Here is a 72089-nt window from a genome sequence, read left to right as displayed (position 1 = left end):
CTACTTAGGATCCTAGTTAGACTTTTTGAAGAAATTGATTAATAAACTAAAATTTATGTATAAGTAAAGTTATATGAAAACTGGAAAAAAAGGAAAGAAATGAAAAATTCCCATACCATTTATTAAGACATATTGCAGAGCTATAATAAAAACATTGTGGGTTTGGGCACAAAATAAGATAAATGAATAATGAAACAAAGAAAATAGCTTAGAGACAGATCCATGCATATATGAAGACAATTTATCATAAATATGTCACTACAAATCAATGGGTAAAGAAAAAATTTAGTAGCACATACTGGGAAAATGAACACACTAAAGAAAAGTAAGATTAGTTCCTAATAAAATACCACATATAATGATGGAGTCCAGATGAATTAAAGAATTAAAAAAAAAGTAAAACTACAAAGTTAAAGGAGAAAATACTGGAGAATAGCATAGCAACTTAAAGAAATACTTCTTAATGAAACTTCAAAAGTAAGAGCTATAGGCAAAAAAATATTTGTATGAGTTTGATTGTATCAAAACAAAGGATTTCAGTTCAACATTGGGCACCCTAGGCAAAGTTAAGTAGATGATAGAAGAAGATATCTGCATATTGAAAACTGTCAGAAGTCCAAATCTGGTCTAAACAAGGAATTTATAAACTTAAGAAGAACAAAACCAGAAACTCAAAAAGAAAATGGTCAAAACATATGGTGAAAGTATTTTACAATCTCTATTGACTGTTTCTTACTTTATTATTTTCCATAGAAATTTAACTTACTCCAGAAAGACTCATGTTCCTACTTCTTAAAACTATTTATTTTTATGTTAATATTATGAGGGTATAAAATGCACATTAATGTTTTAAAACCTCAGGTAATAACAGTTATTGTAACTCCCCTGTAAAGTCTGGTGATTATGCAACAAACACACAGGACTCTGACTTCAGTGATGAAGTTCTCTAAAAAGACTCATTGGAGTTACAATTATCAAATCATTTTAAAGGAAAGAATAAATGCATTATATAAAGCAAATTGGCATGAGAAATAATGCAGTATCAGGTTTCATCAATGTGTATATCTCACCATTTCCCCTCCAGGTTTAAACAAATATTACATGAATGAGGACTCTTGTAAAATGTTATGTTTTGAAATAGATTTCATTAATGCTTTCTAGTGATAATTTATTTCTCCCTTTATGCACAAGTTTTTTCTTATACTAATAATGGATAGCTTATTTGCATATAAATAGATTTCAATATTTGCTGAAGCAGAAAGCAAACATGTTTCTCCCCTTTTTTTCTCTTTTTGTTTTTGTCTTCTTTACTGGACATTGTTAAACAGGAAAAAAAGAAAGAAGCAGAGGAAGAAGGAGAAGACGACAGAAGCAGGAAGAAGAGGAGAAGGAAAAAGGAAAAGGAGGAGGAGGGGGAGGGGAGAGCAGACGGGAGAGGAAGGAGAAAGGAGGAGGATACTATAAGAATTAGCAATCAGGATTTATAATAATTTTCTTTGGTGTTTTTATCAGTATACCTTATGTTAAAGGTTTTGAGGTGTATTAAAATAGTTAAAACTGCATAGTTTGCTCAGTGATGCTTTTTTTTGGGTATACCTATGATTCAAACAAAACAAAACAATAAAGCAGCTTGAACTGGTTATTGAAATGTTTGCCATTACCCTGTGGGTATATTTTCTTAATTAGTTTTTACTGTTTCTGATAAGTTAGCATGTTCTGTTTTAGGGAAGGTAAAGGTCATTTTTGTGACTATATTGCTTAATTAAATAAATCCTTTATTTTGGGGGATATAAAAAGTTGCATGCTTAGATGGGGAAAAATTTTGTTCTTTTAAGTTAAAAATACACAAGTACTATTATTTCAGTTATAATATACTTCAAAACACCAAATGTCTAAAAAAATTATTCTAGAATATATGTGTTCCCCAAATATGTCTTATATTAAAAAGGCTTTTTAGGACTACTTTCATTTACACTGACAATGGTAATTAATAAACAATTAACTCAATGTTTTTAAAAGATATTCATTTGTTATTTGCTTTTTCGACTTTTAGTATTTCAAACAGGATGTGTCCCTGTATCATTGTTCTTTAAGTGAATAAGAAGCACCATCTTATGGTGCTCAGTATTTTTCAGTAATTCCTTCAGGAAATTAAGAAAACAGCTGCCTTCTGGTAGGTATGATGTCTGTTGATAAGTGTGCCTTTCTGACCAGCAGAGGTCACTCAGTGTGAAGTAAATAATGACTTCTGCTTTCAAAAAAAAACAGCAAATAGGATTATTCTATTTGAGCAATTCTATTTTATTTGAATTCTGTTACTTGCATAAACACTTTCATCTGTGGTTACAGATGCTTGCCTGGGTGAGTTCCTCGGCATCCAAAGACCTTTCCAAACATGGAGCCAAAAATATCCTGAAAGAAGTGGCAAAAACACTGTATTTAAATCTACGTATTTTTGAAAATTATACAGATCTTTCCTACTATGTAAGAAAAAAGTGAGTGAGAAAATTGTCCCTCATAACGCATGACACATTGCATCCTACCACAGAGAGGCAGTCTTCACTAAAAGATGGGAGTCAAAGCTATTTGGTTTCCAGGAAAATAACATTTAACCCTGTATTTTAAAAATAATGTTGTTTATAACAGGTTTAGAAAACAGTAGCGTGTGGAAGTTTTGACAACTAGCAGTGTGTAAATATGAAGATTTGAAGACAACTTGAGTTTTTGGATTATGACATGTTTGTTTTCCCTAAATATTCATGTGCTAATACATTTAAAAGTAAAACCAAAATTACATTCACTTTTGGTATGCTAATGAGTTAATAATCCGTGAACAAAAGCCTCTAAATTGATCATATAAACCTCAGTTTATTCCATCTCTTAGACCTAATTGACCTGTTAGGGAAATGTCATATCCAGGTAAAAGCAAAACATTTTTACTTAATTAACATCATATTTCTTTGGCAAAGTTGATGTTTTTGGAAGGTGCTAGAGACACCTAAAGAAGATGTAAAAGGCAATGTGAAATAGTTTAAGTGACAGAGCCAGTTGCAGGTCAAGCGTTTACTCATTTTTCTATAAATTTAACCTTCATTTTTTCTTCTGTACCCTCAGGAATTAAGTAGTTGAATAATTCGGTCCTTAACTCCTGATGCGACTTTGAGGAAGTCACTTGGCCATTTTAATGCCTTTTATAAAGGAGAAAGCTCAAACTTAACAAGGTTTAGAGAATTTATGAAAGTAAGGTGGCTAGAAAGCTTAGACCTGAACTTATATTTAAGGTTTATTTTGGAAAATAATAGACTACAATGAAATAGAGATGATAATATACTTAAAAGAATTGCAGCTACCATGATCATAAAGGAAGTTTTGCTCATTCGGCTCCAAACTGGAATAGTGTGATGTGTCCATGACACTGGTCATGTGTTAAAGGATAGGCACTCAGAAGTAAGTCTCTTTTCTATCTTAACTATGCATCTCCTGCTAATCTCTTTTCTCTCCAGCTACGATTTTTCTAATCTTATTTGTAAACACTTTTGTGATATATTATATGAAAGTTATTTTCACATTGTAAATGGAAATATGAATTCAAGGTATTCATTGTTCCATAACAGTTACTGAAAAAGAAAGTATAATGAGAAGAGAATGGATAAAAAGATTAGTCACAGGAGTAGATTCTTTTTTATTTCTTGACATACAGGTTTATTTATTTAATCATTTTTTTTTTTTACTTTCACTAATGTTCTATTGTACTCCTAAAAATGACTCTTCCTTTCTTGGTTTGGTTTGGTTTAGCTCAACAGGACTGATTGAGGCTCTGCTGTAGTCAGGCACAGAGACATGAGAGATTCAGATGTATTTTCAAGGAAATGATAGTCTCATCCACTATTTAAGATGGCATATTCTCTGGACTACTACTCCTTGAGATTATTTGAGCAAGACATGATTTAATGTTAAAGTATAGTGTTTGAGAATAGCTACATACTAAATAGTTTAGAGGTGTAAAGCAATGGGTTTTGTTAAAAATTGTTTCCTTCATTTCACTTTCAGAGAATGTGATTTATTTTTCTGGTATGAATCCAAGGAACCTTCATTCTAACACTAATCTGGGTAGTTCTGATGCCTATGATCCATGAACTACACTTAGAAAAAGATAGTTAAAATACATGGTGCTAAATATTATCATTTTTGTTTTTCAGTTTTGATATTTCAAACCACAGAACAAGTTCAGCCAGAGGCCAGTGTAGAGACATATCCAAAGCCATGAAAGATCTGTGAATAGGCCTTGTGGGTCATGGGTGTTAAGCTAGATGAGGAAACCCTTCACTACTTGGAAACAAATATTATTAATATAAACAAGAAAAGATCCCAATGAATTCTCATAGTAGCCTGCTATTATTTCATGAAGGTGTGGGAACAGGGTTAGGGATATTTTATATTACATGATCACAGGAACAGAGTGTACTGAGAACATTGTCAATGAAAAAATCTTATTTTGATTGAAATCTTTGTATGTTACTGAAAATGAACAATAAGCTTTCTGAAATATTCAATGGTTAACCTAATAGTTTTTGTTTAATCTCTAATGAATGTAAATAAAACATTTGTGCATCAAAGTATGAAACCCCATTATTATTCATTTAACCTATAAAATATTTGTTTTAAGATGCAGGATTTATTCATTTAAGTCACAAATGAAAGCATTAGCCTTTGTTTAATTGAGTTATCACTATGTAAGTCATGCAGACTCTTCCTTCAGAAAACTCTAAATTCTGTGAGTCCAGCTTTATGGTAGCAAACATAGTCAAAGAAGGCTTCAAATAAAAACATTTTTAGGAGTCTAACCATTTTCAGCAAGTTGTAAAAATAGCAAGTAGTCACAATTAAAGTGGTAAAAATTAGCCATTTAAAAAAGTTTTGCTTTAAACCATAGCATTTACTATAGAGCTTTCTTAAAGAATTTAGTTAGATTGGTGGTAATAAAATGTTTTAGTTATTTTTAAAATAGAGTTGATATTTATATTGAAAGAACTCTACCTAACTTGCCCTATCACATATGTTTTACAAAGACATATAGCATTATCCTGATTTTTAGATATAATAATAGTTACAGAAATAAGTGCCAGTCTTGAGAGAATATCTTACTAATTCAGTCCTAGTTAAGTGTGAAAACAATGATGGTGGCCTAAGAAGAAGGACTTCTAATATATGTTGAAACTTAGCCTACCATTTTGCTTAGATAATTTTCTTGGTATTCTGGCTCCAAACATTTAAATATGAACAGTGGAATATAAATCCTAAAATTCAGTTGTGAAAGAAAAATTTGCTGCTAATATGTCAGGCCAATTGTAAGATATTTATTTACCTTGGAGACAATTTTGTAATTTATTGATTACCTCATAATTTTGTTCATTCATCAATAAAAATCACTCATACGTTATACACATTTATTATGTACTACCTACTGAAAGTAGTATTAGATGAAAGGTGATCATCCTTCCTCCCAGTTGTTCCTCTAATTCATACAGAAAGTATGATAGGGCTACATTTATAAGACTGGTGAAAGTCATTCAAATTTGTTCAATGTTATTCTTTTATCAGAAAGTGAATTTTTTATAGGAACAGTTCAAAGACTTTATTTGATAGGGCTTATGGATGCACATCTTGATAGCACATAATCCCAGTTACACAGGTAAAAATACATTTCTGTCTGAAGACATATTTCAGTCAAGCCAAATTCGTGGGATTTTGTATTTGTGTGTCATAACAGTGACAGCTGTATGGCTTAATCAATGCTAGGACACATGTTTTAACAGGATGATGATTCAGGTAGACTCCAGTAGATGTATTTCTCAGTCTACTTAGACTGGAGTGCTTATAATAGTCCATTGCTTGGAAACTGTGTTGGTAATAATTCCTAAATACTCTATAGTAGCTTTGATATCATCCTTAAATATTTAATACATTATTTCTTTTATTATATTAAATTCATTTTATTTTATTTTTTTATTTTAATTGTGGTTCAAGTATAGTTTTTTGGCTTTTACTCCCATCCCAGCCCCCCCCCCCCACCAGCCATCCCCACCTCCCTCCCATTTTCACCCCACCTTGTTTTTGCCCATGTGTCCTTTATACTTGTTCCTGCAAACTCTTCCCCTTCTCCCTTGAAATTATCTTCCCTCTCCTCTCTAGTCTCTGTCAGCCTGTTCTCTATTTCAGTGTCTTTGGTTATATTTTGCTTGTTTCTTTTGTAGATTAGGTTCCTGTTAAAAGTGAGATTATATGGCATTTGTCTTTTACTGCCTGGATTATTTCACTTAGCATAATGCTTTCCAGTTCCATCCATGATGTCGCAAAGGGTAGGAGCTCCTTCTTTCTTTCTGCTGGTACAACCACTATGGAAAACAGTGTGGTACTTCCTCAGAAAACTAAAAATGGATCTACCTTTTGACCCAGCAATCCCAGCACTACGATTATATCCTAAGAACCCTGAAACATCAATCCAAAAAAACCTATGCACCCCAATGTTCATAGCAGCTCAATTTATAATTACCAAGTGTTGGAAGCAACCTAGGTGCCCATCAGTAAATGAATGGAACAAAAAACTATGGTACATTTGCACAATGTAATTCTATGCAGCAGAAAGATATTATTTCTTAAGACTACCCATTTTGTTTTTGAACGGAGAAATTAACAGGATGGTAAAACATACATGGAAATTTTAGTTAAAAATTTATGCACTAGTGGGATTCTGTTTTTTTCTTATCAAATACACACAATTTAATAGCCTGTGCCATTAGTTCTCTGGTCATAATCTGAAGTGCCATTTAATCAAATCAAGTCTTAAAAGCAGGAGAAAAGTGTTAAACCTAAATATAACCTTGCCATTGATGATATTTCCTTGTGTACTAATCTTTTGTCTTTGCTAGTATATTATTTGCAGAGCTGAGGAATAAAATAAGTGTGAGAAAATGTGTTCTATAAAAATCTAAAGTCTCTAAATGTTATTTTAAAGACACAGAATTCATTTTAATGAACAATTTCATAGATCCCTTTTAATTTCTAAAGATATGCTCACATATGGGATATTTACAGTGGTTTTTCAGTTGCTTTCTGTCACCTTTGCATAAAAAAAGGACTGAGTATTCATAAGCAAAGTTGACTACATGATTTATAAATTTCAGCTCATTATGAAGACAACCATATTTTAATCTGAGATTTTGCAGCTTTATTTATAGAAAGTTATTTCCGAGTCCATTCTAATGTACTAAAATGAATTTTATTTTAAATTACTCATTGTTCCTGTTCTCTCCCATTTTTGCCCTGTAGCATTGGTTGGCATTTCATAAAGAGTGAGTTGACATAAGGCTGAAAAATATGTAATTATAAGAATTACCTGCTCTTGAATTTTCCATTATATAGTAGCCATGGTTTAAGCAGACTTTTCATAGGTGTTTGATTTGGAATGAAAAGTTTTGTTCTTCCATGACCAGTGATTAAAATATGGCATTTTGGTAAATAAAGAGAAGATAGTTTCTGCACAATCCATCAGTGAATCGGAACTGGTGGAACAATGTAAATCTCTGACCTGTATCGTATAAGCAGAAGTATATGTAATTGGAAATATATCTTAAAATAAGAGCATTAAATCTTTTTTTGAATGCCTTCTAGCTTAAATCAGGCTAAGTGTTAAAATATTGCAAGATTCATCTTTTGCTTCACTTTATGCTACTTCAGGGAATTCCAATAAAAGGGGATCCAGTACAACTACATGTGAATATTTTCTTTTTTAATGTTATAATTATAATCATGAATATAAATATTTATTAGTTGCTGTAGCATGGTGGTAAGGAAGAGAATAGAATATATTGCTTCTTAATTGAAAATGAAGCTTACCATTGCAGGATAGTAGCCCTACCTGTTGTATTAACCTTGATAAATGTGTAGGGTTAAAGTTGCAATTTTCAGTAAGTAGACTGTGGAATTATGCACCCACTTCTTGATTATAATTTGTGTTTTTCTTTGGGTACTGAAATAAAACTGGTACATTTCCCCATTCATATTTTAGTTTTTGTATTTAAGTCAATCTGTAATGATATTTTGTATGCAGAAATACATTATTTCTCTGCACTATACATATAAATTGTATTATTCCAAAGTCATACATGGTGTTGTTTTACAGTATGGTGGCATTTGCTACAACGTTTTACTTGTCACTTAGTAGGTGAAAACACATTAGCTTCTGTCTTTCAATTTGGGCTGCTATAACAAAAATACCAAAGACTGTGTAGCTTAAACAAGAGAAATTTACTTTCCACATTTCTAGAGTCTGGGAAGTTCCAGGTCAACATATCCAAGGTGCTGAACAATTTGATTCCTAATGAGGACCCTCTTCCTGTTTTGCAGATAGACATCTTGCTCTGTTCTCACATAGTGTAGAAATGAGAGAGAGAAAATATAAATTCTCATGTCTCTTCTTATAAGGGCACTAATGCCATCATGAGGGCCCTACCCTTGAAACTACCAGGTGCCAACTCCTACTACCATCACACTGGGAATTGGGGATTGAACACATACATTTTAGGGGGACATGAACATTCACTCTGTAGCAGTTTCCTCTAAGGCCTTTATAACTTTAGGCATCTATCCTATTAATTGAATTGGTATTAGAATGATTAAAGTAGAGCCAAGTGTCATCTTTTACTTTAATTTTGACATGTCCTATGTGCATAAAGCTAAAGCATTTAAAGATCAGGTGAACATATTAATTCTAAAGTATTTTATATTTTAAAACATCAATATTCTGCAAAGTAGGCAGTTTGAATTGTATGTTTACTAAGGGCATTAATTTTGTATTTTTTTAATACCTTTGTACTTACTATTTCACTATATACATTGTCAATATTCTGTGCAAAAGGATTTTATTTCCTCTTCCTATATAGTATCTCTTTAATGCCCTGTAGTATAGTTTTATTTATCACCACTCTTCTAAGGTTACATTCTACAGTGAGACCTTATGGTTTCACTGTAAGTCTTTTCTTGAAATATTTGCTATACTAGACCCCTAACACTCTTGAAATACAAGACTTAGGATGTGACAGATGGTAAATTGGTAAACATGTAAATGGAGAAAGAATAACTTCTTCCTATTTTCTCTTTATGGTATTGTACAAGCTAGATTCCATTTACTAAACCATTGCTTTCTTTGACTCTTCTCCTCCCTCTCTGTATGGAAGCCCCCAAGTTTCAGTCCTCAGTTATTCAGTTTTCTCTCTCCATGCACTTAAATTTAGAGAAACTTCAGCTATTTCCTCTACATGTATAACACCATGCTTTTTCTCCAGACCACCTTTCTAATGAGCTTATTACGTATCTATAACTGTCTTTTGGACATTTCTATTTGGATATCCTGGCAACTTTTCCAACATTAGTTGTTAGAATGCATGATGTTTCTCTCCAATGGTATGACTCTTCTATGTTTCCTAATTTTTGTCATCGTATTACCTTTTTTGTAACCACTATTTATTTTTATATTCTTCCAATCACTATACATACTGCATATTTGTTGCATATCTTAGAAAAATATTCTGAATTGTTCTTCCTTTCCTTTATCAATGTTATTAAACCCACTTGTTAGAGTTGCTAAAACACACTATGTTCAAGTCATCCCATCCTATAAATTACTGCTAAAGTTTATTTTTTAAACTATCTCTGTCTTCATGAGTCTCTTTGAGTCTAAAACCTTGAAGGGTTCCACACTGACTATGGGGCTGGTTTTCAATATTTTTTAAAAATAAAAATTACTGGACAACTTTGTTTAAATAAAATCTTACATGAGACCCACATAAATAAAACAATAAATCTAGAGTTGTTTTAACTGCAAATAATTCAAGCCTCTACTTGGGCTTTACTTACATATGCCCCCAAGGCACTTCTGTGGAATTTTGGGACAATTTAGAAAATGATTTGAAACCCATTGACTCTAATACCAAATCTTTATTTAGGGTTAGGCTCTGTTACATTCAACCGACCTGTTTACTACTTCCAATTGCTCCATGTAAATTCTATCTTTGTGTCGTGGCTCTTATCATGTTTAGTGCTCAGAATGCTATCAAACCACCTTTATGTTTGTTTAAATCTTAGTCATATCTCCAAATGCAGTTCTGTAACTACCTCTTTACTGGACAAATGAATGAATATTTAGGAAATTAGAGTTGAGTATCTTTTCCTGATGTATATATATCTTGAGAGTGTACTGGATTTTTTTTTTTAACAAGCTAAGGGAGCATGTTCTAAGTAAAATAAACTATATATGCAAATCAAAGAGACACTGTAAAATAAAATAGCCTCGGGAAATTTTATTAAGTCATTACTGCTGAAATATAAAATGAACTGTATGACATGAGACATGTAGACAGTGTTAGATCACAAAACATATTAAACAATATGCAGAGCTTTTGTTTTTTCTTTTTAACTGTAGGTAGATACTCATGACTTCTGAGTAAAGGTATACTGTTATAATTAATACAAGTTAAGCACATTTTACTATTTATTTTTTAATATTTAAAAATATTTTCCCATTTTTTGATAAATTAATAAAGAATAAGTTCTATTTAAATTATATAGTTTTCTTAAATGAAAGTTAATACCCAAGTTTATTTCCAGATGTTCACATTATCTTTGTAGAAAATATTTGGTTGTAGCTATAAAATATATTTATTTAAAAATGTGCCATAGCTTCTGTTTTTAAAAACTTGATTTTATACCTTAGTTTTAAAGTTTGTGAGATAGTATTTCACATCCTTTGGAGATGTGATTTAAACTTTTCTTGTAGAAATCAGTTTTGCACTTCAATTGTAAAGGTCATGGCACATTACTTAAAACCCCAAAGTGAATGCTTAAAAGCTACCTGTCATTTGCCATTCCATAAAAAGGTCTTTGACTCTCCATGGACTACAATCTTACTTTAATTTTCCCCCTTCCTTTTTGCTTACAGAGATTTTGATATTCTTCTGAACTTCCTCATTTACTAAATTTTGGAAGACTGTTAAGGTGTGTCCTGGAAATTCTGTTTCCAGTCTATTGTATTAGGTCTTGAGATGCCTGTCAGAAGTATGATCTGTTCTATGATGTGCTGAGAGGATACCAGGTGACTTGTGTTACTAGTTACTATGCTGAAATATAGATGACTCTCTGGAACTTGAACACTAGTTTCAACCTAGAAAGATTGTCTTAGTGATTATATATTATGAACTATTTTCATGGTATTTATAAACCCTTTAAAAGAAGCAAAGTACACATTGTTTGCTCATACATTTGTGTATTCTTCTGTGAATACTTTTTATAGTACGCTCAAAGGGAACTGTAACAAGTCCCCACAAATAAAATTTAGGAATACTGCTTTTTACCAAAAGAATAACTTTATCTATTAATAATCCAGAAAAAGAGAAAAAAGTTACAATTTCCACCTTACATGAGGTTGTGCTATCAAGAAAAAAACTAAGCTCTGCCCACGCTAACTGTCATACCTAAAACCTCTCCAGGAATCAGCCAGCCAACACTTTCCTGTATATCAGGGGTCCGAGTCCCCTGGGCCATGGACTGGTGTCAGTCTGCAGCCTGTTAGGAACTGGGCTGCACAGCAGGAGGTGAGCAGCAAGCAAGCAAAGCTTTATCTGTCTTTATAGCCACTCCCCATTGCTCACATTACCACTTGAGCTCTGCCTATTGTCACATCAGTGGTGGCATTATATTCTCATAGGAGTGTGAACTCTACTATAAACTGCACATGCAAAGGATGTAGACTGCACACTCCTTATAAAAATCTAGTGCCTGATGGTCTGAGGTGGAGCTGAGGCGGTGATGCTAGTACTGGGGAGTGGCTGCAAATGCAGATTATCATTAGTGGAGAGGTTTGACTGCACAGAGACCATAATATATCGATTGCTTACAGACTCATATGAAAACCATATCAGTGAGTACAGAAAGGGAAATGTAACAACTGCATCACAACTGTGTCACTGCAAAGTGACAATTAAGCTGCATCTGGTGGCAGGCTTATAGTGGCAAGTGAGTTGATGTACATCAATTATACAGTTGCATTTAGTGGCAGGTTTTAAGTCAGAATCCAACAGTTATTTTAGTCCACATGTGGCCCACCCACTATTTTATTTACCACTCCACCCACACCTCTTTCCCACACTGCACACTTGTCTCTAACCCTAGCCAAAATGAGGAAAAAAAAACAAAAACAAATGTCACTGGCTCCCACTGATTCTGCATTGTGGTAAGTTGCATAATTATTTCATTATACATTGCAATGTAATAATAATAGAAATAAAGGGAATAATAAATTAATGCACTTTAATGATCCCCAAACCTTCCCACCCACCAGTCTATGGAAAAATTTTCTTCCATGAAACTGGTTTCTGGTGTCAAAAAGGTTGTGGACCACTGCTATATGTGTATGTTGATTTAACACAGAACCTATGTTTTAAACTGAGATAGTTACATGTGACATTTTACATAGCCAATGGAGAACTGTGGTCAAAAATATGGGTGAAATGTACAACTTTTGCAATGACATTGGGTGCTAACTTGAATAGACCTATATCAAATATAGAGATAAAGGAAAAGGACCAGATTCATATCTATTTAACCTATTTTTAATTAAAAATAATGTTATTTTAATGGGTTACATTGAAATATATTATTTTTTTGTTTCAATATGCTAAAAACATATCTAAACCATCACTATCTTTATTACCAGAAAGTACTTTTACCTAAGACATAATTTAAGTTTGAGCTGTAAAGGCATGAAAAATCTTATCCAAATGAAAATTATGTGTTTTTCTACTCTGATTGCAATTCTGATTGCAATTTAGAGGTTTCATTATTTATTTAACATAATATTTCAACATACACTTTTTGATAAATAACCATGTTTGTAACCAAAGAAAGGGAGAATATTTTACCAGTTGTTAGGAAAAACAATTAGGTAAAACAGATTCTTAAGTAAAACAATTACCAAATTCTTATTTATGGTTATAATAACACATTTTCTTTTTCATCTTCTTCTAAATAATAAACTTTGGTTTACCAGTCCATAGCCTCTAGTTTATAAGTTGAGGTCCGTGGATTGGAATCATTAGAGGAGAACCAGTAGTAATAAAGGCAGCATGGAAAATAGGCTTTACTTGGCATTCCTGGCAGTAAAATCATTTGAATTATCAATTATTTTCTTATCCAAGAAAATCAGAGATTATTCTCCTTGACAATCCAAAAAACTATTTAATGGAAAATATCAAAATATACATCCTCTGACCCTCTCTTTCTCCTGACACCATGAGGTTCCAAGGATAATGCCTCTCAATGTCCAGTGAGTTCCTTCTGTTACCCTTAACTGAGTGAGTATGTTCTCACTGGATATTGACACTTAGTGCAGTTGTGTTTCATCCTCACTCATTCTGTCATTGATGACCTTGTCATTCTGTCATTGAATGACCTTGTCATTCCTGGGGTAATTGACACTGACCTACTTATGTTCATGCTCGATAGTTCTACTCTTGAAGAAGAGAAAATATGGCTACAAAATTATATATCCTTTCATTCACAGTTTTTTAGACTCCCAAATTATATTGTTTGCCTTGATTTTTTTCCTTAGCAACTTTCATTTTTTATCTCTAGAAGAAGTGGGGAGAAATAAATATTAACAGACTCATATAAATTAATAGCCACATGTATAAACGAATGCCACAAGGGTTGCTTAAACAAGCTAGGGTATCCCAAACTCTTCCTTCACAGTGAGCTCTCTGCTCAGTGGGTATTTTATGGAGAAAGGTATTAAATTAGTGTGTTCTGCCACATTGGTTAAAAATGTCAGACCTTGGAGAAGACCATCTATATTAGTTTGTATAATCATTATATATCAAAAATGGTCTTTGTTTTTTATGTAAATAGGGCTATCTATTGACTACTCTTGGTGGCCTTATATTATAGTCCTGGCTTTCCAAAATGGATTCATATTTTTGTGCTGAGGAGTAGATTGGGTCACCTTCTGGCTTTTTCTGTATTAAATATTTTAAAATTTTGTAAGATAGTCCATTTTGTGTCATGAAAAATATTATTTTTTCATAATTGACTCTAATAGGGTAGTTCAAACTTAATTATCATGAGTCTAAAATATATTCTGAGTAGCTATTGTCAGTAAAATGTAAAAAAAATCAATTATTCTAATATAGTGGAAAAGGGTGATGATATTCACTTTGTAAAACTAGTGTTACTTTTGTATTCCTAATTATTGAAAACTATATTTTAAGTGCTGGCTTAGAAAAAGTATCATTGCTTTAATGACTTTTATATTGATTTAAGTATTGTTAAAGTGTAAAATTATTAGTTTTAAGCCCTCCCAAGCTCTAAAATATTAGAGAAGATCTTAGGAAAATATTTCCAATTATAAAATAAATAAGAAAATACCATATGGGTATTATTTTATGCAATATAAATGAAATTATGAAGAGAAAGATATACATGGTATTGGAGTTGTCTAACCATGTGAAATTTTAATGTGTCAGAATTGACAATTTGAATTCTCTTTGTAACTTACTTTCATGAAAACTAAGGAATTCCCAAGTAAGGCTCTTCTTGGGAGGTTTGTGTTTTACATGGATTAAATGATGAAAAACTAAACACCGTTCTCAAAGATTATTTTATTTAATATTATAAATGCTAGTGTTCCAGATATTTCTACCATTAAATTTTACTATCATTTAATGTCTGTTATTGTGCCCTGTACTATGGTTATATTTTAATTTTTTTTACCAGAAGGATAAATGTCTTCCTAAACTTTTCTAGCAAATGCACTATTTAATATTCATATAAGCCATCTATCTATTTTCCTATTTGAAAGTAACTAATTGTTTTTATATATAAAATATTATCAATTATTGCAAATATTGTAACCATTATCAATTATTGCCACATTTCCTCCTTGCAATAATAAACATTTACACTAGAGAGGAGTAAATCTCCTAAATGTACTTTTCATATCTAAACAACAGTGTTAAATAGGACATTTTTCTGCGTGTAATACATACTGCTTTATATTTTATTAAAATATTTATCAGTTTCTTGATGACAAACAGAAGATGGGAATATGGCTCTTTATGAATACAAAGAATTTAATGTCATTTATTTTAAATGCTCAGATGCTTTAATCTCAATCTTACATTACATCCTTTGTGTTGCTCAAAAGGTTGACTAGAAAAGTTAAGCCAATATCAGATACCACATTCAGTTGTGTGTAAAAGCTGTTTAGCTTCTTTTGAGAGTATAGAGCTCTGTGCTGCATGAATAAGCAGCCAAGCTCTGAAATTAGTTTTTATTTCTGTAGTAGAAATAGATGAATTGATAAAACTGATGATTTTTTTAATCAACCCCTAAATATAATATGTTTATACATCTTTCTGATCTCTGTCCAGAGTGAAAGATTGTAAGTTACAGTTTCTGCAGTATAATAGTTAACAATTATTTGTTGAACTAGTAAATGTGATGTCAGTTTAGTCTGTAATATTAAATTCTAATTTTCTTCATTATTTTATAAAAATATTACTATCTTCATTTATGTATATTTATATAGGGAACCTATCCGTTTGGAATAGCAAAAGTAGCCCAGCCCTATTGGAAAACTGATAGGTGCAAGTTCACACATAGGAAGCCAAACCCACGGATCAGCTTTCCCGTGGGAAACCAGGCCTGGACTGTACTTAGGCAGCTTTGAGGCTTGCTTTTGCTAAAACTCCCTCACCCTGAGTTGAAGTAGCAAATGCTTACTGCATATCTTTAAAGTAACTTCCTGAAGTCTGTGCTAATTCTCCCAAGGACAGAGTGTAGTCAGACCAATCACTCTTATTGTTCCCTTGCATTTGCAACATTTCTTCCTTGTTAATCTGTAAGAAGTAATCAGTAACATCTTTTCCTTTGTTATCTGTAAAAAGTAATCACCTAAAGCAAACCTCAGCATAATGAATGAAAACTTTCTTTGATGTATGCTCTCTCTCTCTGAGAGTGGCCGTGCTATCCCTTTTTCTCCACAAGACTTTGATAGTCTGTGTGAATTTGTTTGTTGCATCTACAACACCATGGATACTGCTGGCCAGAGTCCACATCTAATTTAGTCATTTTAGTTAACTGCTGAAAGATCAGAGACATATGCAGCCTTCATTCTTAAATAATCTGATATCCTGTTAGCTATAAATAAGACTTTATTTTATGAAAAATGTTGACATCATTGTATGTTTAGAGGAACTCTAAATTGTTTTATTTTATTAGAAATTTAGCATTTTTCTCTTTATACATTTATTTTTTAATGTGCTCTTGCCCTAATTGAACTTAATTACTTTAAGATCTTTAATGAATATTTATAATTCCTATTATATTTTATATAATCTACTTAATGACTTGGTACTAATAGCAGTTAAACAAGATTTTCAAAATGTTTTATTTCAATATTTTGGCTAAGGTAACATTTAGAAATTTATAAAAGATTTTCTTCATTTGGATATTAGAAGAATGTTTGATAACATTATGTCCTAATATTTCAATAAAGGTTACAAATTAAACCCAGAAGTATAATAATAAATTGCTAACTTTGACAATTTAATGGTTATGTACATATTATATAAATACTGCTTTTAGATAATAAAATTTGGGACTATCTTTAGTATGCTCTGTAATTTAGTTCTTTTATCAAACAAACATAGCACACAAAGAATTAAGCATGGTACTTTGAAAACTCCATCAGTAGATTAATGTCTAGGTGTTCAAAACTGAATTGGGAGCTAAAAAATACAGACATATATTAAATATGGAATATATATAAAATACAGAATTATGTCAAATTCTTTCCTTTATCTCTAATATCCATTTTATAATATATTCCAAAGATCCCTTACTAACTCTAATTTGTCACTACTAATTTTAAGAGGCAGACTTATCTACAAATCTTATTTCACTCCACATACACAGGTGAAAAGAAAAGGCTGATAATCATAAGATTATGTGCATGTACTTTCATTTTTAATCTTTTTCTAGACTTGAATTAGAAAACATATTAAAATGTTAAGTATATAATGTGAGGCAAAATAAAAATTTGCCTTTGGAAAATTAGTCATAAAAAATTTCAGAGAAAAAGTAAATATTAATTTATAAAACTAAGTGCAATGTATTTACCACTCTGACATATTTTATCTAATGAGGAAAAAAATCAGCCTTAGCTAACTATTAAATGTTTTACTATCATGATTTAAAAATAACCAAGGAAATAAAAATATTTGTGAACCAATGAATTTAGCATCAAAACAAAAGAGGAGGAGTCATGTACAAAAAGGGAGATGGGCAGGGTAAGGGAATAAATATTTACTGCATTTGAGACTACCAGCCTTCTTCTCCCAGTCTACTCTAGAAGGTTGGCATCCAGGACTCTAACTTTTAGGCTGGATATTGGAAGAGTCTTTTCTGAATAATAGATTAATACTAAACAAACAGCAAAAACAAAAGCAACTGAAAAGTTCTGATATCAAGCTTTTACTATGGAAATAGCTGAGCCACATCATGCTGGAAGCAAGTTTACAAGTTAGGTTGGCAAGCTCCAGCTATACCCAGGAACTTTTAGAGTCCTAAGGAGTGGGTCAAAATGTAAGGGTGAAAAATATCAACAACATTTTAGTGTAATGACTTTTATATGATACAGGCAAAAAAGAAAGAGAGAGAGAGGAAGGAAGGAGGGAAAGAAGGAAGGAAAGAAGGAAGGAGAGAGAAGAAAGAAAGAAAGAAGGAAGGAAGAAAGGAAGGAAGGAAATAAGGAAGGAAGGAAGGAAGGAAGGAAAGAAGGGAGGAAGGAAGGAAAAAAAAGAAAGAGAAAAGAGCATATCTGAGGAAAAAGATCTTGCAAGAAGACGAAAACCTTAAATAATCTAACATTAATTATTTTCAGACAAGACACTCTATCCATGACATGAGAGCACTCAGTGGACTTTTATTTTGTCAGGAGTGCATGTAAGGACTGTTGCCTGAAATAAATAACATGATTTTTCTTCCATTTTCCCCCAAACAACCCTGTCTCTGACCTCATAAACAATTCAGGTTGAACCGTATTAAATTATGAATTTTATAGGTCAACTGTGGTTAAATATTGGCAATTTCATATGTCTTGACCTAATCCTATTCTTCATTGTGTATAACTATCAGCCAGACCATTCTCCTTGCCTTTTTTAAAAAATGGATTTTATTTCTTTAGAGCAAGTTTAGGTTTAATAGAAAATTGTGCTGTAAGTACAGACTACTTATCAATTTTTTTGTATGGATTATCTAGTTGGTATCATATCTAAAATTATTGGCAACTGCACGGTCAACTAGATTTTCCTCCTATGTTATCTTGTAGAAGTTGTATGATTTTTTGTTTTTTTTACATGAAGTTCTATAATCCATTTCAAGTTAGTTTTTGTAAAATGTGTATAGTCTCTTGTTTTTTCATGTGGATGTTTAACTTGTTCCAGCATCATTTGTTGAGAAAATTATCCTTTTTCTATTGAATTGTGTTTGCTCCTTTGCCAAAGATCAGTAGTTTCTATTTGTGTGAGTCAATTTGGGGCTCTATGTTCTGTTCCATTGATCTGTTATTTTGCCAATACCGCATTGTTTTGATCACAGCATTTATAGTCAGTCTTTTTTTTTTGATACACTGACAATGTCAATTTATTTTTATTTTTAAAAGGAATCAAAGTGCTTGTGTTTATTTTAGAAGTATAACTAATCAGAAAATAACATTTAAATTCAACATACAGTGGTCCCTCACTTTATTCTTTTTTTTTCTTTCAATTTTGTTTTGTATTGGTTTCAGGTATACAGCTTAGTGGTTACACAGCCATATATTTTACTTTAGTGTTCCCCTTGATATTTTCAGTACTCCAAATGGTACTGCACATAGTTATTGCAATATTGACTATATTCCCTATGCCATAGGTGTCAAACACAAAGCCAAGAGGCTGAATCCAGTGCTCCACCTTGTTTTATCTGGCGGCAGCTCCAAGCTCTCACTTAATTGTTAAGGAGTAGTTTATAAATATTTATACAGTCCTAAAATTACTTTCGGCCCTTCAAAGGCAACCGCAAGGATGATGTGGCCCCCGGTGAAAATGAGTTTGACACCCTTGCCCTATGCTTTACGTACATCTCTGTGACTGTTTTGTAACTACCAATGTGTTTCTTAATCCCTTGACCTCTTTCACCTAGCCCTCTACAACGACCCCCTCCCCTGGCAACTACACCACCCCCTCCCCTGGTTCATTCTCTGAGTCCATCAATCGGTTCCAATTTTGTTCTTTTGTTGTTTAGATTACAAATAGAGGTGAGATCATATGGTATTTGCCTTTCTCTGAGAGACTTATTTCACTGAACATATCACATTCTAGGTCCACCCATGCTGTCACAGATAGTGAGGTTTCATTCTTTTTTTAATATGATTTTTTAGATGTTATTTATTTATTTTTAAAGTGAGGGGAAGGGAGGAGGAAAGCGAGGGAGAGAGCCATCAATGTGTGGTTGCTACTCTCATGCCCCCTGCTGGGGACCTGACTCACAACCCAGGCATGTGCCTTGACTGGGAATCAAACTGGCAACCCTTTAGCTCACAGACCTGCACTCAATCCATTGAGTCACACCAGCCAGGGGAAATTTTATTCTTTTTTTAATGGTTTAGTAGTATTTTATTGTATATAGGTACCATCACTTTTTTATCCCCTTGTTTATAGATGGGCACTCAGGTTGCTTCCATATTTTGGCTATTGTAAATAATGCTACAAGGAACATAGGGGTGCATATTCTTTTGAATTAGTGTTGGGTAAATCCCCAGTAAAGGAAACTATGGAACATATAAAGCAGATCAATTTTTAATATTTTGAGGAAACACCATACTGTTTTCCATAGTGGGTGCACCAATATTCACTCCCACCAATAGTGCTTGAGGGTTCCCTTTTCTTCACATCCCCACCAACACTTGTCATTTGTGGATTTATTGATGATAGGTGTGAGGTGATATCTAATCATGGTTTTAATTTGGATTTCTCTGACAATTATGGTTAAAGTCTGGTAGCATTGGTCCTCTGATTTAGTTCTTCTTAAGTATTGTCTAGGTTATTCTGTATAACCTATTCTGTATATTCCATCTCTTGTTTTTCTGTATAAACTCTAGGGTTAGGTTTTTAATGTCCATAAAATAACTTTCTAAAGTTTTTATTGAGAATGCATTCATACTATAGGTCACTTTGGAGAAAATTACATCTTAATAATAATAAGTCCTTCTATCTGTTAACTTGGAATACTTCCTTATTTATTATTAGCTTTGATTTTTTATTAGAATTTTGTGGTTTTCCAAGATCCAAGATGTTAGAGGAGTGAGTGGAAGTTACACTAACGTCCTTCCAGGACAAATCTGCAATTACAACTAAATTGTGGAGAAATCACCTTGGAATAAACAACTGAGAAATAATGGGAGAGAAGCCTTATAACCACAGCCAGACAGAAGAAACCACTTCAGCACAATGTGACTGGTAGGGAGTGCCAAGGAAACTCGAGGGGGCTAGTGGTCTCCCATGGGTGGCAGCTGAACTGCCGGAGGGATATTTCAACAGCTGGGGAGATCCCTCTGAGTAGGGTGGGATCTAAACCCCAAGCTGGGCTCCCAACCTACAGGACCAGAGCCCCAAAAGTACACAGATAATATCCAGCTGCAAAAAGCAACAAGGTATCTCTTTGCCAGAGATGGATGCTTGGAGATGCAGAGAATCTTTTAAAGGGCCATGCATAAATTTTCATATGCAGCCACTTACCCTGGCTTCAGCAAAGGTGGGAGGGAGGGGAGTGGACTAGAGATGCTTGATGAGAGACTGGAAATGGAGGCTCTGTGGAGAGAACTTAGAGAGCAGCCATCAGGATCCCCATGCTGAGTCATCCCCCATACTGCAGGAGCCATCTTGCTGAGGTAGACCACTCCCCTCTTAGTGACATCAGCCTGAAGGGAAGAAATAGCCTTGCCCACAGGAATTATACTGCATATCCTGTGATGTTTAAGCCAGGATCTCGATTATAGCTTAAGGCTATATTACTGATCAGTAATTACCCACTGTCAAAAACTGATAGATAAAGAAAGAATGAACAAGGGTATTGTGGCATTGAATGACACTCTAGATCAAATGGATTTAATTGATATATGCAGAATCTTTCACTCCAAAGAAGCAAAATACACATTGTTTTCAAATGTACATGGAACATTTCAAAGATAGACTATATGATATGACACAAAACAAACTTCAACAAATTCAAGAAAATTGAAATTATATCAAGTATTTTCTTGGACCACAATAGCTGAAACTAGAAAACAACCTCAAGGAAAAAACAAATTCATGGAGACTGAATAACATGTTATTAAACAAGGAATGGATTAACAATGAGAGCAAGGAAGAAATTAAAAAGTTTCTGGAAACAAATGAAAATGAATACAGGACAGCCCCAAACCTATGGGACACAGCAAGGGCATTCCTGAGAGAGAAGTTCACAGCAATACAGGCCTACCTAGAAAATATAGAAACATTTCAAATAAACAACTTAACCCTACATCTACAAGAACTGGAGAGACAATAAGAAACAAAGCCCAGACTGAGTAGAAAAAATGAAATAATCACTATCAGAGCAGAATTAAATGACATAGAGACTAAAAGAACAATTCAATAAATCATTAAATCCAGGATCTGCTTCTTTGATAAGATAAAGAAAATGTATAAGCCTTTAACCAGACTCATTAAGAAAAAAAGAAAGAGGACCCAAATAAAGAGAATCAGAAATGAAAGGGTAGAAATTACAACTGATAGCACAAAAATACAAAGGATAGTAATAAACCACAATGAACAACTATATGCTAAGAAATTTGAAAGCCTGGGTGAGCCCTGGCTGGCGTAGCTCAGTGGATTGAGTGTGGGCTGTGAACCAAAGTGTCGCAGGTTCGATTCCCAATCAGGGTACGTGCCTGGGTTGCAGGCCATAACCCCCAGCAACTGCACATTGATGTTTCTCTCTCTCTCTTTCTCCCTCCCTTCCCTCTCTAAAAAATAATAACAAAGAAAATCTTTAAAATTTTTTTAATTAAAAAAAAAAAGAAAGCCTGGGTGAAATGGGCAAATTTCTAAAAACATATAATCTTCCAAAACTAAGTCAAGATGAAGCAGAAAGCCTGAATAGACCAATAACAGCCAGTGAAATTGAAGCAGTAATCAAAAATTCCTGGCACACAAAAGCCTTAGATCAGATGGTTTCACAGGAGAATTTTATAAAACATGTAAGGAAGAGCTAACCTCTATCTTTCTCAAACTGTTCCAGAAAAGCCAAGAAGAGGGAAGACTCCCACACTCTTTTTATGAGGTCAGCATCATCCTAATCCCCAAATCAGATAACAACACCACAAAGAAAGAAAACTACAGGTCAATATCTCTGATAAACATACATGCTAAAATCCTCAACAAAAATGTTCGCAAACCACATCCAGCAGTACATTAAAAAGATCATACAGCATGATCAAATGGGATTCATGCCAGGGATGCAAGGATGGTACAATTTTTGTAAATCAATAAACATAATATATCATATAAACAAAAGGAAATACAAAAATCACATGATCATATCAATAGGTGCAGAAAAAGCATTTGATAAAGTACAGTGCCCATTTGTGATTAAATTCTCATCAAAGTGGGAGTAGAAGGAGCATTCCTCAACATAACAAAGGCCACATACAAGAAACCTGCAGCCAACATAATACTCAGTGAGCATAAATTAAATGCTTTGCCCCTAAAATCAGGAACAAGACAAGGGCATCCATTTTCATCATTTCTATTCAAGATTGTATTGGATGTTCTAGCCACATCAATCAGACAAGAAAAAGAAATAAACATCACCCAAATTGGAAAGGAAGTAGTAAAACAGTCATTGTTTGCAGATGACATGATAGTGTACAGAGAATATCCTATAGACTCCACTAAAAACTACTTGACCTAATAAGTGAATTTGGCAAAACAGTGGAATATAAATCAATATTGAGAAACTGAAGACATTTTTGTATACCAACAATGATACATCAGAAAAGGAAATTAGGGAAAAATCCCATTATTACAGCAACAAGAAAAATAAAGTACCTAGGAATAAATCTAATCAAGGAGGTAAAAGATCTATACTCAGAAAACTATGAAACACTGAAGAAAGAAATTAAGGAAGACACAAATAAATGGAAGCATATAGTGTGTTCATGGATTAGAAGAATTAACATAATTAAAATGTCTATGCTACTCAAAGCAATTTATAGATTCAACATAATCCCTTTTAAAATACCAATGACTTATTTCACAAATATTTCAAAAATTTAAATGGAACCACAAATGACCCTGAATAGCAATTTTGAGAAAGAAGAACGAAGTAGGAGGGATCACAATATCTGATATCAAACTTTATTGTAAGGCCACTGTAATCAAAACAGTCTGGTAGTAGTGTAAGAACAGACACATAGATCAATGGAACAGAATAGAGAGCCCAGATATAAACCCATGTCTCTATGGCCAATTGTTATTAACAAAGAGGGCAGGAGCATAAAATGGAGTAAAATTAGTCTTTTCAACAAATAGTGTTGGGAGATTTGGACAGGTACATGGAAAAAATAAAACTAGACCACCAATTTATGCCATACACAAAACTAAAATCAAGAAGGATGAAAGGCTTAAATATAAGTCACAATACCATAAAAGGCCTAGAGGAGAACATAGGGAGAAAAATCTCAGATATTTCACACAGCAATATTTTCACCAATATGTCCTCTAGAGCAGGGGTGTCAAATTCATTTTCACTGGGGATAACATCAGCCTCATGAATGCCTTCCAAAGGCAGAAATAATGTTAGGAGTGTATAAATGTAACTACTCCTTAATTGTTAAGGAGTTGAAATTACATTCAGGCTGATGTGGCCCCTGGTAAGAATGAGTTTGAGATCCCTGCCCTAGAGCAAGGGAAAGAATAAACAAATAGGACTACATCAAATTGAAAAGCTTCTTCATGGCTGAAGAAAACATCAGCAAACTGAAAAGGGAATCAACTATATGGGAAAATATATTTGCAAATGATGTGGACAAGGGTTTGATCTCCAAAATATATAAAGGACTCACATGACTCCACACCAGGAAGACAAACAATTTAATTAAAATGTGGGCAAAGCAGCTGAACAGACAATTCTCCAATGAGGAAAGACAGAGGGTGAAGAGATGAAAGATGGCCAGCATCACTAGCCATCTGAGGTATGCAAATTAAAACCACAATGAGATATCACTTCACACCAGTCACAATGGCCACCATGAACAAATCAACAAATAGCAAGTGCTGACAAAGTTGTAAAGTAAGGGAAATCTAGTACATTGTTGGTGGGAACGCAGTCTGGTAGAGTCACTGTGGAAAACAGTGAGGGGTTTCCTAAAAAACTAAAAATGGAACTGCCTTTTGACACAGCAGTTCCCTTGCTGGGATTATGCTCTAAGAAGGCTGAAACATCAATTCAAAAGAACCTGTGTGCCTTAATTTTTATAGCAGGGTTATTTACAATAGCCAAGCGCTGGAAACAGCCTAAGTGCCCATCAGTAAATAAGTGGGTCAAAAATTGTGGTGCATTTACACAGTTGAATACTACACTACATAAAGAAATAAGGAACTACTACCCTGTGTGATAGCATAGATGGAACTGCAGACTATCATGCTAAGTGAAATAAGCTAGGTGGTGAAAGACAAATACCATATGATCTCACCTATAAATGGAACCTAATTAACCAAACAAACAAGTGAGAAAAATAGAATCAGAGACCTTGAAATAAATAACAAACTGGCAGTGACCAGAGGGGAGGAGAAAAGGGGATAACAGGGGACAGAAAGAGGGGTCAAGTCAACGAACATGTATAAAGAACCCATGAACAAGGATAACAGGTGGGAAGATTAAATGTGGGAGAGGGTGGGTGGTCATGGCAGAGGAGAGTAATGGGGGAAGAATGGGGACAACTGTAATTGAACAACAATAAGATTTTTTAAAAATAATTTTGTTTGTATAGATCTTATACATGTTTGGTAAATATATATCTAAGTTCTTGATTTTCAGGATAATTGTAAATAGTGTTTTAAATCTTTAATTCTCTTTTAAAGATTTTATTTATTTTTAGAGGGGGGAAGGAGGGAGAAAGAAAGGGAGAGAAACATCGATGTGCGATTGCTTCTTGAGCACCCCCTACTGGGAACCTGGCCCACAACTCAGGCATGTGCCCTGACTGGGAATCAAACCTGTGATGCTTTGTTTTGCAGGCTGGCACTCAATCCATTGAGCCACACCAGCCAGGGCCAATTTTTAATTTTATTGCTCACTCACATGTAAGAAAATAATTGACTTTTAAATTTAAATTTTGTATTTTACAACCTTGCTTTATAATCACTAATTTCAGAAGAATTTTTTGTTGTTGTTGATTCTTCAGGGTTTTTTACATAGGTAAAAAATTATGTTCCAACAAAGATAATTTTGTATCCTTCATTTTAAACAATATTCATTTACTTGTTTCTCTTTTTTAATTGCATTAACTATGACTTCCAGTACAATATTGAATAAGAGAAGTAAGCAGGAACATCCATCTCTTGTTCACAATATTAGGGAAAATCCTTCTGGTTTCTCACCATTAAGTGTGAAGTTATTTGCAGGTATTTTTTGCAGATGTTCTTTATCAAGTTGAGAAATTTCCTGTTTCTTTCTAGCATAGTAAAATAAAGAGCTTTTAAAAAATGGGTATTGGATTTGTCAAGTGTTTTTGTGCCTCTATTAATATGAATATATGATTTTTCTTCTAGTGAAATCTCTTTGTAAACATGTTAATAATAAACATCCAGGCAATCACTCTGATGGCATTTCCCAGGGCCAGAGTCCTTAACTATGGAGTGCTGGTATAACAAGAGGTACCTGGTTTGTCAAGGTTGCTAATTGTAAATAAGTCTGAAATTTATTGATTTATAAGTCATGGTTGTCTGGAAAATGTCACTTAATCTATGCAATTATAGGTATATAAAGTAGAGATTTTAGTGACTGAATAGCTTTCTTTGGTATAAGTAGTTATGCATGCATCATTTAGAAACCACACATGTTAAATCTGGGCCAGGACACATCCTAATGAGACAAGGAAGGGGAACTGACAAAAATATGCTCATAATTATGCTGCTTGCTGTACTCTGAGTAATGAAATTCTTTGTCTCTGACCCAGAAATCTCATTGTGTTTGCCAGAATCATGAAATAGTAACTGGCTAGCTTATTAGCTTGTAAATAGGATAAAATGAAATCCTGACCTAGTACATTTCTATATGACAATGGTTGGCTGGAGCTGCTTACAGCTGTCCCTTTCAAAGAATTATGTTTTCTCCAGGTGCTGTGGTCCTCACTACTCTGGTCTACTGTCATTTGTCTCTTTTTATAATTGAGTTTTTAATTTCTTATTGTAAAATTAAAGAGTATCAGCCCCAAGAACTTGAAATATGATTGCAGTATTCAAGTCTGAGTTTTACTACAGAGACGTGTATGACTTTCATCAAGTTATTTAAGGTTTCTCTGTTTCTGTTTACCTATATGATAATGATGATGAAGACAATAATGCTTTCTTTATGTTTGTTGTGAATATTCACTGACTTAGTTACCAAATTCTGCTAATTTAGTTCACCGAGTTAATATGCTTAATTTAGAATCAATCGTACCAACTATATAGTAAGTGTTAGTTATTACTATTAAAAACCATGGTCCTATTAAAAATAACAAAGTAAAAGAGTGATATCTGGGTCAAAAAACTGAGCATTGATTATAATTTATGGGATTCTTCTGTGTGCTTATGCAAAGTGCATTGGTATTGGAGAATTAGCTTAGTACTATTCCTCATAGTTATAGGAAGCTGGAAATATTATATGGCTACCTTTGTAATCTAATTTTTGTAGTATTTTTAGATTTTATGGAATTTGCATTAGAAATCTAAAATTTAGAAAACACAGAAAGTAACAGAAACTTAGATATAATTTCAACAAGGAGAAAGGAGCATCTTATAGAACATTCTAAGTTTTCACGCTAGAAAAGAGTGCCCACCACTACTATCAGAACATCTATTGAGAATCAATAAGATTCTCAAGAAGAATCTTACCAATGGTCAATTTTTTCAATTCATATTTTATAAATATAAAGGCTAAATATGGTTTGATAGTTCCTTATGAATAAAGTATTCTTAAGATATTTTGCATCTGTGAATTCATGATTATGGTAAAGGTGGATTAATCATTTACTTTTTGAGGTTATAATCTTGATTCTCTTAGCCACATTCTTTTAAAAATGACATAGTTTTTGAAGTTATAACATTTTTAAATGCCTGGTGGACAGCTTACTATGGCCTGTATAATTTGTGAAATGTGGTAAAATGAAGTTTCTGCATTTATCATTAACCTGTAAAGAAAAAATCCATACCATAGACAAATATCTACATTATGAAGATTTTGGGAATTTTTGATCCTGAACATTTTCCATCACATTATATGAACGGGTATTTTATTATTAGCAGTCATTTAGAACAATAACATTTGATTCAGATAATTCTAGACTCAGCTGGTTGTTTGAGTCGCTAAAATATTGATAATATCAGCACGACCAACAATATCTGGCAATGCTAAGTTGGTCATGGTGCTGCAGATCATTATGTGATTGTATTGTTATATCACAAAAGAAATTAAACAGGGATATAAACAGAACAAATGAATTAAATAATATTAGAACAACTCTACCACACCTATAAATCTCTAAATAATTCTTATAAAAGGCTGTTTCAACACAGAGGTAGATGTAGATTTTCTCAAATGAACATGATAACTAGCGAAGGTGTGGCTTCTGATTTAATTTGAAAAATAGTCATAGCTTTTGGTAAGTACCAAGTTGCTAATACGGCATGTTCCAATTCACTAGAAACATGCAGAAAGGATGTATGTTATAGTTTCCATAAAAATAGAGACTTTAAAAATTAAATCCTAAACTTAGAACCCCAGTTTATGGAATATCTATGGGGCCTCGTGATATCGGTTACACTTAATTTAAGAAAACAAAATTTACTATGTTCTGGGCAGCTAAAATTATAAACTCAAGCTTCACCGATTCCTACCATAACCTATAATTTCTCCTATAAAAGTTATTTTTTGCACTGGCTAGAACACTTCCTGAAACATTTTAATACATTTCCTTTTCTTGTTTCTATATAGAACATAAAATGAACCGATTCAATCAGAGGTCAGAGCCTCTGCTCAATTCAACATTCTGAACATTATCTAACATGTTTTTTACTTAAGAATGATAATTTTCTTAGACCTTTTCACTTCCTTTTTACTTCCATCAGCACTAATGGGTTTCTCTTTGGGTCTATATTTTTCCAGGAAATACAGTTATAGTAGTTACTGTGTTACTGTAAATGCAGAGTCAAATAGAAAATAACAAGTTTGAATTGAAACAGATGCCAACATCCTAACAAAGGGTTATGTAAAGACATACTTAACCAAACTCACAAATCATAGATTTTTAAGAATCTTACATTAGTTGAAACTTTATATGGTAAATTCATTAAAACTAAATTCCTATTATAATTGTAATTATAATTACTATTTATCTATAAAAGTGCAAGATTATCTTACAGGTGGGGAAGGCATAAAGAGAAAACTACATATATTATATCTTGTTATTATTGTCTTTGTAGGTAGTGTAGCCTAATGGTTAGGAGTTCACCTTTTCTGATAAAGACATAAGAGCTCCACTAGCTCTTCCACCCCCTCCCTCCCCACTTCACTCATTCAGAGAAGAACTGAGAACCAGATTCTTCATCTTTAAAATGGGATTATTATAGAATCTGTTGGAAAGGATATTTTAGGGTTATGAAAAAATCATATGCTGCCTGGCACAGAGTAAGTGCTAGTTACATTGTTTAGACTTCAAAAATTATTAGTAAGCACCATTTTTAAGATATTTCTATATGTATAACCTAATCTATTAGTAAATATTTGATTTGAATTCCATTGTACTTAAATATAAATCATTTCCAAATGTTTGTGTGTTGACTTTCTTTTAAGTGGATTGTTTTTTGGTTTCTTTTCTAAGTTAGTAGAGAACTCTTTAACTTAGTGTACAGTTATTAATTAGCTCTGTATGTTCATCACTGGCATGATTTCATAGTGGTTCCAATTAGAAAACTGAAAAAGAAAGTAAGTCACTCCGAGTTCTAAATTATGTGTTAAATATGTATGATTAAAATGAACTGGATTTTTTTTAAGTATGTACTTCATATAATACCTAGCATTTCCATTTACTGTTTTTTGCTCTCAGTATATTCACACATAAATCACAACATTCACAATAAATTAAAAAAAAACAGTTATATAGTAACCCCCCCAAAAGGACAATATCTAATGCTATATACAAGGTCTGGCACAAATAAAGCCCCATTTTTATTGCAAAATCGTTTATTACAAAATCATAAGCATGTAATTCTGTAACATAACAATATCACACTCAAGCATCCATATGACATTTTAGGTGAAATGTTCAAATTAAAACTATAAATTATTACACCCAGATTATTACCCTACCAACCACATACAAGCAAGCCTTACTTCTGTCAGACCCTGTATATATTTATTTTTCATGAGATTTTAAGAAATTTTATACATGCATTTAATGGGAACTAAAACAAACTCTTAATCTCACAAAATGCTCATGTTAGGAGTAGGCTCAGTTGCATAGAAAAGAAAACTCAAAATAACTGTGGAAATGTCTTCCTTTCTTATGTAACAGAGGTAGGCAGTTTAGGGCTACACAGAAGCTCTGTGAAGTCACCAAGAAAATGGACTTCAACAGCTTACTATGAATCGATGCTGGCCATGTGGTCTTCATCCTCCAGCATTACAAGTACTCTTTCAGATATCACATCCAAGTTCCATGCACCAGAGGGAGGGAAAGAAAAGGGTATAACCTCTCTTTTTGAAGTAAAGGTCCCCAAATTTGCCACAAAAATTTACTTTTATAATTGGATAACAATTCTTCTTATGTGTTAATAGCCAGTATGTACAGATACCTATGTGTTAATAGCCAGTACCTACAGATACCTGGTGACATTCAAATATGAGACCTAGCTAAAAACTGTGATATTAAAGCCAATAAAGGATCTCTGCAACTCTATCTTTTGAAGAATACAGGTATACACTCAAAAGTATTAAAGACAATTATTAAGTCTGGTTTTGTAAACCATAGAAAACTGGTCAGGCTATTACAACCTAGTCATCATTTGTGTTTCATGATTAAATTGTTACACTAGCTATAATCAGTTCTGCATCATCTGCTAAGAAAATGGTAGAGTCATTAAAAAACAGTAAATGCCATGTCATAGTACTCAACTATTCAATGCATCAAACCATTTAACAATTACTTTAAAGCATTTTTACTAAGTAGGTAAGAATCTTTCATTGCAAAGAACATTTTATGGCTTATGAGCAAATAGTGCCTGTTAGGAGGATTGAGTTAGGACAATATTCACATTGACTAAAATGCTTCAGTAATTGACTTTCAACAAAACTTTTTTTTAACCTCATACTTTTAATTTTGAAAAAAAAACTTAGGAAACTACTAATCTAATGTTATTGTGGATTTAAATTGATAAAGCTCTCTTATTCAAAAGTCTAATATGAGTAATTAACAATCTTTTTGTTTAAAGTATCACTGCCGGTTCTTGCTTTCTAATGAAACTACTAAGGTATGAGAGAAAGCATCAGAAAATTTTGAAATGCAGGTTTTTGTCTGTTCTGATTATGAAGAAAAGAAGTCTTTTGCTGTAGATTTAAAAACCTTGTGGCAGTACAACTAATGATTTAATTTTAATTAATTTATCAAGGCATACAGTTTTAGAACATGTGGAAACCTTTGAGAATATACCCTTCGATGCTGTCGTTTTATATTGAGATGCTGAGGTCTGGAAAGCTTAAGTGATTTGGCAAAGTCACACTAATGATTTAGTGGTAGTGCTGAAACAAGGGCTGAAGTTTTATTGACTTTTAATCTAGTGCATGCTATCTTCCCCCTCTTTCCTTTTCCTCCCTCCCTCCCTCACTCCCCCCTTCCTCCCTCCCTCCCTCCCTCCCTCCCACCCTTCCTTCCTTCCTTCCTCCCTCCCTCCCTCCCTCCCTCCCTCCCTCCCTCCCTTCCTTCCTTCCTTCCTTCCTTCCTTCCTTCCTTCCTTCCTTCCTTCCTTCCTTCCTTCCTTCCTTCCTTCCTTCCTTCTTTCCTCTGCTTTCTATATTTTACTAGTATAAAAATATTTACATATCATACCAGGTTCAGATGTAAAAAAGTAAATCAATTTGGCTTGGCAAAAAATAATTTAATATAGGGAATAAGGGGTTTATAACATTGTTGGAAAAATTGGTGGAGGGAGCTCTAAGCTAGACTACTGGGAATAACTTGCAGAACACTGTGGTACAGTCCAGCAGGGAAGAAGGGGCCTGCTGCACACATTTCCATGTCCGTGAAATTAGTGACTGGCACCTGGTACCTTAGTCAGCAGGCTGCGCTAACTCCATAACTGCTACTCGACAGGCATAAAGCTACTGAACGGAGCTTGGCATATTGCAGCAGAAAACTCCATATATTAGCTATGTCTGTCAGCCAAGTTAAGCACAAAATAACAGCCTCCACGTCAATGTTCCTACCATCAGACATGTGTACCTTTAATTGTTGGGACATCCAGATCCCCTACCATAAAGAAGTCTGATTGATGATGTCTTTAGTTTGCAGCCTCTATAGTGCAAAGAAGGAACTCCATGAGGGATGTTTAGAAGAAAACTGGCTTTATATACACAGACATGAACAAATACATTGACACACAGTGATGAAACAGAGCAAAGGAGAAAATACTGCTGTGGTGTCAGTTGAAGAACCTTCTGTTATTACTGGCATACTCAGGAAACAGCACTTCACATCAGTGTAGGGTAGCACATCCAAATGTGGAATATGTTGCTCTGAAGTACACAGAGGCCTGACAATATATGAATCTCTTTTTTAATAATAGGGAGTGCAGAACTCTTTTATTTGTTTGTTTGCTTTTTACTTTCCTTTGGCTGCATCAGTTTAGTGGTACTCAAGACATTTCATAAAGGTGGCAGGCCTTGAATTTTCAACAAGTTGCTCCCATGCTTGTAAATATAGTGAATTCAAAAATCATAGAAAATCAGACTTCATAGAAACCTTGGAGAATGTATACTTCGACACTACCAATGCATAATTTGGATAGTTGAGGTCAAGAGGTTGAATGAGTTTACCTTAGGTCATAATGGTTAGTTAGGGGCAGTGCTGAGGTATAAAACTAGATTTCTTCACTCTAATCTAATGTTTTTTATTGCACTCTGTTTCCTCTAAATGTATTATCATGGTTAATATATCAATAATTATTGTATATAACATCTTAATTTTAAGATTTATATCACAATTATTGGAAAAATAAAATATTTTAAATATGAGAATGAATGAATACCTGCTTTGGCTAATTTCTTCAAAACTGACAATAATGTCATTAATAGCAATGTAGGATTTTGTAGTTGCAGGCAGTCTGTGTTAAAAGGACAGAATTGATCATTTGAAGTTAGGGAAATTTGAATGTCAACTTGTTCTAGAGCTCTGGACGTGTTTAAGGGGTTGATTAGAGGCCATTTAGAACCATCCTTTCCTTCCTTCTGACATCCTTCCTCCCTCTCTCCCTCCCTTTATTTCTCACAGTTTATTTTTATTGTATTTACTCCATTACCATTTACCCACTTTTATAGCCTGTTCCACTTTTACCCATGCTCGTCTCCTCCACAACCCACACTGTTGTTCATTTCCATGAGTTCTTTTTATTTTTTCCTCAGTCCTGCCACCCACCAACTCACCTATCCAAAGCTGTCAGCCTGTTCTCTATCTATGAGCCTGTTTTTAGGTTGCTTATTAGGTCAGCCTGCTCATTAGTTTCCACATATGAGTAAAATCAAATGGTATTTGTCTTTCTCTGAGTGGCTTATTGCTCTTTGCATAGGATTCTTCAGGTCCATCCATGCTGTTGCAAAGGCTAAACTTCTTTTTTTTTTTTTTACTGCAGAGTAGCATTCCATTGTGTAAATATGCCAGAGCTGTCCACTTATCTACTGATGGACACTTGGGCTGCTTCTAAATCTTGGCTATTGTAAGTAATGCTGCAATTAACATAGGGGTCATATATTCTTTCAGATTAGTGTTTTGGGTTTCTTAGAAACTTTCTTTGTTAAATGGTTATCTTTATTAATTTAAATTTTTCCCATCACTATTTATCCCCCCTATACCCTCGTCCATTATGCTCCTCTGTTTAAAGTATGAAACTCAATTAGGACTCCAGAAAAGTGTGATGTCTGTCCAGAAGGTATTCAGCCATGTAATATGAAAAATAGGCACATTTACTGAAGAAGATACAAGATACAAGAAACATTGCACACAGGACAATGATGCTTCAGTGCCCTTCAAAGTAGGCACCTTAGGACCTCACACAGTTCTCCCAGTTTCCATCAGCTGCCCAGTTGTATTTTCCTGAATCTCATGAATAGCCTAAAATCTCTTCCTTTTGAAAGGTGATTTTCGCTTGGGGAAAAGCCAGAAGTCACAAGGTGTCGAATCTGGGCAATAAGGGGGCTGATTCACCTAGGTGATTTGATGTTTCGCCAAAAACTCTGCACAAGACATGATGTACAAGCAGGCACATTGTAGTGATGAAGCTGCCAATCACCAGTTGCCCATAGCTGCAGACTTTTGAATCATCCGAATAATTTCTGTGGAGGAATGTTCAAGTTTAATGCAAAATGTGATGCATATTCATTGATCTACTCATTCAGTCATTTTGAATGTGAGGGCCACACAGGACACATGCTCACTGAACAGTGTTTACCACTCCCACTGACTAGTTCAGTGAAGTCATCATGGTTCACACATGCACATTCCAGTCCACTCTCCCTGGCTGCAAGGTTACATTGATGTCATGCAAACTATTCTCATTATATTAACAATGGCTGAACTTTTTCTGGACAGATATCATATATGTAGAATAAACATACCCAAGTGAAATATGACTATTACTTTAGCACTTTGGACTGCTTTGGCAACCCCTCAAAATAACCAGCTACAGTCCTACTTTCCATGTTCTGAATATAATGAACCACATTTTAGTTTTCAGTATTCTTATAATAATACAGTTCCTAGATTTCTGCTTCTGCACCCTTTCTTCCTCTTCTTTCTTCTCTTTTTTCATTATTATTAAATCTTAAAAATTTTCATAAACCTTTGTTATGTGGATGACCTGTTACTATTCATAGGAGAATTTGAAAGAGTAAGGCACTCCTACCTTCAAAGAACTTTTGGTCTGATTTAGAGGCACAGGGCCTATCTTAGCAAATGCTGGGTTAACATAAAACAAAATGGTATGAATAAGCATCAGAAAAGATCAGAGAAGGAAAGATTACCAGTGCGTGGCTAAGTCAATTAACAGAAACTTCAGAGAAGAGTATCTATTTTACACTTGAAGGATTTTATCAGAATACATTACAATATGTATAAACTGGGTCACTGTCATGTCCTTATGGATATTTTAAGTAAATTTGTGATAAACTACTTGATGTTTTAAATTTATGATGAACTAAATCATTTCAAGTAAATTTAAATTTAAAACACAGAATGAGAGATTTCATTTAGATTATATAAACCAATTACAAAAGATACACTTTAAAATATGTGTGCATATATTGCAAAGTGCCAGAAATGTTTTATACACTCCAGTAAAGACATAGGATGTGACAGAAGCATCACATGTGTCTCTGCACTTAAGTTTTTTTCACACTACTTAGTTAGGGGACCCTGTCAATGTGGGAAGAAAACCAATGTAAATCCTCATATTCTCTAATTTAATCCTGGTTAAAAAAATATAACTGAGGCCAGAGGCTACAAGCCTCAGTTGACAATATAATGAAGACTCTTAAGAGAATGGGAGATTCTGGGTACTTTAAGACAAGCCCTGAGCAAGTCATTACATATGTTTAGACAAAGAAAATATTAGTGAATATTTGCACATCATTACAAAAATAGTTAAATAAATACATGTTTATATTTGATATAGTTATCATAAATTTTCAGTTTTCTTTAAATCTATTGGTTATGAAGGCCAAAGATCTCTCCAGCAATATTGAATCATTTATTTTTAAAGCCCCAAGAGCTGTTGACTTGTGTCTGTGAAACTATAAATATTTATTATAGAAAAACCACATGCCAAAGTGTTTGTTGTGAAATACCTGCCTTTTCATTTAAATTTGTAAATTCTAAAATTCATTGAAACTGATTTCACCTACCACACTTGTAATATCAAGTGTGCAATGGCTCATATTTTCTCTGGTTAATTTTCCTGTGTGAGTGGCTTAAGTTTGCTTGTTAAATGGAATGCATCAGGGCTTTCTCCCTACAGGCTTACTTTTTGATACAATAGTCCTTGTGACTATTCTTCATTCATTTCTGGAACACATAACAAGTGTGAGTTTTATCAGACATTAAGACGTATTGTAGACAGTATAGGTTTTTGATCAGGTTCAGTTGCTGAAACTGATACAAATATAGAGGTATCCTGAGAAGTTAAAAAGGTGATGGTTGCCTTCATGTAAACACCAGCACATTAGAACCCAATGACAAATTTCCTTCCCCACCTGCATCAGTGGATCTGAACATGAATTTTACAGTCTTTTAGTGTCTTACCTGTGACAAGAGAAGATAGTATTTTTCTTGCTCTAGGCAATCCAAACGCATACTGACCTCCTGCAGATAAACTCAGTTATGCTTTCCTGAGATCCACCCCTAAAATTGCTTTCTTTTGACTATTATCTTTATACTTCTCTTCAAACTTTTTTACATTATTACCCTATGTCATAGCTATTTGTAGACATTTTTTATATTGCTTACTGCCCTTACTATATTGTAACTTGTTAGAAACATGATGTGCAAGCATACCTCAAAGTTCTTTCAGGTTTGGTTACCGATCACCACAATAAAATGAATATCAATAAATTGAGTCATATGAAATGTTTTTTTGGTTTTTCAGTGCGTATAAAAGTTGTTTACACTGTAGTATATTAACTGTGCAATAGCATTATGTCTAAAAATACTTTAAAGAAGAAATACCTTCTTACTAAAAATTCTAACCATTATCAGAGCCTTCAGAGGGTCATGATCTTTCTACTGGTGGAGGGTATTGTTACAATGTTGATGGCTGTGGATTGACAAGGGTGGTGTTTGCTGATAATTAGGGTGATTGTGACAATTTCTTAACATAAGACAATAATGAGGTTTGACACATTAAATGTTCCTCTTATGAACAATTTATCTGTGGAATGCCATGCTGTGTTTTTTAAAGGTTAGTTTTTATTTTCATTTGAGAGAGAGGGGAAGAGAGGGAGAAAAACATCAATGTGAGAGAGAAACATTGATCAGTTGCCTCCTGCATGTGCTATAACGGGAATCATACCAGTGGCCTTTTGGTGTATGGGACGTCACTCCAACCAACTGATCCACACTGTCCAGGGCTGGAATATGATGCTGTTTTGTAGCATTTTGCCCACAGTAAAACTTTTTAAAAAACTGGAGTCAGTCCTCTCAAACTCTGCTACTGCTTTTTCAATGAAATTGTAATTTTCTGAAAAGTCCTTCGTTGTCATTTAAACAATCTTCACAGCATCTTCATCAGGAATAGATTGCATCTCAAGAAACCACTTTCTTTGCTCATCTATAAGAAGTAATTTCTTATCTGTTGAGTCCCAAACAAGATGGATTAAACCAGTCCTCACCAAGACACATCATAAGTAAACTGTCAACATTTAAAGATAAAGAGAGAATCTGAAAAGCAGCAAGAGAAAAGCAGTTAGTTACCTACAGGGGAGTTCCCATAAGTATGTTGGCTGATTTTTCCAAAGAAACTTTGCAGGCTAGAAAGGAGTGGCATGAAATATTCAAAGTTATGAAAATCAGGATCTAGAGCCAAGATTGCTCTACCCAGCAAAGCTATCATTTAGAATCAAAGTGCAGATAAAAATCTTCTCAGACAAGAAAAATCTAAAGAAGTTCATCCTCATCGAACCATTATTATAAGAAATGTTAAAGGGACTTTTTTAAGAAGAAAAGATCAAAACTATGAATAATAAAATGGCAATAAACACATACTTATCAACAATTGAATCTAAAATCACACTAAGCAAACAAGAAGAACAGAAACAGAATCACAGATACAGAGAGTATTTTGGTGGTTACCAGATGGGAAGGGGGTTTGGAAGAATGGGTGGAAAGGTGAAGGGATTATTAAATATAAATTGTTGGTCACAGAATAGCCATGGGGGTGTGAAATACAACATAGGAAATGGAGTAGCCTAAGAACTTGTATGTATGACCCATGGACATGAACAAAGGTGGGAAGATTGCCTGAGGGAAGTGGGGAATGCTGGGTAAGGGGACAAAGGGAAGAAAATTGGGACAACTGTAATAGCACAATCAAAATACTTAGGTAAATAAATAAGTAAATAAATGAATAAATAAATAGAGATTGCAGCGATTCAACCACATCTTCAAGCTCCACTTCTAATTCTAGTTCTCTTGGTATTTCCACCACTTCTGCAGTTACTTCTTCCACTGAAGTCTTTAACCTCCTCAAAGTCATCAATCAGGTTTAGAATCAAGTTCTTTAACACTCCTGTTATTATTGATATTTCAACCTCTTGCCATGAAAAACCAGTGTCCCTGATGACATGTAGAATGTTGAATCCTTTCCAGAAGATTTTCAATTTACTTTGACTACAGCCATTAGAATCACTGTCCTAAAACAAAAATAAAAACAAACTAAGCAAACAAAGAGAACAGGAGCAGAACCACAAAAATGGAGATCACATGGAGGGTTATCAACAGGGAACTGGGAGGGGAAGAGAGGGGGAAAAGATATAGAGAATGAGTAACATAGGTGGTAGGTAGAAAATAGGGGGAAGGTAAGAATAGAATGGGAAATGTAGAAACCAAAGAACTTATAAGCATGACACATGGATATGAACTAAAGGGCAGAATGTGGGTGGGAGGGAGTGTGCAAGGTGGAGGGGAGTGAAGGGGGGAAAATGGGACAACTGTAATAGCACAATCAATAAAATATATTAAAAAAGGCATAAGGATAACCACATGAAATATTTATAAATAAAAATAAAGCCAAAATAAAACTTAAAGCTTAAAAAAAAAGAAAAAAGAATCACTGTCTATGGCAGATATGGCATTACAAACTATATTGCTTAAATAATAAGGCCCAAAGTCTAAGTAACTCCTTGATCCAAGGGCTGCAACATGGCTGTTATGTTAGCAGGCATAAAAATGACATTAATCTTATTGTGTATCTTCACTAGATATATTTTTTGATTAGGTGCATTAAAATGAATAGTACATATTTTGAAAATAATTTTTTTCTAAGCAGTAGTCTCAACAGTGAGCTTAAAATATCCAGTAAGTCAATTGTAAATAGATATGCTATCATCTACTTGTTGTTCTATTCATAGAGCACAGGCAGTATGGATTTAGTGTAATTCTTAAGGACTGTAAGAATTTTGGAATGGTAAATGAGTGCTGATTCAACTTAAAGACACCAACAGAACTATCCCCTAACAAGAGAGTCAGCCTGTTCTCTGAGGCTTTGAAGCCAGCCATTGGAAGTTCTAGATGGCACCTTCTTCCAATATTAGGCTGCTTCATCTACATAAGAAATCTGTTATTTAATGTAGCCACCTTCATTAATTATCTTTTTTCCTTCAAGAAACTTTTTTTAGTAGTCACAACATGGTTAATTTGTGTGTGAGGTCTAGTTTTTGGCCTTTCTTAGCTTTCAACATATCTTCCTTACTAAACTTAAACATTTCTAACTTTTTATTTAAAGTGAGAGATGTATGATTCTTTCCTTCACTTAAACAGTTAAAAGCCATTGTATGGTTGTTAATTGGGCTAACTCCAATATTGCTGTGTTTCAGGGAATAGGGAGACCAGAGGAGGGGGAGAAAAAAGGGAGAACAGCTGGCTAGTGGAGTTGGTAGGACACATATAACATTTCTTGATTAAGTGCAGTTGATGCAATATCTGCAAAGTGCAATAAAATGAGGTATGTCTGTATTAATTTTTATATCCCCACAGCATTTCTAACACTAATGTAAAGAAAGGCTTTGGAACTACTAGTTGTGCAAATAATTTAACTTCTTTGAGACTCAGTGACATACTCTATAAAATGGAGATAACAACAATGTACCGCTCTATTTTTTTGTGGCAATTAAAACAACTGAAAGTGCTTACAGTGCCTGGTATGTCGCTATAGCAGCAGTAGTAGCAACAGAAGTAGTAGTGGTGTTGGTAATAGTAGTAGTAGTATAAAAGTGTTATGAATAACTGGGTATCTAAATTTGTAAGCATGTAGTGTTAACCTAAAAATAAAAAGACAAGGTGAGAGGCAAGAAGCATTTATTTGAAATAGCAGAATTCCAATTCAAAGCACCGATTCAGGGAGAAACTAAAATGTACCTCAATTACAGTGTAAAGGCCAGGTTTTTTTAAAAGGAAGAGAACTAATTACATGAATACAAATTCTTACTGGTATCAGGAGTAATGCTTTAGCTACACATGTCTGGTTACTCAGTGATTCTATCTTCAGAAAGACTTCATAACCATCAGTCCTCATGGTGGAGGTCTGCATTTCCTGTTGTCTTTGTAAATGGTTGTTTGTAAGATAATGTTGATTTGGTCCAATCTAAAGCTTATTTTGCTCAGTTTAAAAATTTCAAAGATTTCAGGAGCAAGATGTGCAAATAGTTCCTCTGGAATGGCTTTTCTGGCTCTATTTCAAAATAACTCCACTTATCTCAACTTTTCACTGTGGGATGTACACTTACCATGTATTGCTTTTGATGTATAATCCACACAAGAGATTCAGTCCCATTACCTTTTAATCAGATTTTCTATCTGAATATTGGTAGATATATATGACATGAACTACAGGAGTAAATCAAGTGAGATGGTACAAAAACATTTGCCTTTCCGGTGCAATCTTTTGAACCTTTTTTTTGTCTCAATTGAGCCCATTTTCAAAGAAGCTGAATATAAGGACTTTGAATGTGTATCTGTTGTTTGGTCTTATTACAGTCATTAACTGCAGTCAAGGTGCCTTTCAGGAAGAAAGGATGATAGATAGGCTGCATTCTCACGATCACATTTGCTGGCATGGGGAAAAAAAGTCAGGGAGGCAGGAGGTTGCAGAAGACAGAGTGCAGTGGGATACAGGTGCACCGTTTCCAGAGAAGAACAAGATGAATGTTTCCATTGTCACTGCTCCCTGCATTTCCTTAGTCATTAGTATGACAGGGCTGTAATTGATGACATGACATGGGACCTTTGTGAATCTTCTTTTCCTTCTTTGAAACTATTCCTATATCCTTTAAGCAGCATATGGTTATTTAATGTGTCAGGGCATCTGCCTTCGTATCTCAGTCCAAGTTATCTTCATTGGTAATGACAGAAAATCATACATGTAACAGGGAAGATGATATTAAAATTTCATAGCTGTGTTAACTGCAATTCTCAGCAGTGGTTTCTTATGTAATAATTGGCAAGGTCAAGAATACGTTTATCAGAGTAAGAGAAAATAGTATAATGTGAGCTCTCAATCTGCTGTGGAAGAATGCTTTGTAGTCTGAAGTCATTGTTTTACTTATACACTTCTTTCTAGCACTATTTAGATTAAGATGCTTAAAGTTCTATTGCAAGAAATACTACATGATATATATAATTTGAATTAATTATTCAAGAACTTGAGCAAAATAATTGAATGTGCAAATCATGACTAACCACTTTAATTCCTTTATAGGAATTGTTTGAAAATTATTGAATCTTTCAATAATATATTTAATTTTAATTATATATTTAGGCTTATTTTATAATTACCTATTAACTAATCAATATTATCCATGTGGGATTTTATTGGGGAAATTACTGTGAGAAACCTTGGAGTTGAAACATGTACTGGAACAATAAATACATGTTTAATTTTTTAAATTGAATCCTTAAGATTAAAAGTTCATTACTCATCAAAAATGTCAACAACAATTTGATAAAGTTTGTTTTTCTTGGATAGAGTTTGCTTTTTTAATGTTATAAGAGCTATATTTTCCCCCTTAAGTTTTTAAGAATATAGCAATAACAAAAATATACTTTTATGGCAATTGTCTATGAGATACCCTACAAATGTTGGGAAAATCCATTTTTTATATATTAAATTTGGCTATTCCGCATGAAGAGTTGCTTTAGTATAACTCTTTAATATTTATAACCTTATTAGCATTGTAATAACTTAAGCTTCCAAAGAAAATTACAATGAAAATTAAAAAGCATTAGTGATGATACAAGTCAAAACTACATAAAATTTATTTCTGGTTTCCTTATTCTCCAAACTATACTCTTAGGTCTGATTCTAAAGATTATGTCTTTAATAAAAGTATTATCAGTCACCTCCTTCAGATGAATACCTTACTTTTAACACATTGCACATGAGACCATAACTGATGTCATCCTGGTGACTTAAACAATTCATGAACCAAAATATAACAGAGTGTGTTTTTTTGTTGACTAGTTAAGTCAGAGTTTGTGAAGTATTTGTTTAGCTAAAAATCTATTTAGATAGCCATCAAAATGTCTGGAAAGATCCTGAAAGTACATTTAACTGGTCTCTTCTTTATTTGCCGAATACACATTTTCTTTTATTTGTTTCTGAACAGAGACTTCCTCCTGGTTCTCCTTCACTTCTTGAAACATGACATCTTCTCATTCTGGGCCTGCCGTTTAAATGCCAGTCCACAGGTGTTTGCCAGAGTTCTGACCTGTCCTATTTTCTTCTTAGGTGTCATAAGTTTACTCTGAATTTTATACCATTTAATGAAATTCCTTTATAATCCTTTTTTTTGAAATGAAGGATTGGGTACATGCCTGTAGTCTTCTACTGAGATCTATGGCTGAAAGGCCTGCTGATAATGCAAACTCAGCTTCCCCCATCAAATCCCACTCATTATTTCAAAGTAGAAATCTTGATATTATCTTCAATCTTCTCTCCTCCTTTCTAAATTTTCAATTCTGTGAATTTGTACACTGGTAAATTTGATCATCACATCTGCTCCTAAAGTCATGCCGTTCTTTCTATTCTCAGAGACAGTCACTTGCTATCCTTTCCCTGAATACTGCAGCAGGCTCCTGATTCTGTTACCAACCTTTCCATGTGATAGTCACAGTTACATCCCTAAGTCATAGACTGATCATTTCGCCCTCCTGTTAAATCACTTTTCTGGTTCTCCACTTCCTGCATAGTTAAGTCCAAACTCCTTAGTTTAGCCATCAGAATGGTTCACAGTCTGGCCACTATCTATCTCTCAGCCTCCTTTTCTGGTAATTTCTTTCAGAGGACTGCTGCCTATTCCCAGTATATGGCATTTACCTTTGTGTCACTCTTCCTTTACTTGGTTCTGACTGTGGCCTTGAATGTGCACCCAGTTTTTCCTTCTCATACTCTCATCCTCATTATTGAATTCAGTCACCAAATATCCATTATATATTACTATTTTGTGTATTTAATTTCTTTACATAATGGATTCATACTATGTATTATAGCTGGCTTTTTTGATTCAATTATTTTTGAGTTTTTTTACATGTTAAAACAGATGAATGTTATTACTTTCAGTTGTTGCAAACACCCTGTGATATGAATACACTACGTTTTTCCATGGTCTTAGTGAGGGGCAAATGGATTGTTTTTGCTTTTTTCCCTTTTGGATAAAAAGGCTAGAGAGAGCAATCTTGCCATTGTATCCTTGAGCATATGTGTGCAATTCATTAAGTAATTAATGAATTAGTTTTGAATGGCTAGTCTGGGGACCTGTGGGGAGTAATGAGGAGATGGTGAAATGTAGACACCTGCCATCATTTTCCAAATTTTCTTCACTTGAAATGTCCTTGTATGAAGCATGATAGTGTCAAAATGCCCATTTATGCTTGGTTTGGCATGTAGTTATATGATCCAAATAAATGTAGGAATGGAAGGTTTAAAAAAATTATTAACAGGTTTTTTTTCTATGTCATGTAAAAATGTACTTCCCTTTTACCTATTTTTGGCAATAAATGCAAAATTTTTAAAGTCAATTTATATTGCATTGTTTTCTTTGTCCAAAATTATGCAAATAGATTAGTACTTTGTCAATCATTTAATCCTTACAGACATAATTGTTTTTTTTTTACAGTGAAGTCTTATTATATACTTGCTTGAAAATTATAATAGATCATACTGTTCCAAATGTCACAAAATACAAAAGAATGAACAACTGGATCTTTACCTAAAACTACTATTCTATTTGCCCTTCTAGTTACACTTTTATAGCCTTAAGTATTTTAATAATTGAAATACCCTCATATAAATGGAATCACTATTGCATATTATAGAGGTCCTTTCATTTTACTTTGTGTAAAAATTGCCTGGGGAAATGTGTTAAGATATATATTTTTAGTTTCCATTGTGTAACATTCTGATTCAGTAGTTTTGGGGCAATATTTTGAACTTTATCTCTCTCCTTACCATAACTACCACCACTCCAATAGTTCTTTGGAAACTGACTTCTTCACAGGCTGAAACACAAGCTGAGGCAAAGGATGGGATGGTGGTGGTCATGGCACTAGCTGTGGTGCTGGCAGCAGTGAAGGCAGTGGTGGTAACGGTGGTGGCAGTGGTGACAGCTGCGGTGATGTTGGACGCTGTAGTTGTGACAGTTGGAACAGAATAGAGCTGGCGTAATTCAGGCCTTTGGAATCAAATAATCCAAGTTTGAATCTCAGTTTTTATACTATCTTTATCATCTTGGTCAGGTTGGTTACCTTTTCTGCACCTGAAGTTTCTCATTTATAAAACAAAGATAATGATTTACCATATTCCTAAGGGATTCATAAGGCCTGGCCTGTAGAAAGTACATAAATAATTTCAACTGTTATGTATTCCTAAAGTGGCTTTGTTTCTTTTCTGATTTTTTAAACAACATCTTGAAAGTGGATTTTCTATGGAAGAGCAGAAATATATCCAAAACTCTAGATCTCTGAGTTTCATACACCAAATACCAAGGAATATTTGGGTATTTTATTATCCTTATTTCTGTAAATATTGCTTAGTGCCTTTGAACATCAGAGAGCTTAGAAGGCACTTCTTTAGAAAGTATTATTTAAATATCTATTCTTTGTCCTGAATGTGAATCAATAAAGGGGTTATATGTTAACATTGCATGTTGTAGAGACAAATTTCACTTTTTTTTTTTTTTGCCAGTCTGTGAATGTCATTTTCTCCCCTAGGAGGTACTCAGGTAAAAAACTGGAGAGCTTCTCATCAGACACACACTCTGTTTCTCTGTCTCTGTTTCTGTCCCTGCCCCTCTCTCCCTCTCTGGGGTACTTCACAGAGTAACTTGTTAAAAGTGCCTTGCCCCAGATATATCAAATTTACATCTCTGGTACTAAATTAAATCTTAAGAATCTAGCTGATAAAATAGTATATGGTGACTTTGGTATAGATGGTCCAATAGATAATGCTTTGGGAAACACTAAGAAGTAGAAAAATAATTCTGGAACTTGAACACTTAAAAGTAACTTAGCTTCTGTGAATTTCTTCATCAGTAAAATGAGAAAATATATGAAGTGCCACATACATATTAGATTGTCACTAATTTTATTCTCCTTGTGTAAGGCAAGATGATTAGTGGTTAAAATCATGAGCTTTAGAATTGGACAGACTTTAATATTAAATCCTAATTTTTATTTATTTATTTATTTATAAATTTTATTTTAATTGTTCAAGTACAATTTTCTATCTTTTACTCCCATCCCAGCCCACCCACCCAGCCCTCCCCACCTCCCTCCCATTTCCACCCCCCCTAGTTTTTGTCCATGTGTCCTTTATACTTGTTCCTGTAAACCCTTCCCCTTTTCCTCTGAAATTCCCCTGAAATTCCCTCCCCACTCCCCTCTGGACACTGTCAGCCTGTCCTCTATTTCAGTGTCTTTGGATATATTTTGCTTGTTTCTTTGTTTTGTTGTTCATTTTCCTGTTAAAGGTGAGATCATATACACCAATCCAAAAGAACCTATGCACCCAATGTTCATAGCAGCACAATTTATAATAGCCAAGTGTTGGAAGCAACCTAGGTGCCCATCAGTAAATGAATGGGTCAAAAGACTATGGAACATTTACACAATGGAATTCTATGCAGCAGAAAGAAAGAAGGAGCTCCTACCCTTTGTGACAGTATCGATGGAACTGGAAAACATTATGCTAAGCAAAATAAGCCTGGTGGTGAAAGATAAATCCTAATTCTTTACTGCTTAGCTAAGTGACTTTAAATAATACTTAAGCTTTCTGCATACAGGTTTCTCACTTGTGATATGATAATAACTGTAGCTGTACCTACATTTTAGGGTTTTTATGAAGACTAAATGTGATAAAGTGTAAAAATAGTTATTAAATGACTGCTAGCAAATAGTGCTTAACAAATTATATATATGTGTATATATAGTAATAAAAATTACTATTATTTCCCCTTTTCTCATTTGAATATGTTATCATATGTATTTATTTACTTTTATATCAAATATATTCACACATATAAATAAGTTCATTTAGTTTATGGTATACTGTTTTAATGACAATAATAGGATATTTGCTTGCAGGATTCATTATGTTTCAGTATTTTAAAATCGGTAGTAACATGGTTATTTTGACTCTTAACTATGGAACGAGTGGCAAATTTTAACAGTGCAAATTCACCATATTTCAAGGGTTTTCTTACTGTTTCAGTTTTGTCTCTTTTACATGGTTTTTGAACTGAATCAATTGATTCAGTCCAGGAATCAGCAGGTCTATTGATAAGAAGACTAACACCTTGCATATAATGAATAGCTTACAGAAAAGAGCCAATAATACATAGTCTTTGGAATAGGCAGGAATTTGTATTTTTTTAATGGTGATTATTTTCAATACTAGCTTTAACAACATCTTGAATTTTTCAATATGTATTTGCTTCTGGAGTTTCTGATTTAGGTATAAAATGTTTTATAATGGTTGGAGAAGAAAGCTGTTCTACACAGTTTACTTTCTCTGTTATAAAAACATAATTAAAATTGTGATACCATTGTTTGCTATTCTCTTATACAAATTTTAAGATACATATGTTGATTGAATGGATAATTTAGCCTATAATATTTTAAATTATTTCATTGATACTTGTAATTTTTAAATTTGTGAGCTTTATTTTTGTTAATTTTCTTTTTTTTTCTGTGGTATACTATCTCAGATCTGGGTTTATTTTATATTTCCATTACAAGCACATAGTAACGATAAAGATGATGAAAATAATGAATAACATATACTGAGTATTAAATATTTTCAGGCATTAGGCTAAGAACTTCACCTACCTTCTATCAGTTTATCCTCTCAATTCTACTATCAGAAGGACCCATTTATGATCCCATTTGGTGTGATATACAATGATATAATTTATATGAATGCATTCTAAACAATGACCACATGAAACACTGGTAAGCTATAATAGGCTCACTTTCCTGAAGATTTGCATGTTAGTTCTTCTAGTATTTTAAAATCTAAAAAATTCCACTAAAAAGTAACAATTAAAAATTTAAAATTAAATCATATTTGAACTTATAAAAAAATAAATTTGTCCTTTATCAGAGATCTTAATCATATGTAAATTTTTATGAATCTATGAAATTAAATGTGAAATATTACATATTTAAGTTTGCATTTATCTTTCATCAGGTTCTAAAATAAACCTATGAACTAAAAATTTAAATGACATTAAAGTAGGTCCGAAAAATTATCTTCCTCAGAACACATATTTTGTAAAATGAAAATGAAGAAAATCCATTATATTCAATATCATAATTTTATCAGTTTGTTCTAATTCTTGCTTGTTTTATAAATTGATTTTCACTCACTTTCTCTGTTGTGATATTTAAAAATCTATCTTTTATTCTTCATTACTGAATTTACTTTCTCCTGTGATTTATTGTTGCGCGTGGGTCACCGGCCAGCAGTGACCACGGAACGCTGTGGATGGCTCGACGATAAACACGCGAGAAAAAACAACACATGCACAGAGACAAACTAGTTTCTGTGGGGAAGTAGGGACGAAATGGCCACCCCCCCTAGTGGGGAGCGCGCTGATTTACCGTCCATACCTGCTTTTATTGGGCTCACTTTGCATAATAATTCAGGTAAAGTACAGTACTCATTAGGGGGAAGTAAGGAATCATAGAAAACAAAGAACTCTGCCAGTCTACTGAGTTGGGGGTCAAAGAGCTGTAAGACTGAGCAACAAAATAACTTCCTCCTAAGACCCTTCTCATTCAACTGAGAGCATTCTAAACAAAGAAGGTTTCACAGTAATTTACATGTTCTTTCTTAGGCCTGATCACCCTGGGGAATCCGCACTTCTCAGTACCGAGCTGCACCACCCTGTCATTGTTTCAGGCTTAGGTGGAGCAAGGGAACTAAGGCAACTGGGAGACAAGGAGGTTTTTTCCCCCAGATGCTGAGAACTCAGGCTATGTCAAAGCCGAGGAGCGAGGGTCCATCACCCCCCTTTTGCTGCAGCCCCCCAAATCCTTCTTTTGGGGGGGCCTCCCAAAAGTGTTCATGCCTGTCTTAGGTCGTTCCCCCGTGGGGAATCTTACCCGTCTTTGGCTAACCGACCAAGCTTTTTGGGGTTCAGTCATGAATAAAGCAGCAGAAGCAGCATTCCTGCCAGGGAGATAAGCTTTTGTCTCCTTGCTGGCTTACGGTTCCAAGGGCATTCCCTTAGCCTTAGCCTAGGCCTAGGCGGGGGTTTCAGCTTCTGATACCAGTCAGGATGGTTCCCAACAATTTATTGCCTTCACAACTTATATTTAGAAATTTGAGTGTAGTATACATTCTTTATTCTTGGTTAATTATTTCCTTCATTTTTTTAACTGAGTGTTTTCTAATAAAACTAGGCTGTGGAATTATGGAAAGCAAGAATTTTCTAGGAAATGCTCAAAAGTTAGAGAATTGCCTATAAGAAGACTGTGCGGAACACCGCTCTTCAAAGTGTGGTGTGAGGACCCGTTCTGACATTCAGACACTTTGTAACCAGTCCATTACCAGATGGGAACAGAAATTGAGAGCAATTATTTAGAATCATTACAATTTGACATTGCCTTGAAATCCAAGGGCATGATCATTTTTCTATTAATTCATTTCATTGTTATTCTGTAAGACTTGGCCTGAAACATGGACTGGAAACTTTAAAACATGGCTTTTTAACCACAGATAGCTTGAGAAACAGTGATGTAGACTGCCTGGTTCACAAGCTCCACTTGTCCTGTTATTAGTAAAGAACAGAAAAATAGAAGGAAAATTATAATTTTTGTCCAGAATTTTAAATTTTGAACTTTATGAAACTGGGAATGATGTTTTATATTCCCCCATACAGGTATTTGGAATTGTGGTGTTTTGCTAGGCAAATTTAGAATACTGTTAAATTACCAGTTTTAGATGGGGAAAATATTTATTCTCTTTTCTTATTCTAATATATAGTATATTATAATTTACACATTAAAATGTATATACAGGGTGAGGCAAAGGTAGGTTTATAGTTTTCTTCTGGAAAATAATACAAAAATTAATAAATAATATAAGCAACAGCAATGATGGAACTGGAGAGAGGGTTATGCTAAGTGACATAAGCCAGGCAGTGAAAGACAAATACCATATGATCTCACCTATAAGTGGAACTCAATCAACAAAACAAACAAGCAAGCAAAATAGAACCAGAGACATTGAAATAAAGAAAGTGAATAGAGGGCCAGGGGGTGGAGAAGAATGGGGAAAAAGAAGAGGAAGGGTCAAGTGAAGGCACTTGTATAAAGGGCCAATGGACAAAGCCAATGGTGGGGGGAAAGATTGATTATGGAAGGAGGGGGTTGGGTAGGGCAGGGGAGAGTAATGGGGGGAAAATGGGACAACTGTAACTTAACAACAATAAACTTTCACATACTGACAACTATAAACCTACTTTTGTCTCACCCTTTATGTATGTATAGAAATTAAGAGCAGTAACTGCTATGAAGCATTTCACAGAGAGGTAGAGAGAACTGTGACACAAAGGTGGTAGTTGGTACTCTGAGAATGGATGGAAATAAGAGAGAGAAAGGAGAGATGAGAGTTCAGACTCAGAATGCCAGTCTTACCAAATCCACTGGAATAAGAATGAAGAGAAGCTGTAAGTACACCTGGGAAATTTAGTAATATGTAGGATTATTAAAGTGTCTGTCAAATGTATGTATTAATTATAACTAAAATATTACTTAAATATTATATTACTATGTATTAGTGGAATACCGAGGAAAGAAGTAGTGATTAAGGGGATAAGATAGTGATCAAAGTAATCAGTTTAGAAGAATTACCTCAGAATCCTTTGATTTACCTGGGATGACAGAGCTACAGAGCTCTGGAGCCTCCTTGTCCAACCTTGAATTCAAGGTTTCTTAGTCCACTACTTGGGACCACTGCTTCCAAAACTCCTTCTTGGTGGATGAGGCCTAGAAAAAGTAGCAGAGAATTGGAACAGTAACACATGGAGCCTAAGCTTAGAATTGATATGTTCCTTGAAGTTCCTTTTTTCTCCTTTATTATTTATGGTCTTTCCCCACCATTAAGAAACTTTTATTTTCATGAAAAGTACAAATTTTGGATCAGATTTTTATTTTAGGTATTAATATACTAAGAAGTACAAAAAACTTAGGCTTCAGCCCTTTGACTTCCATTCTAAAGAACATTGAGAGCAGCTATCTTGTGTCTTCTACCTCAGTTTTTCCAAATGCATTGATATCCTGCTGCTTGTTTTCCCCTTGCATGCAAATTCTCAACCCCAGACAGTAAGCACATTATTCTGATATAATTTAGTCTAGGGAATGATATGATAGATATGGATTGTGAAAGACTCACCATGTCACAGTGGCCTTAGTATACAACTACTAATTGTAACAATGGCCATGCCATCCACTTCCTAAGATCCTCATTTTATTGATGAGGAAACTGACTCAGGGAGATTAAGTACAATAATTTGCCCAGATTTACACAGCTCATTATCAGCAAAGCCAGGTGTATCTAGTTGAAAGATTATGTTTGTGCATGTTTTGTTTTGCTTTTATGACACTAATCTCCTCTGTTATTATAAATTGTTTTCCTAAACTGTCATGAATAAATCCATATTAACCATGGGATCATTGCTGTATTTGTGCTAGCTATAAGATTTCATCTAAGATTTCTCTCACCATTTTAACAATAAGTTGTCATTTAAGTCATTTTTGCCTTCATAGAAATATTTCATGAATATCAGTTTCATAGAATAATCTTTCCATCTAAATGTGTATGGTTTTATTTTAAATAGGTTAGCCAAGTGTACTTCTTGGTTCTTACCAGGAATGTGAACTTCTAATCTAAACAAATCTCAGTAGTCAAAATATAGGTAATTAATTAATATGCACATTGCCTAATTTATGAGAGTGAAAAAGATGAACAACCTAGCTTTTTCCATTTACTAATGTGATTTAGGGAAAATATTTAACCTTTTTGAACTTTGATTTCCTAACATACAGAATTGGAATGATGACAGTAACCCCCTTTTAGATTTTTTTGGGGGGATCACAAGACAAAATGCATGTAAAACACTTGGTACCATCTCTGACCCAAAGTAAGTGCTCAGTAAATTAACCAGCTCTTACGTCCCCTGTCTGTGGATGGAACAGTTAGCACAATATTCCCAGACCTGGGAATGATGCCATTATACAGTAGGTGTATTTCATAAAAGAAGTGTGAATAAATTACACTTTTTTCATCCACACTCAGAGGTGTTTAAAAAGTCCGTAGCACCATGTGTCACATCCCTCTTTAATTGTGATAGGACTGCCTAATGTGCTAATCCTGGTAGTTGTAATATGATGAAGTGCACAAAAGCTCTTGTTGGGATGGGGCAAGGAATCTCAGCAGCTCAGTTGCTCAATAGCTACAAGGTAAAACCTAATTTAACAGATCCATCAATATAATATGAAGCCTCATGCACAAATGCTCTGCTCCCTGAGGAGGATCATGTCCAAATTATTGGCCAACGGCTGAAAGGAACCATATTAGGATGAAATATTGTTGGGATATGATCGATGTCTTCTGTCTCAAATTGACAGAACATGCACTGGTGTACAATAGTTTACTTTTCCAATTCTTTCAAATGTGTGTTCCCTAGGTCAGCTAAGCTTTGGCAACTTTCCCCCCTTACTTACTATGTATTATGTAACAAAAAGGGGGTCATGTCCAGTACCTTAGAAATACTGTTCAGAAGTCACAAACAGTCATTATTGTATCATTGAACTGGCATTAAAACCTATGAGATATATGTAGTATGTCAAAGCACTTCATTTTTTCTCTCCTTTAGTACAGCTAAAACTTTACCTGAAATAGCTACTTCAAAAATAAAAATGTCACCCATTTCCCACACAGTCTAGAAAGTTTGATGAGCTGATATAAAGCCTGAGTGTGTTAAGAAATTACTGCCGTGTGAGTCATTTCAAGAAAGACAACTTTACTTCTTTTTAGGTAGTAGATCTTTCTCCATGTCTATAGGGATCTAAAGTCTACTTTTTTAAACATTTTTTTTGTTGTCCAAGTACAGTTGTAAATGAAGTAACCAGACCCTTGACTAAGCTATAAGTCTGTTTTTAAATGATTTGTAGTAGTTAGTCCTGAGCCTGAATATGTTCAATCCAAACTAAATAACAATTAAAATGTCATGTGTGCTGAAATTATTCTGTTATTTGTTATACACATATGAATGATTAATGAATATATATTTTTTGAAGGGAGTTCTCTAACTGGCCTCTTTGAGTTCCACCTAGGCAGAGATGTGAAAACAACTGTGTTCCTAGCTGTGATTCTGAATCATTTTGATCACGTAACCACTTTCTATTCTTAAAAGCCATCGAAGATTTCAAAGAGCTTTTTAAATGTGTGTTATATCTACCAGTATCTACTGCAGAAATGAAAACAGGTAACTTCTTTCAGTATTTATTAATTCATTGTTTTTCTGCTGGGTAATTCCTCCCTCAAGAAACACAGAATGACTGGTCACGTGAGTGGGGGAGGAGCACATAGGGCAAAGGTAATAATCAGCAGAGAAACTCTAGTGTTTATGTTTTTTAAATATTATTACTGCAGTATTACATATTTATTTGTAGATGTTTGCATATGCAGTGTGAGGTTAAAGTTGGTTTATAGTTGTTCATATGGAAAAATAATATAATAAGTAATGAATAGTAATGCAAGAATAATTCTGTGTTTCACATATTCACAAGTATGAACCTATTTCTGCCCCACCCTGTATTATCTTAGTACTCCTACTGGTTGTTCAGGCACCTATTTCCAGGTACTTGCCCCATTTCCCTGAAATTTACCTGGCCGTGTTATTTCTTACTAATTTATGACATAATTTATTCTGCATATTGGCACAAACATGGATGATTCTGCCTGATCTTGCTTTTGTCAGTACTTTTCAACTCGATTATTGGCACTGGCATTATAAAGTTATTAATTATTCTTATATTTGAAAATAATGGGTGAAATTTATTGTCTATCTTTCCTTAAAAATAAAACCCTGAATTTAAATATGGCAAGTATATATTATATTTAGTATGGACTCAACAATTAAAGCACATTATAGTAAATAGCTTCTGTTGCTCATCATCTCAAAATATCAGCATTCTAATTGTTAAAAAGGATGTCTATAAAATGTGATAAGATCTGAATATTAGAATAATCCAGCATCATGGAATTATTTATCTGGCTATTCACTTTGGGAAGGGGAAAAAAACATGTATGTCTTTATTATAGAATTTTTTATTTTTTTCAAGTCACAGCTTCTGAAGAAGAAACTGTTTTGACCACATTTCTCCCACAATATATAGCAGTTTTCCTTACACCTCCTTGGTCTGCTACACAAACACAAACTGAAAACTAATTGATGGCCATGGATGTGTTGAGAGATGGGGTTTTCATTATTTTGGTTAGTTCACTTTTAAAGTTGTGTCTTTAAATAACACTCTTCTTACAAGTTGCCCCAGTTGACAATTTTTAGATATAACTCACCTTTCATGGAATATCATGAAAATGTGCGTCTATAAAATGGATTGGTTGAGATAATACTTTGAGTTCAAATTAAGCAATGTGGTAAAGCTAAAATCTGCAACTAAACCATGATAGTGACCTATTATTTCGGGATTAGGTATAGGTTGAATCTTGAGCTAACGCAGAATGAGAAATGCAGGAATTTACCACCTGGAACTACACTGTTTTGATGACTGTGGCTTTGTAATATATTTTGAGATCAGGGAATGTTCTAGATTTGTTCTTTTTGCTCAAGATTGCTTTGTTTATTCAGAGTCTTTTGTGGTTCTACATGCATTTTGGGGATTTTTTTTTCATGTCTGCAGGCTCATCCCAAGTTATGTAACTTAAATTCAAGATATTCTAACTACAAAATTTAAAAAGTATGTGTAAAGGTTTTTATATTTTGGAGTGTGTCAATATCAAAGATGACCAAATTTAATTACTAAGCCTATCTGCATAAACTGATGATTGACTAGCAGAATTTACATGAAGAATGAAGTAAAGACATACGTAACTCAAAATTGTTACACTGTTGAGTAAATTTAATTTTTTTGTTTTCATTTCAGTAAACTCACTGTTTTGTTATTGACAGTGTTGACTTAAATTGGGACTATAAAATAAATGGATATTTCATTAAAATATATATCAAACATGATTATGTATTTCCCAAATTTTAAAGTGTCAGTGAGGACTTCCAGTCAAGATAGCAGCTTAGGCAGACATGGCTCACCTCCTCCTACAACCACATCAAAATTACAACTAAAATATAGAACAACCAGCACTAAAAACTGTCAGAAATTGAGTTGAATGGAAGTGTGACAATACAGAATTTAATAACCCATGTCCAGCCAGCCTGATTGGAGGGGCAAAAACAGGGGCAAAAACAGCCTGATTGTGAGGGGAATGAGTCTCACATCCACATGTGGTAGATAAAACTTTGGGAGGGATATCACAGGAGTGAGGTGTCCTAGCCCCATACCAGGACCCACAGCCCAGTGTTCCAGTACCAGGAAGATAAGTCCTCACAACTTCTGGCTGGAAAACCCAGGAGGGACTGAGTCAGTGAGAGAAACTGTTGGAACCCCAAACAGTTCCTTTTAAAGAACCCACACATGGCCTCACCTACTAAGAATCACTCACTCCCTCTGAGCTCCAGCAGTGGGATAACAGCTTAAAAGTCACCAATGATATACAGGGAGGGACTGAAGTGGCTGACATCAATGTGAGCAGAGGCCATTGTTCCTATTCTACACCTTCCCCCGCAAAGCCAGCAAGCTGGTGCCATATCTGAGACTCCATCAACATGACTAACACTGTTTGCCCCACTCTGGAGATCCCCTGAGACTCCACTGAACAGAACTTATGGGCTCACCCAAGCTGCTTTTCCATATGAATGGCTGGTCTTCATTCATGCTTTACAACTTCCTAAATCCTCTCAAGCAACAGCTAGCCTTAGTGAGTCCCAGGCCTGGCGCTAGCAGCAGCCAGCTTAGTTTTGCAGCTTGGCTGTGCCTGAGAATCTCCAAACCCAGGGTAAGTAGCAACTATCTCAGATTGTTTTACAGCTCAGGCAGGGAGGCCCAAGGCCTCCAGGTGGAGGCTGACCTTGCCCTGAACCACACAGGAAAACCCGGAGCCTGTGCACCTCATGGGCAGCTATAGACCACATCAGAGCACCACCACCTTGCCCCTTCACAGTTGATCCTCCACAGTGGGCAAATGGTAGTAGCCAGTGGTCACAGCCAGTCCTTGCAGCTGACTGGCCTGGATAAATCTCTCCCATTGACCTGCCAAAGCAATCAAATCTCTACTACAAGAGGAAGGGTTAAAGATAAAGAGAGAATCTTAAAAGCAGCAGAGAAAAGCAATTAGTTACCTACAAGGGAGTTCTCCTAAAACTGTCAGGCAATTTCTCAAAAGAAACTTTGCAAACTGGAAAGGATTGTCAAGAAATACTCAAAGTCATGAAAAGTAGGGATCTATAACCAAGAATGCTCTACCCAGCAAAGCTACCATTTAGAATTGAAGGGCAGATAAAGAGCTGCCCAGGCAACTATAAACTAAAGGGGTTCATCATCATCAAGCCATTATATAAGAAATGTTACAGGGATTTATTAAGAAAAAGAAGATCAAAACTTTGAACAATAAAATGGTAATAAATACACATCTATCAATAATTGAATCTATAAGACAAACTAAGCAAACACAAAGAACAAAGACAGAAACATAGATATGGAGAGTGTTTTGATGGTTGTCAGATGGGAAGGAGATGTGGGGGAATGAGTGAAGAGGTGAGGGGATTGAGAAGTACAAATAGGTAGTCACAGAATAGCCATAGGGATGTAAAGTACATTATAGGAAATGGAGTAGCCAAAGAAGTTATTCACATGACCCATGGACATGAACAATGGTGGGAGTATTGTCTCTCAATGGTGAGGAGTGGGCAACGGGGGAAAAATCAGGACAACAGTTATAGCATGATCAATAAAATATAATTAAAAATGTTTTAAAAGATAAAAAGAGTAAGTGTCAGGTGATTAAACTTATTTTCCTTGTTTTTCAAAAATGTTTTTCTAAAGATTTTTAAATTATTAAAATAATTAAAAATTTGTTGCTTTTCTTTTAAATTTTAGTTATTAAAATTAAAGGACATATACAACATAACTAGTGAATGTAAAAATTTAAATATAATACAGAGTGGGGCAGAAATAGGTTTACAGTTTGTTTATTCTTATACTATTATTCTTATACTATTATACTATACTATTATACTATTATTCTTATACTATTATTTCATTATTTTCCATACAAATAACTGTAAACCTACTTTGGCCTCACTCTGTATATAGAACTAGAATTTTTATTTAGTAATATGAAGATCCAATTAAATTTTATTAAATATTTTCATAATAATAAAACTATACACAATTCTAACATTCAATGTCTAGTTGCCAATATAAAGACATAATTTTATGCTGCATGCCTGTTATATCACCTATGTACATATAAAAGTAACATGAGCTGTTAATACTCTAAATATTAGTTGACTACCATGTAACCTTCCACTATTGTGAAGACCATGCCAATCTGTGATACATATAGAGAAAAGAAAACCAGGGATGTTCTGTGCTACTGGAAATGTTGCCTTGTTATGTAAAACTCCATTACATTTGTATTTTTTGCATCTTTGTAAAAGATCAGTTGAGCATAAATGCATGGATTTACTTACAGGCTCTCTAATCTGTTCCATTGGTCTATGTGTCTGTTTTTAAGCTAATACCACACTGTTTTGACTACTGTGGATTTGTAATACATTTTGAAATAAGGAAATACGATGCTTCCAAATTTGTTCTTCTCACCTTCTACAACTCAATGGCAAAAATCAAATGACTCCATTAAAAGTGGTCAAAAGACCTAAATATACATTTCTCAAATGAAAACATAAATTGGTGAACAGATATATGAAAAAATGCTCATCATCACTAATAATCAGGGAATGCAAATCAAAACCACAATGAGATAGTACCTTATGCCTGTTAGAATGGCTAGTATATAAAAGACAATAGATAAAAAGTATAAATGGGAAAAGGGAATACTTCTACACTGTTGATGTGAATGTAAATTGGTACAGCAATTTTGGAAAACAGTATGGAGATTCCTCAAAAATTAGAAGTACTATATGATTTAGCAATCTCACTTCTGGGTATACTCATACATCTGAAAGAAATGAAATCAAAATCTCAAAGAGATATATCTGGACTCCTGGATTTTTTGCAGCATTATTGACAAATGCTAAAATATGAAAACCACTTAATATAGAAATCAAAAAATTATGTGTATACTTCTCTTGGGATTTTATTTTCTCTACTGCATCCAAAATGTTAATATAATAAGTTGACATTAATATGAAGCAGTACATTAACCTATATAAAGGGTTATGTGTTGGTGTAATAGTTTTATCAGATCCCTATAAAAGTAAAAGAGAACAACCTTCATTTTATTAATTTTTTTCTGCAATACACATAAATATACCCCATTAGATAACTATTAAAACTAGTTTAGTTCTCATACCACCAGTTCTGCACTCTCATGTACAAGTCTAGATTACATGAATAATTTATTAGTTAGTATCATAATGTACTCAAATGTTTTCATCATTATCAAGCATTTCTTTGATGCTTGGTCAATTAACTACATTGTTAAAATTAAGATGCAATTTTTTAAACCCACTATGCTTTTTATATTACATTCAACATTTTCACAATAGAAATAACTTTATGATTCATGATGATGATAAAGCATATACAATATAATATTTATAGTAGAAAATATTGAAAATCACCTGTGAATAGTGAATCAACTTTTGAGTTCTGAGATAACCAAAATTAATATTTCTCTGTATATTATTCCAGATTTAGATTTATACTAAAAATTTTTATTCATAATTATCATATTGAATATGCTTCTTGGTAAACATCCTTGTTGACTTAATTATATATCATGCCCAGTTTCCCTTGTCAAAAATGTATATCCCCAGTATTTTTTTAATCTTTGTAATGTTTGTGTATATTATGTAAATGGAACCTCTTTTGGTAATTGTTATGCCTGTTCTTTCATTATTATAAACATCATCAAGGTAAATTTTACTTAAATATATCTATGATCAATCATTCTATTGTTGTCTAATGATATATTCATGGAAAGTAATTTGTTCAATAATTTTATTGATTATCCACTCAAGAAGAGGTCTAGCCACTTTTCTTGAGTGTAGGTGACAATGAATAAAGCAGACGAAAGTCCCTACCTTCATGTGATACATAGTCTCATGAAGGTAAAAACAATAAAAATGAATAATGACATTAAAAAATGTTGATATGTATTATGGAGAAAAAAGTGTGGAAGGATGATTGCAGTGTCAAAAGGAGATTTGAGGTTGTGAATAAGAGGACCCGAAAGTGGAACTGTTAGGCCAATGTACACCAAACACAGAATAATTGGCTTATTATTTTTATAAACCTTTCATCAATTGCATTTTCACCAACATATGATAATATATTTCTGACATTAAAAAATCACGCCAAATATTATTTTATTTTTAAGATATTTTCCAGTTTTTAGAGATATATAATTGACATACAGCATGATATAAGTTTAAGGCATACAGCATGATAACTTGACTTACATAATTTTAAATATGCAAAATCCAAATATCCTAAAATTTGCATTACTTGATTACTGATGAAATTGATCTTTGTTTTTCATGACTATCAAACATTTGTATATTGTTAATGTAAATTACCAGTTCATTTTACCTTTAGAATTAGTATCATTTGCCTCTTGTAGCAGAGGCTATAGAAACTCTGCCATTTCTCAGGAGACTGTTCTAGCGAGGGTTAGCCAACTTCCAGTGGCCAGTATCTGCCTGTTTCCTTAAGGGTGTTCTCCAGAGTAACAGAGGTCACATAGTGGACCACAGGTGTCAGAGAAGTTCTGTTCTTTAGGGCAACTTTGCATCAGTGGGTGGCAGGAATCGATGGTAAACAACCCACCTCCCTCACCCTTGCAATTATAACTTTGAGGACTGTGTTCTACAACATTTCCCTGAGTTTCATGTGGGATTAAACTATAAAACTGCTTCCTTATTAACTATCTTCACTTCCCTTGTCTTATTTAATCCCTCTCTTGCCATTGATTCCAGCATTTTCCCTATAAATTATTCACACATGAATTCTTTTTTTTAGGATCATCTTAGGAACACTGAATATCATTCTCAGACAAGAGTTGTTCTACTTCTCTTTAACTGCTACAAGATTTGAATTATCAATAATATAAACATTTACCAGCTACATACCTTATGGATTATATTTTAGTTTGTGAGTTTATATAGTTTTTTCAGAGAGGAATTTTGAATTTTTGTTAGATGAAATATATCCAATTATTTATAATTTCTGGTTTTGGAGCCACATTTACTTTTTTTTCTAACCTCACTCTAAAACATATAAAAAAACTCAAAAAACCCAAGCACCAAAAGAAAACAACCTCTTAGTACTCTTAATGTTTTTTATTTTCTTTTGTTTTTTGTTTTTTACTTTTCATTTGGAATTTTGGTAGCAGACGAAAAAGGAGGAAATTCAACATTACTTTTATTTATACATCAGTGATTATTTTTCCTAATGTTATTCAGACATTATATTATTTGAACTCACAACTTGTGTTTGACTATGTTAAGTAACAAAATCAGATTCTCAAACCGACTTTTCTTTCTTTTCCTATTCTGTGCTGCTGTGTGATCCTCTAATGCCTCAATAAAAACCTTCAGTTAGGAGTGAATATGAATGTGAAAATTATATATATATATATATATGTGTGTGTGTGTGTGTGTGTATGCGTGTATATATATACACACACACACACATACATATACACACACACATATGTCCACCAGTTTACATATTTAAATTTAATTCTTACTGTGAAAAAGTTTGGTCTTCTACTAAATGTGTATAAGGAATCATTGTCTAAACCTTCAGACAAAATGTTTTCTCTTAGCACCAATCATAGAAAGTGGTGATCATTCTACTCCATTTTGGTTTAAGAACAACCTTGGTAACATCAGTAAAATGAGTTGTTGAATAATCTACTTAGTTATGACTGACTTCATCCTTAATTTTCTTGGCTTTTAATGTGCTCATGTTCTTATGAAACTTCATTTATTGTCCATATCATCTATTTAAGTTTCAACGATACAGTAATTTCTATTATTATATTTTATTATTTTACCTCTACATACATTATCTCTCCATAACTCTTCTACTAACCTTTAAGGCATAGATTTAATTTTATTTCTGATTGTCTCCCCAATATGCAGAGCTGAGAATGAGATAGGAAAATTATTCTATAATTTTTAGATAAAAAATATAAATTTTAAAGACTTAAAAGCATATGTTTCATTTTACAAAATATCAAACATTCTAATATAAATAGCTTATAGGTAAGTGTGAAATTGTAGTAGTTTTTAGTGCAGGAATATATACTATCAATTTCCAGTATATTTTCCTCTTATTTTTTTCATACTCCAAATAGGGCATTCAGTGATCAGAGACAATGAAAGCTGATGCCAAAGATGCACTCTATATAGAAAATGACATGCTTGAGTTTGTTTATAGTCTCATCAAACTTTAATTTTTCTTGTAAGTTAGAGAACATTATAATATGGAATAAGAAAACTCTTTTTTGTTTTTAAAAATATTAAACTATAATTCTATCAGTAAAAGACTGATGAAACAATGTATTTATAAGACATGGTGAAGGACATTCTAGCAATTGTAACAGTATTTCTTATGCTTCACTTTCTTCATTACTATAGATAAAATATTTGTCATACTATATTAAAATATTTGTCATAAATCCCATTGAAATTTTATCACAAATAATATCTCTAGGTCTTTGGATAAAAACTCATTTGAGCTTTGCAAATCAACCTGTGATAGTAATATTACTACCAGAGCATTCATTTATATGCTTAAAATTTTATATAATTGTTTTACTATTATGTCAGGCAATACAATTCATATTAATAATCATCACCAAAATTTTCACTCAAATTTTCAGCATAACTATATTCATAAAATGTGAGCCCTTTCATGTGGTTAGTTTAATTTCCTGTGGATTTACTAAGAGTCAGTGAAGAAACTTCAAATATATTTCACATTACAAATGGCCAGTTTTAAAACATGTAGAAATTCTTTTAAATAATGTGAACCTGTTTTTCATTTCTCCTTTATTTACATTTCAGATTCAAATTACTCTTTCTTAGTTCATACAACCTTTAACAATTCCCTTCTAATCATATCTCATCTATCTCTGTTCTATCTCTCATCTTCTTTGCTTTTAAGCATTACCTATAAAATAATGAAAAAGAGAAAAATGTGTTTTTTTATTCTAGTTAAAAAATAAACAACTTATTGTCCAACAAAGTCTAAAATAGCAGTTCATCTGACCAAAGTATATTACATTCTGATGTTTAACTTTTTTCCAAATATTTTTCTGCATCATTTAGGAATTTACATTTAATTCAATTCTACTTTGATGATTTTAATTTAAAAGTTCTAAGTAGCCTAATGACAAATATAAATATATAAAGATTCTATAGGAACAGAATTTATGAAAACTTTTCCTTATAATATTAAGTTTGGAGGTGTTTTATACTATAGATTGATCTTCATAATAGTGATTTTACCTGTTAAAACTCTGATGCTAAGCATTTCTGATAATGCATTCCCTTGCATTGATGAATTTTCTTCATATTTTTAGATTTATAAATCATTTGTTTTATAAATAAGGACATGCAAACAATAATTTTTGCTCTATGTTGTAGAACTATATTGCCAAGACTAATCACAACTATACAAGAAATCTATTCAAATATGCAGGGCTTAAAACTTGATGGTTTCTAGAGCTTTGTAACTTTACTTTCATTTTTAGGATGAACTGATGGAAGCATCTTGTGCCTTCCTCCTAGTCTTCACATACACATGCCATGCATGGCTTTTTCCCTCTTGGTTCTCCAGAAGGACAAATAACACTGAGATACAACTGCAATGGATTGTTAAAACTATTTTTGATTTCAAATGGTAATCTTGGTTAAGTCCTCATGTCATAACATAGATCTGAATCTCTGCTCCAGATTCTGTACTGAGACATCTGCATTATGCTTCTTCACCCCTCACTGGTGGCCCTTCCGTCTGCAGACATAGTGCCACGGCTTCCTCTGCTCCTACCAGCCCCTACTGGCTAAGAATGGATTTTCCAGCTTTGATAATGTGTCCCTTTTACATACCCCTAAAACCCTCGGCCAGATTAAATCAAATCAAATTATACATAAAAATATTTTGAAGTATTATTTTGTCCTGAAAGTTAACGTGTGATAGGACCATTTCAAAATAAAACCAAGTCAAAATCTTTATAGAGAAAACCTTTACAAAGAAGACTGTTAGAATACCTGCTTTTCCCAATGAGTGTGTTAATGTGATTATAAAAATAAAACAGAATAAATGTTACCGAAGCTTTTGACCTTGACTCTTCATTCATAGGTCCACAGAGTAAAATAATTTTCTGATTTCCTGAGAAGTTCTATGCATAACTAAGGTAGTAATTGTTCATACTCCGTAGTGATGAGAATGGTCACGATGCCTGGTCACGATGCAAATAATCAGGGTGTACATCACAAAGCATGTTTTTACCAGATTTTTATTCTTTTCTTAAAGCATTTTCTGACAATTAGTGGAGAATTATTTTATTCTATCTGTATTTTAATGAAAAAGAAGTCAAGTTATGTGTTCTGAATTATCATTAGATAAACTGGCTTGGTTACTATGTATGCAGCAAATTTATATCTGGATTTGTGAATGGAAAAGAAACAGTATTTTAGCTAATTTAAGTCATGGGAGGTTGACCTGAATATTACGATTTCTCCTCCTAGACAAGGAAAGACTAACAGTCTGCTGCAGTATGTTAATAACAACACCAATTATTGTTATTGTACAATAACAATAATAGGTATCATTTATTTATTTTTTCAGATACTAGATATATATATATATATATATATATATATAATTTATGTACATTTCCTAATGGGCTTGTAATGTAGATATCTTTCATAATGAGAAAATTACTGTCTCATAGTCTTAGAGATCAGAAGTGATTTGTCTATGATTACTAAGGATGGTAGGGACAAAACTGGGGTTTGAATTATAATGCATCTGACTTCAAAGCTTATGCTCATTTCACTAGTCCTGGATTTCACTATTGATAAGAGAATGTTCAACACACTTCAAGCATAAGATCTATTCAGGTACTATTGATAGTAAGTGGTCCAAACTTTTCAGAAATGTAAAACAGGAAAATATTTCTTTCTATAGGTACATTCATCAGGTCACTCATTCAGTAAATATCTATTGAGTACCTTCTGTGTGCCAAGCTGTGTTTGAAGACTGATAGATACAAGCATTGTGATTCTTTGAGGTTCCCCTATTGCAGTTCCCATCTATGCCCGAGGGATGGGAGAATAGTAGAAATCCAATTTTTAATTTAGACAGAACTAATATTTAACCCACATACACTGTGATGATTTAATCTGTTATTGAAGTATGTGTATATCTGTTGACAAACATCCTTTGTCTCAAGTACCTCCTCAATCCAAGGCCATTCAACTTGAGACCTCCCCAGCAACTAGAGGATTACTGTCTAAAGAGGGATTTCAAAATTCTGCATCTTCTCTAAGGTTGGCAGCTATGAGGGAGGATCCAGAAAAAACCATAATTATATTACAGAGGGTAGGCCCCTTGTAGTACAGGCTTCCCCTGCTAGGTGAGCATTCTAGAAACCCATCTGTATCAGTGTATCAGCTGGTGTTGCTGTGAAGAACTGTGTTTGGCCTCAGTGAATTTTTTTTGAAACTCTTTCAGCACCTTTGTCCATGTGATGATGGGTGATTTACATGCACACCTGCCCACACAACACTATGTGTTCAGCATTTTTGACCAAAAACAGTACGACTCCCATTCCCCCACCCTCCCTATTCACCTGATCTTGCCTGGAGGGACCTTTTGTTTGTTTGTTTGTTTTCCTGAGTGAAAAAAAAGGCCTCAGAGGGAAACGTTTCACCCTTGTGGAAGAGATGAAACAAAAAATGGCAGCAGCACTAAATGGCATCAAAATCCACAAGTTCAAAATTGTTTTGAACCGTGGAAAAAAAATCTCAGTAGATGTATTGCATCAGATGGAGAGGCTGACCAAAGTTTAAACATGTAAGAATAAATACACAATTTTTAATAAATAAATTCCTTTTTTTGGGTCCCCCCTCATATTAGGCAGTGCCATCAACTACCAGATCACCCTTTAGACAACAAAATGGGCTCCTATCCTACTAACACCCAAGGGTTTCTCTTGTCCTATGCAGTCATTTATTCAGTAAATATTTATTATGTTGATCCTATGCCCCATGCTACAGGGACCTCATGGGAGACACGAGAGCCACACTGGCTCCAACTGATCTGCTGGACCTCCAGATGGTTCACTGAATTCTCTGTAGCTCCTGACCTGGCCCATCTACTGTTTGCCTCTACTAAGAGTATGCCCAAAGGAAACTTCTGAGGAGCAAAGGTGGCTGGCTGCCCCCATGAGGTTGTAGCCACACACCACTGTTCCTATCTCAGTCATCATTACATGGGGCTTTTGTAGACTGTAGCCTCACTAGGACTCTGAGAAAGCAGACAGAGATGAAGAGAGCTAATAGATAGTGAGTGATTCAGACAGCCTCAGGCAAAGACTGCTAATTCTTCTGGCAGAGTGGGGATTTTTGCAAAGGAGGAAGGAGCAGAAGGTGAAGGAAGCCTGTGGGAGTAATATGAAGCTGGGAGATGCCAGGAGTGCAAATTCTTGTTTTCAATCTTCTCGGTTAAATATCACCTCTAACTTACTGTATGACTGCTCATCACAGGTATTAATAACATCAATAATAATAAATCAAGGACCAGACACCATTCCGACACACCTGAGTGTTCCTCACTCAGTAGGCAAGGAAATTGAGGCATTGAAAGCTTATTTAAAACTTAAATGGCAGGCAGAGCTAGGGTTTTAACTAGCATGGCCTGGCAATAAGCCCATGTTCTTAATCACCATTTTATGCTGCCTCTCACCTGACCTGAAGGATTAGTTAAATCCTATTAAAATTAGATTCAGATTTATTGTTGTCATATTTCAATTGATAATAGAAAATTGAATCTATAAGGGATCTCAGAAATGGGCTAAAAAATATTTAAATGCATTTGCTATTAATTTAATGGAACCTAAGGGAGGAGTCAGCACTATGATCAGTGTTGGTATGATGAGAAATTCTCTACTTATTGATACAGCAATGATTATTAATTAAACAGGAGAAATTGTTTAAAAGTTGGATGTTGTTCTCTATGTCAAATCATGGAATAGGTAGAGGCATTGCTTTTACCAAATAAAAGACTATATCAAAATTTGTAACAATCAATAAATGATTTTGAAATTATTAGGATAATTTGCATCATAATTAGTCACTTATTAAGCAGTTTTATAATAGAAAATTGTGTTAATGTAGAGTATAAACATGAATATATTTTAGATAGTAGATGCATATATTGAATTACATAGACCATCAAAGCTTTTGGAATCTGTGAGTACTTAAGACAGATAAATTAGGAAATGCTGATATGAATTGAAAGTACAGAAAGATCTGGCACTTTCTCAGAAGTCCTTATGCTTTCAGTTTTCATTATAAAGCTATGTTTTTATAATTTTGTTGCATAATTCAAGTTTTATATAACAGATAATTTTTAAATTAATAGAATATATTGGACTATGAATTTTCTTCATAAAATGAAACAAGATATACCAAAAAATAATTGTTATCCCTTTAGATTTTCACTGAGAATGATAGCAAGATGATAACATGAGACTTCATTGAGATACAAATGATAGGCGGTGGGCTAGATTTTCTTATAATAAATCTCACTCCCTCCTGCATATAGCCTTGCAGCGTGTGCAAACAAAATTTGTTCCTCAGCAAAATTAAAAATTGTTACTTGTCATAGACTTCAAGGACTCTCACATGCTCACAAAACCACACATTTTAATTTGTGAAGGCCAAGCAAGGGTCTACTTGAAGTAGCATAAAGTTTGTGATTGATTACATGGGGAAAGAGCCACGGAACTATGGACGTTTCCATTGAGACAGAATCAGATCATTCAGCCCAGTGCTTCATTACAAAGATGAAGCAACTGAGACCTGGATCCCTGAGCTCAAGAAGTCTGCTTGTGGCAGGGCTCAGACAATTTACATATAGCAGAAACACTGTTTTCCAGTATCTTATGTTGCCTTCTCACTAAGTCTCGCTATGAGAAAAAAAATCAATTATTTACAGTAATCATTTTTACCTCAATGAAGTTTTAGAAAGAGTCCAGAAACAATCTGTGTATCTACAGCAAATTACGTAAAACTGTAACTAATTGAACTTCTGCAGGAGTCATGAAGTTGGCCAGATAAGGTTTTGAAAGTGTCCTAGAAAAGGATGGCTTCCACATCGCTGTTTGTGGGTAGGACATACCATCTGGCCAATTTCTTAATGTCTGGAATAGAAGCAGCTAAAGGTTGCCAACCCCCCATGATCAGAAATGAGAGTCTCTGACAATGCCTATTAATTATGTCAGAAAACTAACTAAACTAGCCACATTTGCACACCCACATGCCGCATGGCAGAGGTTAGGAGGCAGCTCATGAAGTTTAAACAGCTAGAGCTTTGGAACCTGGATAGCTGCAGCATAGTTGGAAGTCAATAGCAGAATACAAAGGCTTTTTGACATTACTTTATGTACTCTATCTTTAAAACCCAAGTTTCAGGTCCTTCATGTGGAGGAGACTGCAGAGCTGAGTTCACATTGCTGTGCTGCTGGTTTTTTTGTTTTCCCAACAAGACGATTTCAGCCACTCAATTCCACAGCTGCCATGTAGCAGACGCTTTTTCTTATGAGTGCGGATTTTTTTTAAACCATAGCTACATAAAACAATAGACCACATTCAGCTCCCCATCTGTCTTTTATGCCCATCTTGATAGCTGAAAGAGGCAACAGTTTATTTATAATCCCCATTATACTCTAAATAATATTTAATGAAGACTAGTTTTTAAAGTTATCAGAGAAATCACATAACTCTACCTTTAGGATATGAGAAAAAGCACAGTGCCGCTGCCTGTAACTTTCCCAACCCTGCTGAAGCACGCAATTTGTCTGTATGCTTTATTCCATTTTGAACATGACATTGAGGGAATAAGAGATGACAGCAGTTCACCTAAAATCTAGTGTTGTCATTGACAAAAACCTAAAATACTTCTAAATCTGTTCTTGAGAGAAGAAAAGCAAAGTAAATGCACATATCTTGATCAGAGGTTCAAAATAAGGAGATATGGAAAACTAGAATACTGAAAAATACATATTACCGATCTGTTAATTGTGCTCTGGTAAATCATGTTGGTGCTCTTCAGGTTAAGAGTGTATTGAACTTCATTACGCTCCTTCCAAGTGAGATTTGCTTAACTAAAAACTAAACCACATTATGTTTGGGTTCCCAATCTCCTGAGTGTCATATCTAACCCAGAAGTTCCCACAAGTGGCTAGAGTTATGTGATGTTTGTTTTCTTTCTGATTCTTTTATTTTGGTTAAAAGGTAGGGACATAACAAAAAGGTACAGATCAAATAATATACTTTCCTCTGGAACAATGTCTGGACTGTTTGTCAGAGAAAATAACTCATTTGTAGAACGCTTATTTGTTCCTTTGAAGGTGCTTATTTGCTTAGCTGGGGACTCGTGAAAGGTAATTTCTTTTGTTAAAAGCAGTGATGCGGGACAGATAGGATGCTTATTTTCTTCCTGAGTTCTTGTGACAATTTGTGTGTTTTTTTTGAAAGGGAAAGGAACTAATGTATTCTGATGCTTTATGCATTCTAGATGCTTTAAAAGCATTTTCTCATTTTGTTGTCAAAAGAAATATGTGAATCAGGTATTTTTCTTAAATAATGTATACACGTTCCATATTAAAATGAAAGATTTTACTAAAGTCATATTTTTACTTCAAAGGCTTTTGCAAATCAAAAGGTCAAAGGTCACATCAAATAAACATCACAGCTCTTCAATTTCATTCTCTTTAAATTGCAAGGTTGCAGGACATAGACTTTGGTATATCATTTCAAGTTCAGATTTTGAGATTTTATAGTCCTGGAGATTGGAAAGATTTAAAAACACTTTTTAAAGATATTCCTCTATAGTGTTTGTGGTAAATTCAGTGTCTCTCATTTTGTAGTGATTCCCAATTTGTGTGGCCCAGTTTTCAGCTTATAAGTACTGTTAGAAAAGTAAATATGGCTGGAAACCAGGTGAATTTTACCAAAATTATCTTTGGAATAGAGGGAGTTATTTCAAATTCTCTTACAATATCAAACACTCTTGAAACAAAGTCTCATTTGGAAAGGATGTATTAATTTAATACTTTAATTACAGCTACATATGTATGCCTATCGAAGTCAACTAAAAGAGTTTCATAAAAAAGAGGCCAATAAGTTCTATATTGACCTAAGAAATATATTTGGGTATGTGATCTTACAACTGTATATTTAATGTTGTTGCAAATAAGCCATTTAAAGTGATTTAAAGAAGTAAACAGTTAAGTGGTTATAATGTGGAGATTACTAATATACAAGCACGGAATGAATGAAGAAAACACCACCATTGTATTGTGATATACAGATAACTACATAGGGATTAGGATAAAATTTGCCATTGCAGTATTAAAATTGCTTTCAAAAATTGTTGTATTTGTAATTACTTAAATGGAAGTGAGGATAATGTGCTCTAGGAAACTATGTGACTAAAACTGGCTATACGATGAGTAAGCTGGTAATGCATAAAATGCACGTGAAGAGTTTAAGTCAAGCTGTTTCATGAAATGTGAGACAGAAATACAAAAATTCTTTATTAATAATTTAAATAGCCTCAGTAGGGAATTAAGATAATTTAATTTTATGTAAATTTAATTTGTGTATTCAAACTGAACACATTCTCTTTTTAAAATTGTGTCATACAAATTTCTACCAGACTATAAGCCCCATGAGGCTGCCTTCTAGCATTTTGGAAACAATGGGCTTTGGTAAGTACCTTTTGGATAATGGAGGAATTAAGAGTGATTTTTATTAACTCCAGAGAAAAAGATGTAATTCATGATTTGATTGATTGATTCATTCATCTAATATTCTTTAGTACACTGGTCCAAGCATTTCTCAAAGTGGAAAAATATTGTCTTGATTCTGAAAAGTTATGTTGTTTTTCGGCCCTTTTGAATTTGTTGGTAATTATTCTCTGAGGTTTAATTTTCTTTTTCTTTGTTTTGATTATTTTATGTTTTTCTAAAATTTCAATTAACATATTCCAGTGTGACCTAAGTTGTTATTGCATATCATCATAAGAAAGATGCCTATATAACATGGATTTTCTTATATTTTACCTATTGTGTATTTTTTTTAAGTTCAGCAATTGAGAAATAGAGAATTTAGGTTATGTTCACATTTTGTGTTCATATCTGATCCCAAGTAAAATAATTTTGTTATATTCAGTAAACCATTTCAAATTTTACAATGATTTTCATGAAAACCAGTTATATATTGCTTTAATTTTCTAAAAAATGGTTTTACCATTAATTTGGGCTGTGGGGGGCTCTGCACGGGGGTGGGGGGGGCAGGGCGCCCCCTCCCTCCACCCTGGCGCCACGGATGAGAATAAGTCTACCAAGACACGATCTGCTTGGGGAGGAAAGGTGGCTTATCTCTCAAAGGAGAAAGGCCAAGAGCCTTTTCCTCAGTGAGCTTTTATTGGGTTCATTTGCACAAGAATACAGGTAAAGCTCATTAATCATTGTCAGGCAGTAAGGATCAACACACACAATAGGTAACATACAAAGAATTCTGAGGGCCTATTCTGAGTCAGGGTCAGATAGCTAAAGAGCTACAAAACTTTGAGGAACAAACTCACTTCTTGCTTGGACCTTTATCATTTAATTGAGAGCATTCTAAACAAAGCAGGTTTCACAGGGTTTTACATATTCTTTCTTAGGATTGGTGCCCCCAGGAACCTGCCCTTTCCAGCAAAGAGCTGCACTTCCTCTGTCATTGTTTTAGGCTTAAGTCAGGTAGGGGAAGTAAGGCAGCCAACAGATTAGGAGACTTCTCACAGACAGTATGAGGATTCAGGCTTTGTCAAAGCCCAGGGGTGAGGGTCCATCACTCACTTTTGCTGTAGGAAAAGGACTTGGGAGCCTCCCACATGATCGGAACTGTCTTAGGTCATTCACCCCTTGGGAAATCTTACCTGTCATTGGCTAAGTGACCAAGCATTAGGGGTCAGTTATGGATGAAGTAAAAGGAGCAGGAGTGGTAGTCCTACCAGGGAGATAAGCTTTGTCTCCTTAGTGGCTTCTGGTCTGAAGGTCGCTCACTCAGCCTTAGCCGTGGGGGTGGGTTACAGCTTCTGAAATCAGGCAGGGTGGTTCCCAACAGTGGGCATAAAATATTTTTCACTTTTCTGAAGCTGATAAATTTATATAACATATTTCTATGCATTTTGTTATAAATAATATTTATAGATCAAATATTATCTTAAGTGTGTCAAAATATTAAAATGTCAAATGTATACTTATTTTTCACCAAATGTTATGTTTCATAAATGCTATCAGTATTTCCTAAATATTGAATATTTTCATATGTTTATCATGAATGTGTGATTTAAGGATATTAATATATTTTTCATTTTCATAAGCATTTTTCTAGTATATCTGATATTAAATATATGAATTATCAGGAATTAATACATTTTTCTATTGAATTACATTTCTGTAAAAGTACAAGTAAGCAGCAATTTAATATCTATGAATCTATTTATGTTCAGCAGTAAAAGTCACAGGCAAGTCACTTTTATTTATCATTATTGCCAAAAAAATAATTTGGAGAGAGAATAGGGTTATGTCTTATTTATTACAGCATAAGTAAGTTAAATATCACATAAAATCAAAGGAAAGGAAGAACAGGTGTTGGTTTATGAACATAGTAATGCTTTGTTCATGAAGACTATGTGTATAACTTTCCTTTGTCCTAATGCTCTTACATACTAACAAAAGTGAATTATAAATAAAGATTTAAGGGAAATAGTTTGATAAACATCATTTTATCCTTTAATAAACATTGCTTTCTAGGAGGAAGATAAGAAAGAAAGCAATATACTGAATTGTTTAGGAGATTTCATTGAATGTCCTTTGTTATTAGAGCACTATGTGATATTTGTATGTATGTTAAAACCTTTTTTCTTTATTTGGACATCAAAGTAGAAAGAAGTAAATTTTTTTTGTTCATTCATTTTTTATTTTTGTTCGTGTATAGTTGTCTCTATTTTCACCCCACCTCAGCTCCACACCCCACCCAACCCCACCTCCCACCCTCTAACCTAGTTTTAATTAAAAAATATTTTAATATAATTGCTCTGCTCTCATGGCTTATGATAGAGTGAAATAAATAACAGTAAAAGTTATAGTGAGTTAGGGAATTAGCTAACATTGTGTCCTTATGTCTTCCCTCTATATAAGTTCCAAGATGTTCTGTTCTAAATATGTATTAGGAACTCAAAAATAAAACTGATATTGACCATATATCCTTATTCATGTAAGTATGTGTGCACATGTGTGTGTACAAACACTTGTGCTGTGATGTATCAGGAATCTAAAAGATTGATTTATATGATTACTATCATTTTACAAATGTAATTATTTTAAGTATTTTCAGATATATACAGAAGTATTATCTTTGTATGTAAATTTGAATCTTACAACCTTGTTAAATTAACTGATTAGTTCTAGTAGTTACCTTGTATATTTCTTAGATTTTTATACACTGATAATAATGAAGTTTGCTGAAAGAGAAATATTACTTTGTGC

The 72089-nt window shown here is 33.8% G+C and overlaps 1 pseudogene; it reads right to left on the bottom strand.

The window, feature by feature from the left end:
- Window positions 1-35702: 35702 nt before the first annotated feature.
- Window positions 35703-44220, bottom strand: LOC123806740 (annotated as a pseudogene).
- Between the last annotated feature and the right edge of the window lie 27869 nt (window positions 44221-72089).

The sequence above is a fragment of the Phyllostomus hastatus genome, unplaced genomic scaffold (assembly GCF_019186645.2).
Source record: "Phyllostomus hastatus isolate PE091 unplaced genomic scaffold, TTU_PhHast_1.1 phas_scaffold_39, whole genome shotgun sequence".
In the NCBI taxonomy this organism is placed as follows: Eukaryota; Metazoa; Chordata; class Mammalia; order Chiroptera; family Phyllostomidae; genus Phyllostomus; species Phyllostomus hastatus.
This window is presented reverse-complemented; position numbering and strand designations above follow the sequence as displayed.